Genomic DNA, 72,089 nt, shown 5'->3' with positions numbered 1-72,089 from the left:
GACTGGCTTTCAGTCGGGGACATCACAATCCTTACTTTGCCACGAACGCTTACATCGCGGGTGAAGACCAAACGTTGCATATAAATATATTTGTGTTTGGTTTCACGCCACTTCTGATTCTGCTTATTTCTCCTTTATTTCGGCCATTTTTGAGGATGGTGTCCTCCAAAAAGGTCTTTATGCATACAAAAGAAGGTTGATCCGACAATCCGATTTCTTTAAAGTGCAAAACTCAATCGTTACTAGCAAATTTGATAGCGCGGCGGAGGGAGATGATGCAATTAATTTGAACGAGTAGAATCACTAACAGCAACCAAGATACAACGCAAAACCCGATGCCGCCGAAACAATCCATTTTCGCAATTAACTCTTTCTTTCCATAAAATACTGGTTCTGAGAAGAACCAATTTTCTTTTCCCAATGCGTCTTTCCAATAACTAACTGCATCCAAACGCTTGACAGTACCTTGCGTTGAAATTGTCCGACCGCCTTCGTGCTGCTGTGTCCGCTCCGCTGCATCGAATGTCGAACCGAAACCCGATCAAAACGGCTCGCGCGCGCCGAATAGCAGCTTTCTTGTATTTAATAAATTAAGCCCGTTAGCCCCGCCTTTTTGTGATCTAATATGGATGTAAATAAAATGTGCACTCATAACGATTAATGAAGGGGCGGGACTAATGGAATTACTTCATTAGATATAAGAAAGCTGCTTTTCGGCGCGCGCGAGCCATTTCGATCGGGATTTCGCAGACAACGGACCATTCGGTGAATGACAAATTCTAAGAATCCTAGGAAATTTTCTCGATTCTGAATTTGGTTATGAGATGTAGTTTATCTTAGATGTGTATTGTTGCGAGGAACGACACCAGTTTCTTCAGAGTTTCTTCATATTGCAAAACATTAGCTTTCAGCATCTGGCTGTCCGAGCGACGTTCACCGATGGGTGGTTGCTGTGTAAAGTTTCCACTGAGGTGGCGTCTTCATTGATTTTATACAAAAGCCACCATTTTATACAAAGGAAGGCTGATCCGACTATCCGAAATAAACTTTCTTCAAAGTGCAAAACTCAATCGTAAATAGCAAATTTGATAGCGCGTCGGAGGGAGATGATGCAATAAATTTGAATGGATGGGATCACTAACAGCAACCAAGCTACCACGCCAAACCCGATGCCACCGAAACAGTCCATTTTCGCAATTAACTTTTTCTTTTCATAAAATGTTGGTCCTGAGAAGAACCAATTTCTTTTCCCAATGCGCCTTCTGTCCAGTTTGTTAACTGCACCCAATCACTTGCCGACACCTTGCGTTGCAACTGTCCGACCGCCACTTGATGATTTTTCGCTAAGCCTCCAAAAGTTGAAATAAATGTTCAGCATTGCCACCCTGCTGTGTCCGCTCCGCTGCATTGAATGTCGAACCGCTCTCTGTGGAATCCCGATCAAAATGGCTCGCGCGCGCTGAACAGCAGCTTTCTTGTATTTAATAAATTAAGCCCGTTAGCCCCGCCCCTTTGTGATCTGATATGGGTGCAAATATAATGTGCACTCATAACGATTAATGAAGGGGCGGGGCTAATGGAATTACTTCATTAGATATAAGAAAGCTGCTTTTCGGCGCGCGCGAGCCATTTCGATCGGGATTTCGCAGACAACGGACCATTCGGAGAATGACAAATTCTAAGAATCCTATGAAATTTTCTCGATTCTGAATTTGGTTATGAGATGTAGTTTATCTTAGATGTGTATTGTTACGAGGAATAACAGCAGAAATTTCACTCAAGACGAAGTTTCTCCATATTACCAATTATTATCTCTTGCCATCTGTCTGTCCGAGCGACGTTCACCGATGGTTGGTTGCTGTAGAAAATTTCCACTGAGGTGGCGTCTTCATTGATTTTATACAAAGGAAGGTTGATCCGACTATCCGAAATGAACTTTGTGCAAAACTGTGCAAAACTCAATCGTTACTAGCAAATTTGATAGCGCGTCGGAGGGAGATGATGCAGTAAATTTGAATGGATGGAATCACTAACAGCAACCAAACTACCACGCCAAACCCGATGCCACCGAAACAGTCCATTTTCGCAATTAACTCTTTCTTTTCGTAAAATGTTGGTCCTGAGAAGAACCAATTTTCTTTTCCCAATGTTCCTTTCCAACTAACTGACACCACAATTTGTAATACATTTTCAGCATCGGCACTGGCGGTGCGGGATCGCCACAGTGCTATTTTTATGGTCAACCTTTTCTTCATATGAAATTCTGGTTCGTTGAGGTTGAATGATCTGCAGCAACACATCGAGCACCACCACCAATGCGATGGATTTCCTTTGAAAATGTAATTAGCGCCTCCGTGATGCTGTGTCCGCTCCGCTGCGATCGCTTTGATGCGTCTGCTCTGCGTAAAGTCTTGTTCGAGTAGTAGTAAAATTCTTCTTTATTTAATAATTTTCTGTTTTACAATTATTATTTTTCTACATATACAGTGTTCGGCCGGCTTGGCCCTCCAACTTCAATTTTAAATTTTTATGTTTACATTGTTATTTAAGTGTTTATATGATATACTGTTAATATGACGGCCTTTAGGAGGCGCTGGTGTGTTTTTTAAAATTTGATAACCTAACTACTATGTACACTAATATTTACAATAAAAATTTGATAACCTAGATTAGAACTAGCGCCCTAATTGGAGCCTGATCCGAATGCAAGCAACGGACCCTAAACTTTTCTTTACACTCACCAAAGCGTTCATGTAAGGTTTTTATTCCGGCCAGACGGTGGACCTCGGATGTTCTTGTCCTGGGAGGGTGTTGAGGATCATCCTCAGGAATTTGTTTTGGACCCGTTGAAGTTTGAGGTGGTGGGTTTTAGCGCAGCTCTCCCAGACCGGCATGCCATATTCGATCACAGGGAGGATGATTTGCTTGTAGACAGCAAGCTTATTTTCAGGGACAATGACGACCGGCGGTTGATCCAAGGATACAGTAGTTTCAACAAGACGTTACACTTTGTCACCGTTTTGTCAACCTGTTGCCTGAAAATAAGCTTGCTGTCGAGGGTTGCTTAACCAAGGTAGCCGGCCTCATTGGCCCATTCCACAGTCGTGCCATTGAGGATGATTTTACAGTCCCCAGGCGGAACAAGTTTAGGGGATGTGGAGTGGGGGCAAATGATGACCTGGGTCTTCGCCGCGTTGATACAGATCTTCCAGCTGGTGAGGTACTCTGTCAGGGCATCCAGGCCTCGTTGGAGTTTTGCCACTAGCGCTCTGATCACTCTACCGTTGTAGGCGATGGATGTGTCATCTGCGAACAGAGACAGAATGCCGCCTTCTGGAGGTTCTGGCATGTCGGAGGTGAACAGATTGAAAAGCCGGGGCCGAGGATACTGCCCTGGGGACGCCTGCGACGATGTTGTGCGCATTGGAACTCGCTCCGCTGATTGAGACCCGGAATGTCCTTGCCGACAGGTAATTGTTGATGATTTTCACCAGGTAGCTGGGAAGATTGTAGCGTTGTAGTTTGTACACCAGGCCATCATGCCATACATTGTCAAATGCCTTCTCGACATCGAGTAAGGCCATGGCGGATGTTTTCGAGACAAACTTGTTCCGTCTGAGGACGTTGGTAACTCAGGTCAGTTGGTGTACAGTTGACCGACCGCGTCGGAAACCAAACTGTTCCTCGAGCAAGATGTTGAGATTTTCGGCAGACTCAAGTAACCGATGATGAATAGCTTTTCGAATAGCTTGGATAACCCTGAGAGTAGGCTGATGGGTCGATAACTTTTGGGGAGGAAGGATCCTTCCCAGGCTTCCGGATGGGGATGACTTTCGCTGACTTCCAGGACGATGGGAAGTAGCTAAGCCGGAGACACTGATTAAAGATCAGCGAGAGGTGCTCAAAGAACGGAGCACTCATGTGTTTGAGCTCGAGATTCAGGATGCTGTCGAAGCCTGGGGCCTTCATGTTCTTCGACGATTTGATATAGGCCGTCAATTCGTCAGCTGAGATCTCCAACTCCTCCGAGAAGTCGTTGGGAATCAAATGGATGTTGTTAGCATGCTCGTTGACGGCTGCTTCGTGTGGACTGACGATGTTCTGCCCAAGATTGTGTGAGCTGACGAAGTGACGACCTATTTCAGCGACCTTCTCTGCAGGAGTTATCAAGCGATCCTTAGAGCCATTATTGTCTAGTGGGATCAAAGGTGGAATGGGCCGAGGCTTGGATTTTAGAATTTTGGTAATTTTCCAGAACGGCTTAGCATAATCTGGGAGAGTGCGGATCTTATTCGAGAAGTCGTTATTTTTGAGGTCCACCATTCTGGCCTTGATAATTTTTGTGATTCGATTGCAGCGTGCCTTAAGCTCAGGCAGTCCAGTACGCTGAAACTGCCTGCGAGTGACATTCCGCAATCGAATCAAATCTTTGGTGAGTGTATCGATGTTTAAGGAGTTGCTTACCTGCCGAGCCGTCGGTACGTGTAGCTCTCGGGCCGCCGTTATCGCCTCCTCGATAGCGCACAGCTGGCGGTCGATTCTTTCCGGCGTCTCCGGACGCACCTCGTAGTCGACGGTGTTATCGACGCACTGCTGGAAACGTTGCCAGTTCACTCGGTGGTAGTTCCGCCGTAACTGCTGGTGCCGATTGACCGAGGAGCCCAGTTCCGCCACCACCGGATAGTGATCCGAACTGAGCTCCTGGTATACAACCGGCTGCGAGACGTGGTCACTCAGGTTTGTTACGTAGAGGTCGAGCGTTGCGTGGGCACCGGACCGACTCAGCCGAGTGGGGGAATCCGGGCTCAGGATCCATGTCGTTGCTCCAGATGGTGCCGTTTTGATTGCCGCGACTGTTGCCCCAGGCTTGATGTTTGGCATTCAAGTCGCCGGCAATGATATACTGGCCTTGCCTCCGCGTCAGCTTGACGATGTCCCTCCGAAGGGCAGCCGATGATCCATCGCCGGCTTTGGCTTGCGTTGGACAGTACGCCGCGATGAGCGCGATTGTGCCGACCGAAGTGGTGATTTCGACACCGATGGCCTCGATGACACTGAGCTGGAAGCTTGGAAGCAGACGACAGTTGATGTTGTAGCGAAGAGCGATGGCCACACCACCTCCCTGGTCGGCCGGTCGAGTCGCACGATGCGGAAGTCCGGGATGTTGATGTTCACCTCCGGTTTTAGGTGCGTTTCGGTGATGAACGCCACGTCTATTTCCTTCTCCTCAAGGAAATCCTTCAGCTCGATTGTTTTGCTCTTTAGCGAGCAAGCGTTCCAGTTGACCAGGCCCACCCTAGCAGCCATTTTCAATGATGAACATGCCAAGTGTGAAGACCTGGTCGAATCGGGTTTTGCAGCCGCGCAGTCGAGTGGCGAGCTGCGCGAAGATCGGCATCAGTTGCTCCGGAGTGTACAGCGGGGCAGATTCTTCCGGTGGGACGGCTTCGTTCTCCGACTGCCGACGGAACCCAGGAGGAGGAAGCGGGGCCATTCGCTGGTGGATGGTGCCGACGATGCTGGAGCTTGGACCGATGCAGCTGCCGCCGCCAGTCGCTTGTGCGGCTGTAGCGGTGGGAGTATTGGAATCACACGACGGGGAGCCGGGATAGCTGGAAAGTTCACCTCGTTGATTACAGGAACACGGTTCTTCTTCGGAATGGTCCTGGTGGAAGCCTTCTTCCGGATTTCCAGGAACTCGGCTCGCTTTGGGCAGCCCTTTGTGGTGGCCTGATGTTTGTCGCCACAGTTGGCGCACTTGGGATCGGCCACATCCATTTTGTCGCACTCGTCAGTCGGATGGGGTTCGCCACACTTGTTGCAGCGCGGCTTCATGCGGCAGTTCCTGGTGCCGTGCCCGAAATTGAAGCAGTTGGTGCATTGCGTGACATCGCGGTGCACTGGCCGATATCGCTCCCAGTCAACGACGGTGTAATTTATAACGCCAACCAGCTTCAGGTCCTTCCAGGTAGTGGAGCCGTGCTCCAGATGGATCAGGTAAAGCTGGTCGCGATATTTCCTCGCCTTGTTGTGACGAGCGATCTTGTGGACGGCTACTGGCTTCAGTCCGCAACTTTCAAGCTCTGCTTGGAGCTCTTCCTCCTTCATGTCGTGAAGTCCTCGCAGCAAAGCCTTGAGCGGCTTCGTGCCGGGGTGGTCATGAGTGTAGTACTCATACTTGTGGACCTCGAGGAACTCCACGACGGATTGATGATGGTCCCTGTTGGCCGGCATCACTTTCACGCCCTCGCTGCAGAGCCGAAAAGTACATTTCAGCCCCTTAGCGATCAGCTGGCGAATTTTTGGGCGTAAATCCGGCGGATCGCCCTTCACAAACACGGGCGGGCACTTCTCCTTCCGCTCCGGTTGCACCTGCGGCAGCTGCGATTGCTGCTTCTTCCTCTTTTCGGCGGATTGCCGGCGTCATCAAGCGGCAACGGCGAGAACACGTTGCTCTGCAAAAGCTGCTTGGAGGGGTTACCCGCGCCTCCAAGAGCAGTGCGCTTAGGCACTTTTCCAGCGACCGAATCGGCCACCGAGTCTCCCATGACGGGTCCGGGAGAAAATAACGCCAACGCGACAAGCGAAAACGTAAACAGCGAAAGAACGAGAAAAAACACTTCGAAAAAATGCGCGAGCAAAAAGCACGTCCGTACGTGTTGCTGTCTCGAACTGGAATGTGGGCCGGATTTGAAGTCTTGTTCGAACTGAGGATTAGATCCAAACACGCAAGTGATTGATTTTTGATGGGTGTGCTAGTGATGCATGTACGTGATTAGTTGGTTGACCTATTTCTAAACTTTTTATCAATTTTCGATAATAAATAGTTAAAATTCAGTATTTTCATATAAATACAAAGAAGCGTTGACTCATCCTTGATCGAATGGTCCAAAAAAATTGAAAATTCATCGAGAAACGGCTTAGATATTAAAGTTTAAAGTCTATCATATTTTCGTGACGGTCCCCGATTTTCGCAATCGTAAAGTGTACCCCAATATAGAAAACACACGTCAAAAAATGAGTGAGTGTTTTTTAGCATGTTTTGCGTTTTGTGTTCACAGAATTTTGTACACATACATTCACACATAACAGACATCACCATAATTCGTCCAGCTAGATCGATTGGGATACAACACTATGTATGGCAAAAGGTCGAAAGACAAAAGCTCTAAAAGACAGAAGGTCGGAAGGCAGAAGGTTGAAAAGACAAAAGATCGAAAAGGGCGAAAGGTCGAAAGGGACAAAAGATCGACAAGGACAAAAGATTGAGAAGTACAAACGGTCGAACAGAACAAGTTGATAACGAGTTGTCTGTATTCCATAAGAATTTGTGAAATGCATTTAACTTCAAGCAGAAGTAAGACACTCATCACATCAAAGTCGAAGCATGAGCAATTTTTAAAGAAGGAGTAATTACTATGAAACAATATTATGATTATCTAGATAGCTCTGTAATAGATAAAAAAAATTGTTATTAAAAAAATGAATAAAAATTGTATTGTGCGAAATTGATTCTCTCCGTTCCAGTTTCTTGTCTGTTTTGACCTTTTATTTTCGTTTTCATTCCGCTACCAACGATAATGGTCTGCGACTTGTAACCTTTGTTGCTGCTAGAGGCATGGCAATAAGCAGTACCTACTTCGCACGTAAGAATATCCGCAAACACACCTGGCAACATCCGAGTGGAGACACTTGGTCACAGATAGACCACGTGCTGGGCGACGGACCACATTTATCGGATGTTATAAATATAAGGTCCTTCAGAGGTCCGAACATCGACTCGGATCACTATCTTGTAGTTGCAACAATTCGGGCGCGACTTTCCAGCGCAACGAATTCACGAAACAACAGAACGATGCGTTTCAAGATCCAACGCTTGTCAGTTGAAGCAGTTGCTGAACAGTACCACCAGAAGCTGGACGAGCGGATAGGAGATGTCACCTGATCTGGTGACGTCAACAGATTGTGAGAAAATATCCACGAAGCAGTGACTACAACAGCGCAGGAAGTGTTTGGCACTGCATAGCGACGTCAACAAAATGGTTGGTTTGATGAGGATTGCCAGCGAGTGACGGACGATAAAAATGTTGCTAGGAGTCGAATGCTAGTGGCTCGTACCAGTTCCAACAGAGAGCGGTACAGTGTAGCAAGGGCAGAAGAGAAACGAATCCACCGCAGAAAAAAGGCAACACGAAGACAGTGTGATAGCTGAGGCGCAGGATAACATGGATAGAAACGATATGCGGAGGTTTTACGCAACTGTTAATGGCGCGCGGCATAAGACTGCGCCAGTGCCCGCCATGTGCAATGACCGAGGGGGAATTTGCTGACAGACAAGATTATGGTGGCAGCCAGGTGGAAGGAGCACTTCGAAGATTTGTTGAACGGTGGAAATGAAGGTGTATAAAGAGCAGGATGGACATACTCGGCGACGGTCAAGCTGTGGAACCACCAACGCTGGACGAGGTTAAGAAGGCTCTAAACGAGCTGAAAAACAGTAAAGCTGCTGGGAAGAATCAATCAATCAATGTGGTGGAATCCAGAAAATATGGGAGGATGAAGAACTGTCTGCCAGCTGGTTGGATGGCCTCATATGCCCAATCTATAAGAAAGGGCACAGGCTAGAGTGTGCCAATTACAGAGGGATCACCCTTCTGAACTCGGCGTACAAAATCCTGTCGCGTATCCTGTTTAACAAACTGAGACCGCTTGAGGAGTCCTTCGTCGGCGAATACCAGGCAGGTTTTCGTGAGGGCCGATCAACGACGGATCAGATGTTTAACCTTGATCCTTGATAAATTCCGGGAGTACAACTTGCAGACACACCATCTGTTCGTTTATTTCAAACTGATTAGACTGATACGTGCAACGCCGGATGGCTCGAAATCAAGTACTTATTTGGATTGCAGACGAAGTGTCAACTTCCTTAGACGGATTGAAGCAGGGTGATGCACTTTTGAATTTATTGTTCAACACTGCACTCGAGGACTGTCTTTTCGACCTTTTCAATGCCAAGTTTTCAGAACGATTTACTTGCTTTTATAAACAAAGATTCAAACGTCGATTTATCGAATCTGATAGCCCCCCACGCAAATCAACACCATCAACAGGTAGCCGAAGCCTTCACCTATGTTTTTATGTTGCTGCTTTGGGTGGGAGTGCTATCAGTTTCGACAAATCTACAACGTTTGAATCATTGTTTACGAAAGCAGATAAGTCGTTTTGAAAATTTGGTATTGTTATGTCCTTTCGACCTTTTGTCTTTCGGCGATTTGTCCCTTACCCCTATAAGTCCCCGAGCCTTCTATCAAAATATTGGTTTTGGAGTGTTCATATATACTTAGTATACGAGAAAGGTAAAACAGTCAATTTTAATTTTCGTGTAAGTGGTCGAACAGCCACTCGTGTCGCTTTAGTGAACAATATTTGCAGTAGTGTTTGTGTAAGTCGACTTTGCTGTTCTTATTTAAAAAAAAATGTCAAAAAATTCAAAAGTGTGTACTCTTCTCATGTGCTAACAGAAAAAAATGATGGGTTGACATCAAAGTAAGAGCGGCCAACATTGCTCTGGTCCTGTCGTAAACCCGACACTTTCAAAGCGTAACTTTCACGCAAACACATTTAACAAAAGATATTTTAGTTACTAGATAAAGATTGTCGCTTCTGTTCCCTTTGTTCTGCTGTCCGAAACATGTGTGGTACATACCTGTCAAATCGTATGGATTTTCCTTCTTTGACATTTAGCTCCCCTATCCTCGCCAGCAAAAGATGTTCCGGACAGCGACGACAGCGACAATCTTTATCTAGTAACTAAAATATCTTTTCATTTAACACATGCACTTCCTCACAAAACTTTCTCAAAACGATCTTTTGATTGCACGCTTATTTTCATTTCCTCAATTTTATATTTATGTCGATTAACTTTTGAAATAGACTATTTTTTCCAATGCTATCACATATACTTCCTACAGTTCCCACAAGCTCCTATTGGCACGGCAAATGCTGGGTAAAGCGTACCATTGGTACTTCGCGTACCTGAAGGAATAAAATAGACCCCATCTCGCGGTCCTTAGCCTCTTACCCAGCAACTCCTATCCCTACCTCCCCGCGGTGCTGGCCGGGATACGAGCAACCTTAGGGAAGATCGGGTAACCAACCCCGGTGGGAACTATGGTTGTATGCTGACAGAGAAGGGGAATTTGCTCCTCTCCGGAGATGCAAATTTTACTGAGCGTCGGTTCTCCATGTTAGGAACGGCTCACAACAGCGTCTGTTCCTCATGTTAGGGGCGGCTGATCGTCTTCCGAGTGCCAGCGAGAGACTCTAAGCAAAACTGTGCACAATGGTCCTCCGGGAATAAGGAGGAATGGTTCTCCGGAAATTTAGGGGTTTGGTGTCAGGCCCTGCAAGCCAGCCTTTAAAAAAAACATAAGCAACGAACAATCAACAAGAGAGTACGGACCGGAACCATCGGCGAAGACCACTGCGACGAAAAGGGACTAGCGATTGGAAACTCGGTTCGTGGAACTGCAAATCTCTCAACTTCATCGGGAGCACACGCATACTCGCCGATGTGCTCAAGGACCGTGGATTCGGCATCGTAGCGCTGCAGGAGGTTTGTTGGAAGGGATCAATGGGGCGAACGTTTAGAGGTAATCATACCATCTACCAGAGCTGCGGCAACACACACGAGCTGGGAACAGCTTTCATAGTGATGGGCGATATGCAAAGGCGCGTGATCGGGTGGTGGCCGATCAATGAAAGAATGTGCAGGTTGAGGATCAAAGGCCGGTTCTTCAACTTCAGCATAATCAACGTCCATAGCCCACACTCCGGAAGCACTGATGATGATAAGGACGCATTCTACGCACAGCTGGAACGTGAGTACGACAGCTGCCCAAGACACGACGTCAAAATCATCATAGGAGATTTGAACGCTCAGGTTGGCCAAGAGGAGGAGTTTAGACCGACTATTGGAAAGTTCAGCGCGCACCGGCTGACGAACGAAAACGGCCTACGACTAATTGATTTCGCCGCCTCCAAGAATATGGCCATTCGTAGCACCTACTTCCAACACAGCCTCCCGTATCGGTACACCTGGAGATCACCACTGCAGACAGAATCACAAATCGACCACGTTCTGATTGATGGACATTATCGACGTCAGGACATATCGTGGCGCTAACATCGACTCTGACCACTATCTGGTGATGGTTAAACTGCGCCCAAAACTATCCGTCATCAACAATGTTCGGTACCGACGACCGCCGCGGTACGACCTAGAGCGACTGAAGCAACCTGATGTCGCCACTGCATACGCGCAGCATCTCGAGGCAGCGTTGCCGGAAGAGGGTGAGCTCGATGGGGCCCCTCTTGAGGACTGCTGGAGTACAGTTAAAGCAGCCATTAACGACGCAGCGGAGAACAACGTCGGGTATATGGGTCGAAGTCGACGGAACGATTGGTTCGACGAAGAGTGCAGACAAATTCTGGAGGAGAAGGACGCAGCGCGGGCGGTCGCGCTGCAGCAAGGTACCCGGCAGAACGTGGAACGTTATAGACGGAAGCGGAGACAGCAGACCCGCCTTTTTCAGGAGAAGAAACGCCGCCTGGAAGAAGCGGAGTGCGAGGAGATGGAACAGCTGTGCCGTTCTCAAGAAACACGCAAGTTCTACCAGAAGCTCAACGCATCCCGCAAAGGCTTCGTGCCGCGAGCCGAAATGTGCCGGGATAAGGATGGGAGCATCTTGACGGACGAACGTGTGGTGATCGAAAGGTGGAAGCAGCACTACGAGGAACATCTGAATGGCGCTGAGAGTACAGACAGTGAAAGTCAAGGCAGCGGAGGAGATGACTACGTCAGTTCAGCGGACGATGGAAGCCAACCAGCCCCCACCTTGAGGGAAATTAAGGATGCCATTCAACAGCTAAAGACCAATAAAGCAGCTGGTAAGGATGGTATCGGAGCTGAGCTCATCAAGATGGGCCCGGAAAAGCTGGCCACTTGCCTGCACAAACTGATAGTCAGAATCTGGGAAATCGAACAGCTACCGGAGGAGTGGAAGGAAGGGGTTATATGCCCGAAAGGCGACAAACTGGAGTGTGAGAACTTTCGAGCGATCACCATCCTTAATGCCGCCTAGAAAGTGTTATCCCAGATCATCTTCCGTCGTCTGTCACCATTAGTGAACGAGTTCGTGGGAAGTTATCAAGCCGGATTCGTTGACGGCCGCTCGACAACGGACCAGATCTTTACTGTACGGCAAATCCTTCAAAAATGCCGTGAATACCAGGTCCCAACGCACCATATGTTCGTTGATTTCAAGGCGGCATACGACAGTATAGACCGCGTAGAGCTATGGAAAATTATGGACGAGAACAGCTTCCCTGGGAAGCTTACCAGACTGATCAAAGCAACGGTGGATGGTGTGCAAAACTGTGTGAAGATTTCGGGCGAACACTCCAGTTCGTTCGAATCGCGCCGGGGACTAAGACAAGGTGATGGACTTTCGTGCCTGTTGTTCAACATTGCGCTAGAAGGTGTCATGCGGAGAGCCGGGTGTAACAGCCGGGGTACGGTGCGATTTTCAACAGATCCAGTCAATTTATTTGCTTCGCGGATGACATGGACATTGTCGGCCGAACATTTGCAAAGGTGGCAGAACTGTACACCCGCCTGAAACGTGAAGCAACAAAAGTTGGACTGGTGGTAAATGCGTCAAAGACAAAGTACATGCTTGTGGGCGGAACCGAGCGCGACAGGGCCCGCCTGGGAAGCAGTGTTACGATAGACGGGGATACCTTCGAGGTGGTCGAGGAATTCGTCTACCTCAGATCCTTGCTAACGGCTGACAACAACGTTAGTCGTGAAATACGAAGGCGCATCATCTGTGGAAGTCGGGCCTACTACGGGCTCCAGAAGAAACTGCGGTCGAAAAAGATTCGCCACCGCACCAAATGTGTCATGTACAAGACGTTAATAAGACCGGTAGTCCTCTACGGACATGAAACATGGACAATGCTCGAGGAGGACTTGCAAGCACTCGGAGTATTCGAGAGACGGGTGCTTAGGACCATCTTTGGCGGTGTGCAAGAAGACGGTGTGTGGCGGCGAAGAATGAACCATGAGCTCGCCCAACTCTACGGCGAACCCAGTATCCAGAAGGTAGCTAAAGCCGGAAGGGTACGATGGGCAGGACATGTTGCAAGAATGCCGGACAGCAACCCTGCAAAGATGGTGTTCGCTTCCGATCCGGCAGGTATGAGACGGCGTGGAGCGCAGCGAGCGAGATGGGCAGACCAGGTGCAGAACGACTTGGGGAGCGTGGGGCGTATCCGAGGATGGAGAGATGCGGCCTCGAACCGTGCATTGTGGCGTCAAATTGTTGATTCAGTGTTATCTGTTTAGATGTTAACTAAATAAATGAAAATGAAGCTCCTATCTCGCGCTTATGGTCATCGAGATATAGGCATCAGAACCTAGGACTTTTTAGATTTTGAAAAACCAACACATTGCTCAACTGCCAATATCTTCGGCTACATTAACTCTTTTCAACTCTTTAAAAAGTTTCTGACTTACGGCAGACTAGGATGGGCTGGGTGTAGAGTCCAACAGTCCTTTCATTTGACGTCTCTCTCTGCGGCTGAATACATTGGTAATCCCTACTATATCGGTTTCGCCCTAAGACTGCGAGCATTATATCCAATCGATGCTTACTCTACAACTCCTCTTTTCTTCAAATAGTAACCTTGTTCACCTTAAAATTAACTCCTTTTAGTCCTGCCACTATAGATTCCATTATCTTTTGAAAAAGCTCAGGGGCTGTAAACATACCAAACAAAAGTCTCTTATATCTAAAACATGATTAATTTCATAAATGATTTGTTTCAATAGGTTTATATTTATTCAAATTTTGTGATTGAATACATTAGTTATACGAATTACCTGAATAATCCATACTTGGTAATGAACGTTGTAATCTCGCGTGAACGCCCGGAGAGCTCCACTTGGTGATACGCGTCCTTGACGTCCAACTTTGAAAAACCGTACTGCACCATTGATACTGTCTAACAATCGTCAATTACCGGTAACGGATATCCATGCTGAATCTGACGTCACCTGAGTCCTTCATCACAGGTACTAATGGGGATACCAAGTTGGTTGGTTTACGCGTTCGATAACGTCTAGCAAGTATGTTAACTTTTTCTCGACTACACCTTTGATTTTTGGGAATGTCGTCCTGTGTGTCTTGATCGCAGCTATATCGAATCCAATCTTGAGTACCTGTAACTCTCGTGCTGTTGATTCTCCCAACAAATATTGTTTGTCACCCGTCACTACGTAGAAAGTCGCCGTGGTTTGATTTTGATCTGCTGCCACCTCCGCTTGGAACATTCCAACAACTGGAAGCACATCCTTCGAAGCGTATGTCCTCAAAACTCTGTCTGACTGCTTAGACATTGAAAGCACCTTCACGCCTTCTTCCTTCATTTGCTTTTATAGAATCTGCCGAAATGATGTTGGGGTTCGCGCCAGAATCTATGGTCATTGAAATAATCACTCCACCAACTTTGAAGTGGAACTCCTTTCGGCCCATCGCATAAAAAATATATCCCTCTGATTTCTGCTGCTGCTCGTCCTCTAAGGCTTCGTCTCTAACTGATCTAATCCGTTTGAATGGACCAGCTTCATCATTTGATTCAAACTTGCGTTTTCCGAAAGAAGGTAAACGATTATTACCCTGATTCAACTTCCAACTTTGTTTGAAACAACATCTTGCAAAATGACCCACAGCGTTACCTTTGTTGCAGCGAACATCCTTTGCTGGCCTTTAGATGTCCTTCATGGCCACACGCAAAACATTACATGACCACGCCTCTCTTTATTACCGGCCGCTTCTGTCTATAAGTCATTATTTTATTACCGACCCAGTTCACCTGACTACCATCGTTGTTCACGCTCTCCCTAGCTATCTGCTGTAATTTTGCCTTCGTATCTGCCATGGTTGTACCTAGTACCACTATTTCTCCCAATGATTTCTATGCGCAATGCATCGGAATTACATTTCTCCGAAATCTGATCGACAATCATTTCTCAAAATTATCAGGGTTGAATTCGCAACGCTTTGCTTGTATTCTGTATCCGTTGCATTACATCCCAACCAAAAATACATACGCATACATAACTGTACGCAGATAAGTACACGCAGTCTGCACACACGTTGGTCAAGCTTTATTTCAACTACCACCTTCACGAAACTGTCTACACCCTCTGGGCTCCACCACCATCCGAATGAAACAAAATCCCTCCTCAGGTCGCCAATGTAGAGTCCAACAGTCCAAATAGAACACATCTTTCTCTTGTCATAAGACGAGTTTGTACAAACCTATTTAATTCCACCACTTAAATTGTACCTTGTATAGATCGGTCATGGGACCGGATAGTCTGCACACCGTATCGAATGACAACGGCCAACGATGCATAAACTTCGCAGCCTCCCGCGGAATGGTAGTCCGAAGCACTTTCTTTCGCCGCAAAAATATCCACAAGGCTACATGGAGATCACCTAACCAAGAAACGGAAAAACAAATCGACCACGTTCTAATCGACGGTAAATTCTTCTCCGACATCACGAACGTCCGCACTTACCGCAGTGCGAATATTGAATCCGACCACTACCTCGTTGCAGTATGCCTGCGCTCAAAACTCTCGACGGTGTGCAACACGCGTCGAAGTCGGCCGCCGCGGCTTAACATTGGGCGGCTCCAAGACGGTATACTAGCACAAGAATACGCGCATCAGCTGGAAGTGACACTCCCAACGGAAGATCAGCTAGGCGCAGCGTCTCTTGAAGATGGCTGGAGAGATATTCGATCCGCCATTGGTAGCACCGCAACCGCTGCACTTGGTACGATGCCCCCGGATCAGAGAAACGACTGGTATGACGGCGAATGTGAGCAGTTAGTAGAAGAGAAGAATGCAGCATGGGCGAGATTGCTACAACACCGCACGAGGGCGAACGAGGCACCATATAAACAGGCGCGGAACAGACAAAACTCGATTTTCCGGAGGAAAAAGCGCCAGCAGGAAGATCGAGATCATGAAGAGAAGGAGCAACTGCACCGCGCTAATAACACACGAAAGTTCTATGAGAAGTTGAACCGTTTACGTAAGGGCCACGTGCCACAGCCTGATATGTATAAGGACATCAACAGGAACCTTCTTACGAAGGAGCGTGAGGTGATCCAAAGGTGGCGGCAGCACTACGAAGAGGACCTGAATGGCGATGTGGCAGACGAAGATGGCGGTATGGTGATGGACCTGGGAGAACACGCGCAGGACATTATTTTACCGGCTCCGGATCTCCAGGAAGTCCAGGAGGAGATTGGCCGGCTGAAGAACAACAAAGCCCCTGGGGTTGACCAACTACCAGGAGAGCTATATCAACACGGTGGTGAGGTGGCACTGGGTCATTTCCAAGATTTGGGAGGAGGAAGTTTTACCGCAGGAGTGGATGGAAGGTGTCGTGTATCCCATCTACAAAAAGGGCGATAAGCTGGATTGTAGCAACTACCGCGCAATCAAATGCTGAACGGCGCCTACAAGGTACTCTCCCAAATTTTATGCCGTCGACTAGCACCAATTGCAAGGGAGTTCGTGGGGCAGTACCAGGCGGGTTTTATGGGCGAACGCTCCACCACGGACCAGGTGTTCGCCATTTGCCAAGTACTGCAGAAATGCCACGAATACAACGTGCCCACACATTGTAACCGTTCGTAGCTTCAGCTCGAGGTTTACGATTAACCGGTGGCTTAAGCGCCACTTCCGGGATCCGGAAGACCACCGATCGAGTTCTTTTGCCCGACTAATACTCGACTTCTCTCCTCAGGGGTCACACGAACGGTCGCTGGCTGAAACTTAAAATATTGCTTTGCACCAAGTACTTCTCCAATTTGGCTACCTCCCAAGTTACGTTACTATCAAACTCTTCCAACCCGCCAATAATCCCGCCAATAAATCCCGGCATAAATTATGCAAACCGAGTGATCAACGTAGTCAACGGAACGGTAAAGCGAACGGTGTGATCTCTCAGCGATTACTCCAACTAAAAAAACTACTCGATCTTCTTACTTACAATTCATGGGGTTTATTTGTTTCGGGTTGAACACATTTGGAATTGGTACGGATATGGAAATGTTTATCTAGATCATGGCCATGTCTACACACTAGTCGCATACCTGCGCAGGTTTTCTTCTTCGTCGACTTGCTGGGTTTCGCCGGCGCGATGGCGGCGAACCGGTTCGGAACGATGGCGTCAAACCTATTCGTGGCGATGGCGGCGAAGCTGTCCTTGACGATGGCGGCGACAGAAGAATCGCCTAGCTGCAGGATGGTGCGCAGCTGATGAGCCCGTGCAAATATGGACGAACTAAAGTTGCGAAGTGGGTGGCGGCTGGACGGAAGGCCTCCGATTTTCTCGTGAGAGCTGCGTCGACGGATGTCGCGCTTCCCGGGTTGATTTTCCCCTCCGGACAAGGGCCAACGTACCTCCGCACGGCTTCGCTTTTCCGGCACTGTGGTACGCAATTGGCGACGTATTCCACGCGCCGAGCTCTCCGAACGGTCCGTAGGGTTCGGAACGTTTTGGACCACCGTCGATTGATTGGCGATCGACGGTTCACTTTTCGCTTCTCTTTTTGACAAAACTTCACCACACTCCGTTTCGCTACCCCGAAGGGCGGGCCTTGACGAGCGCACGGACTCCGCGCATTCGAGGATGGAGAGATCCAGCCTCAAACCGTGTATTGTGGGGTCAAATTGTTGATTCAGTGTTATCTGTTTAGATGTAAACTAAATAAATGAATGATGAATTGCAGATGAGCTTCTTTGGAAAAAAAATATAAATAGGTATGCCATTCATATCGCAATAGAATCGAAACTGGAACTAATTTCAAAAATGTGCGCAGAGTTATGATACCTTCGATTTCATAATTCTTCCAGAAAAACTTTAGCCTTTTGAATGTAAAATAAAATATCATATGACCCGCACATTTATTCGATATGACACTTGTTAGGGGAGAACGGTCCAAAATGCACCCCTGGGGCAAAATGGCCTCAGTCATAAAATTACTCATATAATCTGTTGTCGTACATTAATGAACGAATATTACCATTACAATTCATAATTAGTTATCCATCATTGAGCTCTATTGGAAAAATTTAGCAAAATCCCTCCATATTCACTCAAATTTAACGATTTGCTATTCTTCCACCACATCCGTAAGATTGTAGTTCAATCCATTAAGAAAAAACAAACAACCATGCGTTCACCATCATTTGACATGCAATTGAGTCATTTTAGACCACCATTCGGGCGTTTTGCCCCAGGCCAATTTTTAAAACATTTTTAAAATGCGTTAGAAAGTCATGAAAATCTTATTGTTTTGAATGGGAGATCATTGTGAAATGTAGCTGGGTTTGTAAATTTTGCACCTATACATTGAAATGGTTGTGTATTTTTGTTTATATGGGCGAAACCATCGAAAAAGCTTAAGGGGTGCGTTTTGGACCGTTCTCCCCTACTACATATTTATATACTTCATTTAATAGAAAGGCTATTTTTTAACCTGTCGAAAGTAGGCATATAGTCTATCAGCCGTGTCAGACGAGAACTTTGGCCAGCGCGGTGGTCACCACAACTGTCGAATTAGTCGTCGGGGATAGGCTCTTTGTTGAGCACCCACGCGGCCGCATCTCCGCCGTTTACCGACGCAAAATTTGCATGTTCATTTTGTTCCTGGTGACAGGAAACAGAATGCAGCCGTCGTCGTCCCCGTCGGCGCGACATTGCTGTCGTCGTCGTCGTTGTTGCAAACGACATCAGGAAGTTGGTGAGGATGCGGTAGACTGCCGTTGTGTCGACGAGAACAAATTGATGATGCAAGTCATCTCAGTCGTAGACGAAGCCGTCGCAAGTGTGGCCCGCAAATGCGACAAGAATAAGCAAATACGGTTTCTTCGGATGGAATGAAGATAAACTAGAGGGAAGACAATTAATTCTATGATGTCTTTGGGGTGCATAATTATACCCGTCCACACTGAGTGTGCTTCAAGGAGTTGGAATACTGATGGCGTATCTTTATTTTGGAGCAGGATAGCTGTTTACTCTTCATTCTTTTTCCTTTATTCCAATTTAAAATATCATTTTAAAAAATATAACATTTTGAAGAGAATGTACTTCCAAACAACAGGAAAAGCTAAGAAACATAAGATTATTTGTAAGTAAACCATGATTTTAAAAAATAAATCTAAACCAAGAGTCTTCAATCCCATATCCTACCGTCGTCGTCATCGTCTTTGCTGGCGACACGCACACGCGTCATACATATTTACCAGCATCCTGCTTATGATAGGCTAGATGCCGGCTGCACAGTAACTTTCATAGATCCAAATATAAATTGTTTTTAACATATGTTTTGTAATATTATTTGCACGGGGATGACAAGCTACGCCATCTTTGTCACATCTTTTCTGAGTCACCAATACGAGTGCACTATGAATGCAACATAAACAATTTCCAGGGTGAAAATGATATAAAACGAACGAAGGCATAGACAGTGCCTTGTGCAAGTAGCATTCTAAAGAATTGAGCAATTAAGTTGAACATTCTTAAGTTTAAAGCATAAAATCGAGTGTAAAATAGTTTTAATTTATAGTTCGTTCATTTTTTCTCTATTTTCTCATGATTGCATCAAGTTGCATTATTGAGTGAAATGGGCGTTTTGCATCATATTCTCCTGAAAAAACGCAAACATTCAAAATTCGCGCACATACTATTGCAAAATAAATCAGTATTGGGGAGATGTGACACTGGGGGATAAATTTATCCCCCAAAAAAGAACGAACAGGCGAACCTTTCAAAAGCAATAGTGAAACAATTGGGTGTCGGTGCCCTGATTATTTGTAAATGTTTTCACAAAGAATCACATATAGGTGATTCGCTATCCGATTGTTTTGTATTGTACCACTAATGTTAATCACTTAGATCAAGCTACAAACATTAAGTATTAATCTGGATAAACAACGATGGCAATAAATATTATCCCTAAATTGTTCACAAATTGGCTCTGGGTAAAACGGAAACCACATTGTAATTACTGAACATCAAAATATATCCTTCACCAGTTGTTAGGGTAACGGTACCAATAGTGGAGGTATTAGTAGATCCACAAAAGAAAATATTTTTTTTTAAATTGATAATTATGGGAAATTTACTGCTTTAATATCTTAGTCAACAGATAAACTAATAAATTTGCTAACAAAAATGAGATATATGTCATTTAACATAAAAAATTACCAAATATTGCTTGCACCACTATGGGTACACTGTTCCTTTAGTGGCGGTAAAAATTAATTTTGGTTCCCATAGTGGTGCTATCCATTGGTTTCTTATGAGACTCGCCACTATTGGTGCAGTTGCACCACTATAGGTGCAAGGGAGTCAATTTTGTTAAGGAAAATAATTGTTTTCAATAGTTTTTCAAGCGAAATCTTAAGATAAGTTGCATTTAACAGGATATTTAAAGCACGACGCATCAACTGAAACCATCGTAAACTATATAAATATGATAAATCTCATTAAAACCCCACTACCTCCACTATTGGTGCTACCTCCACTAAGGGTACGGTTACCCTATATGTTCATAGACAGTCTGCTAGTGAGCCAGCAACTCGAACGAAAGTTAAATGATAGCATTCAAAAGTTGCGAAACCATTCACCACACTTTTCGCCGCCATGCCGCTACCAAGCAAGCAGTACTATAGTGCGAGAAGAAAGTGCAACTACACTCGAAAAACAATTACTTATTGTACCCGCCACACCCTCTACCACTTAGTACTTGGGCTCTGGGGAAAAGTTAAACATTCAACTCTGTCGGTGTATAGTGCGAAGGAACTTAGTTATCCCAGCGAACAACACGCGGTAAACATCGAGTCAGGAATGAAGCCGCTCAAGAAGTTGGCAGTTAGGCAGTGTGATCATGACCATCCTGTGTAGGCCAATTGTGAATCTGCACATCCCCGCAACAATATATTTAAAAAGTAATGAGCAGACTGTTATTCAGTGATGAATTTTAGTCTGTACAATTTACAACGGAATTAATCTGTTTCTTCTTCTATGACCCATGACCCATGTAGGTGAACTTTTCTGATCTCCATCTCACTGAACAAATAAATACAGCACCAAGATGAATATCGGAGCCATGAGATGAATTCCAGGAGCAGTTCCCCTAAATAAAACTCAATGTTAGTATGTTTGTATGTATATTCCAGCATAACTTTTGTATCCATTAACCGATTTCAACCAAATTTGGAACACACACACATCTTAATAAGACGATAAGACACATCTTGGGCTGATCTTGGATATTCTTTAGAAACGTACAATAAAATTTAATTTCTGAACGCCTTGATCGATTTCCACCAAATTTGGAATAAAGGAATAAAGTTTTCGCATTAGAATATGCAGGTTATTAAATATTGTAACTATACAAAATCTGAGATTGTTCCATAAACTTTTTTGTCAAATAATAGAGTGTATCGTAAATATATTGTTGAAATACCCGAAGAAAACCGTTCAAATTCCATTAGATTGAATTGTGTTTCTATTGTAAAACAATACGATATTGGATTTCCTTTACCGTTCAACAATGAGCCTATGGTTCTTTTTTATCCGGGAGGCGCATGTTTATAAGGAAACTGTTTTTATATCTTTTAACGCATGGGTCGATTTAATAAAATTTAGAATACGCATTTTCTGTCGATACGATTATAGATGGGGTGGAGCGAGGTGTTAGGCATACCAAGCTGTGTGCATTATTTAAATTCACCATTCTTTAGTTTATATAAGAGTCTTTGAGATACTAATATTCCATGGAAACCAATTGCCCAAACTAAAAAATTCCCTAAAAATAACACATTTCCTCAAAGATAGCATTTTACCGAAAATAAGATTTGTCCGAAAATACAAAACACAATTCCCGAATATAACATTTCCCCGCAAATGACATTTTCCCGAATAAGACAATTCACCGAATATGGCATTTCCCAGAATATGTAATTTCTTCAAAAAATTAAGTTTCTCCGAAAATGACATTTGTCCGAAAAACGATATGATCTCCCCTGAAATGCCATTTGCTCGAATAAGAAATTTTCCCGAAAATTACATTTTCCCTAAAATAACAATTGCCCTGAAGTTACATCTACAGTCTACACATCTTTTCCCCGGTAATATCATTTCCTAGAATATAACAGGAATTTATTTGGCGTGAAATCTGCTATCTGTTGATCATTGGATGTTCTTTAACCAATCCTTTACTTTTCTCATCGAATAATTAAGTATCAATAACAAAAAGCAATTACCTGTTCCAGAATGATGCGGAGCGTAGCAATATGGTCCACACAGGATCTTCCGGCACGGAATCATTATGGTGCTATCAAAAAATAGGATGGCCCACCATATAAAAAAAAAATTATTTCTCGGAATACTGACATGTTATGTTTTACAAAGTTGTAGCGCATTTTATTACAATAAGTTTTGCTAAAAAAGCTTTTTCTGTAACTCTGAAGTTGGCTGATTTAGAGAAATTTTACCTAATTGGATTAGGGTGTGCTTCATAAAACAGTATTTTTGATCTACACGCCCGTTTCAAATCACTCAGAGACTGAGTGAAATTCTATTGCCATCTCTTTTTTTCTCACGGAAATCTTACTCAATTTTTGTAAAAAGTGGAACTACTCAAATTTTGAGTAGTTCCACTTTTTACGAAAATTGAGTAAGATTTCCGTGAGAAAAAAGAGACGGCAATATAATTTCACTCAGTCTATGAGTGATTTGAAACGGGTGTGTACTGTTTTTGTTTTTGATTTCTCGAATAAATCAACTTCGAGTGACTATTAGAAAAAAATGCAACTTTTGATGGGTAAATATGCTCAATATCTTTTTTCGATCAAAAGTCATAATCGTTTTCCTGTTAAAATTACTTTGTTGAACATAACATGTCAGTATTCCAAGAAATTAAAAAAAAATCTTTTTTTTTATGATGGGCCACCCTAGTTTTTGGTAGCACCATAATGATGGTCTTACTATTTCGAACAATTTTGTAGAACAACAGTTTTTTCTTAAAAATATATTGTGTCGCCAGCACTAAATTGTATTCCGACTTCCGACGTTTTACTTCCGAACTTACTTCCGACATCATGAACGTCAGAACAAAATTTGCTTTGCTACCAACACATTGTCGGAAAATCGTTGGGAAGAGTGGAAATCGACTTCCGAACTTCAATTTGGTGCCAGCGACGTTGTCAGCGACAAAACAAGCTCGATTTTGTGACAGATAACACCGTGCAGTGCTGCATATTTATTTTATTTTTCCGTGTGAATCTCGTCGGAAGTGGGCCTGGCTGCCAGTTCATCAGCGTCATATAAACAGTTTTGGTCTAAATGCACAATAGTTTTGACAAAAGACACTATAAACAAAGACGGGAAATGTTCCAATTGGAATTCCAAATTTACTGTCAGTACTATTGAGATTCTCACGTCCGAATGTGTGCGAGTGGCGATAAGAGGAAAACAAACACTCCTAGATGGTGCTACTCAGCAAAGTTTGGGTAAAAATGAGTATATTTCCATATATTTTTTGACTCCTTCGCAACCATCGTGATGACTCGATCAATTTTGAGGTTATGAGTAGAAGGAAAACAAACATGTATTTACATATGCCGAATTGCACATCAGTGTGCGAGCGTTAAACGTCACTCTTCTCTATTCCAATCGAGCACAAGACCTGTCATTTAAAAAAATCACGCAGAACATTTGGTAAGGGCTAATTTAACTTCTGCAAATAAAAATGTTTAAATTATTGTTGTAATATTTTTGGATCAATGTAGCCTACAAATGGTAGAAAATGACTCTCAACTTGTTTATATTGTATTTGCTATCTGATTTGCGTAGGTATAAGCGTTCCCTAGCAGCACACATGTTCCACTTAGGTTACGGCAACTCGTATGTGACCAGATTTAGTCACAAACAAGTTGCTGCAACCGATTGAGCCTGACTTGTGCTGCTCGGGTTACCAATATTTTTTTGAAATTAGGAAAATCACTTACACCAATTTGAAAACTTTATGCAATATGAGCAGTGTTGCGCATTCAGGGTTGCCTATCGAATTATTTGCTCAGGGATCAGATTTCGCGTCTTTGTATATAGTGTCTTTAGTGTTGACGTAAAATGTATCTTGCCGCGTAAATCTGTATCCTGGACCATAGTGCACACCATAGTCACACCTCCACTGCCTCCACATCGACTGGTTATTGGGAATAGGTTATTTGTTCCATAAAAGCAACTCTTGTTTGCAAACCAAAGCCCATAGTCCAGTAATTATTCAAAGGGCCGAACTTCTGAACAAAAACCTCTCGGTATGCTTTTATAGATTCCTGGATTCTAAAGAAATTTCTGAGGGAAATTTCGAAGCAACTCCAAGTGATTTATTTTCGGAATTTCTATTTTTTCAATTTCTCTTCAGAAATACCTTACGATAATATACTGCCCATGATCGCATATTTGTAACATTTGCATTTCTGTCGATTTTGAGATAAGCTCGTGAATCATCTCCAAATTGACAATTCTTCCACTTGACCAGGTGAAATGAGAAAGGTTGTTCCAAAAAAACTCGAAAAAACTACCAAGTTGTTTTGTAACATTAAGCAAAGTGGCCGCATAACCGTAACACTGAAAAACTTTATTGTCGGTACGCCATGCGCTATGTACAAAAGATGTCGCAATTAGTTTGCAGTCAAATACCAAGTGATGGAAATATTTCTACCGAAGATTCCAACTGGATAAAGTGATTGTGTAATTTTTGGGAATTTTTAGAAATTCTTTGAGATTTGCATACTTATGCGTATCACAAACTTCATCGTTTCATTTCTCCCATGCCTACTTTTGTCGATTGTTACAAATATGCGATCATAGGCAGTATAGTTATGATACAATATGCACTTCAACCATAATAGCCAACCAGAGGGCCCTGCCAACAGAGAAGCACCGTCAGCAGAACCGCTGGACTTCAAACCCAATCAGCCGTTGTCACAAAAGATATTTTAGTTACTAGATAAATATTGTCGCTGTCGTCGCTGTCCGGAACATCTTTTGCTGGCGAGGATAGGGGAGCTAAATGTCAAAGAAGGAAAATCCATACGATTTGACAGGTATGTACCACACATGTTTCGGACAGCAGAACAAAGGGAACAGTAGCGACAATCTTTATCTAGTAACTAAAATATCTTTTGTTGTCACCCAGAAAGTAATAATGCACCATCAGCAGAATTCCCCACCGGTCGATCACCGGTGTTCCAAATAGGCAGACATAGGAAATGTTAAGTTAGCAGTTAGTAAGCAGTGAATTCAGATGTAATTAGTGTAAAGTTTAATTAATAAATTATTTTTTTATGATTCCGTAACACTCGTTACTATAATTATATATCCTCAATAATTCCTTCAGAAATTCCTTCGGAAATTTTCCTAAGGATTCCTTCTAGAAATAATTTACAAATTCTTTAAAGAATTTCTTCGGCAATTCTTTTGTAAATTCCATTGGAAATTTGTTTGGAATTCCAACGGAAAACTTTTCAGGAGAATTCCTTTTATGAATTTCTTTATGAATTCCTTTGAAAATTATCTTAGGAATTCCTGTGGAAATTGAATTAGGAAGCCATTCAAAGTTTTTTTTACCTGTTTCGGTCTGACCTAGAAATCAAAATTGAAATAACCCGTGTGGGCGCATTTTTCGTTCGATTGCCATGAAATTTTCAGGGAAGAAGCGTCATCATGTCTATTTTTTGGTTTGACCATGGTGCCTCTCAAAAACTCATATGTTAAGTTTGTCTTTCAAAATCATGGAGTTTGATATGTCGCAAGGTGGGCTTTGGTGCTAATCGAGATTTGTCCACTTTCTTGAGGGATGGTTCCCGGGAACACTTCCGGATGTGATCAATGTGTTCAAAACCTCTCAAAAACTCATCTTGAGCTTGTCTTCCAAAATCATGAAATTTGACATGTCGCAAGGCTGGTTTTTACACCACTTGAAAAGTGTCCACTACCCAGGGAACCAGGTTCCCGGAACATCCGGAACCATGTCCTGTATCAAAACTAACTTCTGATGCTGGTCAATGATGATTGTCCACGTTTGCATCAACATTCTGGGCACTTTCGTTTGATTATCAATAGTTTTAAAAAAATGACTCGTTTTTGACTGCACCTGACGTAGGACCCTGCTTTAATAAATCCGGCCTGATTGGCACCAAGGTCAAATCTAAAGTCATGTACTAAAAACTAGGTCAGACCGAAACGGGTTAAGGAATTGTATTAGCAAAAATTAAAGGTTTTTGTCAAACAAATTCTTCTACTAAATCCTGAAGCGGGCTTGGTAGTCATATGGTTACTGCTTCTGCCTCATACGCAGGAGGTCGTGGGTTCAATCCCAGGTCCGTTCCATTCTTCTACTTTGTATCTTTCTCTTTATTTCTCATGTTCTAGCAATCGCTAGAACTGGAAATGGACTTTCATACCGTTTCCATTAGTATTCCTATACCTTCAACTTGAGTATTCTAACAGTAATCTGCTAGAATTGGAAATGAGCTATAGAGCTCGTTTCCTACATCCAATTAGAAATTCCATCAGTTACCTTCTCCTATCTATCACATTGGTAGCTCGTTAACCAAGACGGACCTCTGCCTCTCCAACCTAACCCAGAAATTCCAACAAATTCCGCATGAACTCGTGGCAAGTGCAGAGGTATATTCGGCTTGCAGTGGGCAAGTGATTTCATCATCATTTCCTCCCTCTTCCCTACATTGACTTGCATTCTGACGTGGCAGGCGCCAGTATGACCTAACAAATGAGATCACCAGCACTTGTACATTGAAGATGTGTGCTAGTCCCAAGCAAACATCTGTTGGTTCCCTGTGCAAGAACAGCTGATCTGGTCATAATGGAGTAGCAACTACGAGCAGTCAATCAAGCTCAAGCTCAACAAATTCTTCTACTAAATCCTCAAGAAATCCCTACCATAACTCTAGGAAGAAATTCTTGGAATTCCTTTGAAATTTCACTTAGGCATTCATTCAGAATTTCATATAGGAATTCTTTCAAAACTTCATTTAGGAATACCTTTGGAAATTCCCCTGAAAATCTGATTAGAAACTCTTCAACACCTTCGAATATTTATTTAGAAACTAGTCAAATCTTCCCGAACTCGCTCGAGTTGTTTTTCTTTTCGATCAAATTGTCAATCCTTTATTTCATTGCTTATTAAGTTTGTTTTATAAATTCAATTTGGTAACATTATATTTAGTGTCTTGCTAACCTATACTAATTAAGTAATATTTACAACAATTTCTTCAAATAAATAGTTTGAAATTGAATCTAACAAATCTAGCCTTAAGTATTCGATATTGTATCGAACCATTGTTCCAAAGTTGTTGGTAACAATTTCAGGGAAATAATCGATTTGGTAGGACACGTGCCCCATCGTGCCCCAGCTTAACTCCACCAGTGATTTTACTTGATTGATTAACTTTCTAATCCTTGGCAAACTTGGATGATCCAGGAATCTAAATATATGGTAAGAGCTTCCGAGGTTCGCCTATTTGCAGCAGAATCATAGAAGGGGTGAACACCGTCAACTCAATAAATGAAACGTGAAGCCTTCCTTCAAAACGTCCTTTGACACCTAATATGCACTATGGTGTCTGATGTGATCAAAATTTATTTGTAAAAATACGTAAGCTCTACATATCTACGCTTAAGATTGAGATAAGAATGTAGTTGAATACGCCAAATTGCAAAATGAGTAAAATAAGATAGGAAATTAAATTAAAAATTTGAGTATAAAGGAAATACGATGTAAGTATTTTCATTTAGAAAATATTTGAAATAAATAAAAAGAGATAAATCGTCAGTCATACCGAACAGCAAAGTGAAACAACTTCTGTTCCACACTGTCGCAATGATAAATTTTGACCTTCTCTTAGAATTCTAATTTACCATAGTATAGGATTGTCAAGAAATCGAACCCTAAGTCAATCAACCGACGATTTCACTCAACAAAAATGGATAGAAGACTTTCCGCTTGGATACCGTCAAATGCAAGGGTTGGGTTTACACAGAGGGTGGCTCGTCGTTAAGACAAAAGTCAAAGACAATTCTCATAATGTTTGATGTCTCTCTTATTTAGCCTCCCTCTGCCATCTAAAACATCGTCATCATCAGCTTACAATGGGACACAGAAGAAGAAAAAAAAGAATAACAGAACATCATCACAATCGTTTTGATTTCATGCCCAAACCAACCCAAAGCCAATGATCCGTTAAAAGATTTTAGCACGCCCGAAACAGCTTTCTTTCCCCCAGCTCCACTCGATATAAGTCTGGTTGAATAACGAAAGGATAAAAACGATTATGTTGTTCCCTCAGAAAAAAATAGACCAAAGGTTTCCAAAGCGGATCACGATGGGAAAGGACACTTCTTGTCAGTCGCACTGTGAATTGTTTCGTTTTTTTTGTTCCGATGTCGTTATTGGGTTTCACTTTAAAAAGTTGGTCACCCTTAGATCTCAGTGAAATGTCAAATGTTTCATAAACTTGTTGAGCTGTTTACGAAAGTTGATAGCGTTGCGATGGACACTTGTTTTGGATGATATAATAGTTCCATACAGCTCAAAAGGAATCTTTCAGTGGGGGAAGGGTCGTTTAGCCGAAAGCTATTTGGGCGAATGCCACTAGGCCGAACAAACCATTAGGTCGAAACCCATCTGACCGAAAGTCATTTGGCCGAACGGGTCATCCGGCCGAAAAGGTCATTTGACTAAATAGGTCATTTGGCCGAAAAGGGCATCTGGCCGAATAGTACATTTGGCCAAATAGGACCTATTAGGCCATACAGGATCTATTGGTCCAAATGACCTACTCGGCCAAATGACCTATTCGCAAATAACTTAATCAGCCAAATAACCTATTCAACCAAATGACCTTTGACCATCGTGCGATCCATACACAAATTTTAGAGGTTTGTTACAAAAAAAGTGACAGAGGTGAGCAGGGGGTTGAAAATCGCCATTTTTTGCGTGACGTACTTTATGGATCTTCCCCAAATGGCTGTTTGACCAAATGACCTTTTCGGTTATATGACCCTATCGGCCAAATGACTTTCAGCCTAATGGTCTTTTTGGCCAAATGGTATATTCGGCCGAACGGTATTCCCCGTCTACATTTAAAAATATAGTAACTTATATTCACATAAATAATCATTAAGCATTTGACTGTTTTTCTTTATTTTGAATCAAATGAAAAAAAAATCCAAAACATCTTTTCCCGCATTCGCCCTAATACAAATGAATGTCACACATCATTTCCGACCCGAAACACATGTTTCTACAAACTTACCTATTTATCTCACCCGTATCCTTATTTTTCTTAGCAAATACCCTCACTCAGTGGTGTTGGTCATCCCCGGAATTCGATAACGAATAGGAAGAAATCCACATTCAACTTGATTCCTACGAATGCTGCCACCACGCATCCGGACGGTCCCTGTAAGCCCCGAACAGCTTTAAGAATATCCGATTGTTGGTTTTCTATTTTGTTCCACTTTGTTGCCGTTTGATTCCTTCGGAGAAAGAAGCGGATAAAGTTTCCCTTTTTCCGATACCTACACATTGTGGGTATGATGGAGCGACATCTCCTCCATACGATCCAGAGCAGCATATGAAGCACAAATGGAGTGGAAATCTCACATAACCTACCTATCCAACACGTTGCACGCCTGGGGCTTCCAACTCTTATCCTCGTTAGCCTTGAACCAGAGGGGTGATGCTCGTTGGGTTGTTGGGAAGGGCTGCTGTGGCTCAGCACTTGTCACATTTTCGTGCGCTGGGAATCTGGAAGCATTCGAACCCTCTAGGGAGGGTCAAGCGGAAGAAAATCCTTTCGAGTCTATCGGAAGGCAACAAACCGAGAAGAAAGATCAAGCGGCTTGAGTGAAATCGCTCGGACAGAATGCCTATGATGATGTTATAAAGCCAGTTGGACGTGGGAAAAAGGGTTCCAGATTTGCCGTAAATATGTAACGAATATGGGGTTCCGAATGTCAAAGACACAAAAGATTATAAGCTAATGAACCAACTAAAGAATAATAACTATTAAGGAGGAATGTGGTTTTCGATGAGCCTAATCAGCATAAACGTTATGCGGAACGAAAACCTATCATTTTTTTTCTGTGTAAAGGATATTTGCCAGCATTTTCATATCTCTTCGATCATTTGAAAGACAAAAACTGTAGCTTGGTAGTCAGAATTCAGTGTAAGGAATAATTAGAGCTGCAAGTTCATTACATATTTATTATCACTTTAATTTCTAGTCTCAATCTTTGGAATCATCACCAAAGCCAGGGACCACCCACATTCCAAAGTAGCTGAAAGCATTATTTGGTGCCAACAAACGAGGGCAGACTTGTAGTTTATTGTTATTACTTGACATTGCATAATTATAAGTAGAAATGGGGAATCAATTAATTACGCTGAAGGCGGCAACCGCGAGCAAATTCATCCGAAATCATCCAGTTGGCGGAAATATCCACCAGCTGTATACCCATACAGCCTACAGGGTTTGATGAAGGGCAAGGATTGGCACTGGAAAACGATAATGATTATTGCTTTGGGAGCAAGCCACGTGCCACGACGAAAGGATGCAAAATATATCCTGGGAAACGAAGGGTTGCTAAACTGCTTTCACTCTTACCGTTGTTCAGACATCAATTATTTTCTAATCGCTTTCCCTGTTGGAGATTATAAAAATATACGAGACCTGTAGGGAATTTGAATTAACAGTTTTCAAAAGAATTCAAAACATCGAATTTCATTGCAATGTAGGAAGTCACTTTCCCAGATTGTGTTGTGTCTATCGAATTCGATTCGATTTTTTTCTGGAACATTTTGTAAAGAATCATGGAATGGTTCCCCTTGATCTTAAGCTAATCCGAATGAGCAAAAGCAACGCTCGATCTATGTCAGCTACATTGGAGTATACCTACTGCTGCCGCTGTCAAAAATCGGCGCGCCACCGCATGAAAATTTTCCACGCCACCAATGCCTATTTAAGGGCCAGTATTAATAAGAAGGGTAATGGGTTCCGTACATTTTGTTAAAAGGTAATTTTTACTGGAAAGTTCATGCTACCGGAAATTATATATTTAGGGTAAGACGGTATAATGCGCTCCACCCGGCCAAAACGCCCCCCTTTGATTTCTAGAAAACTATAACTAACTACGGGTCAAAATCAGTGGGTACCTACAAATATTTGTAAAACCATCGTACTATGTGAATGTGGAAGTATTTTTGTATTACATAATGAAAATAATAGCAAAATACAAAAACTGACAGTTTTGATGTAACTTTTCATGTTTGTTCGATCAACATTCTGGAGCGACGCTAGCATACTGTCCGCAAAACTTGACTTGATATGATATAAAATTTCTTCCTTCTTCAAAAACGTAACGATTTTCGAAAATATGTTTTACTGGGCAGAACGCCCCAGTGTAGGCAGGACGATATGCCCTTACCAACTGGACACAAGCGCAACGAGCTTGCAGCAGTTGCTTCCAAATTATATGGAAATTATTGAAATGTAATTAAAACCTGATTAAATGGACTTATGTTGGTTTTTCAATGTCAAGCACATAAGGATTTCTATTTTTTATTATGGGATTGATAAAATACTAATGAAGGGCTATGGAACGTCTTTGGCTAAGGTGGGGCGTATTGCCCAGGCACTTTTTGAAATCCATTTTTTCACGACTTTTCAAAAAAGCATTATTACGTGTTATCTGTAATATTTTTATATGACTACTCACGGGCAATGCATTTGCGACTTCTTGCACTACCAAATAACACAAAGTTTGCATAAATTACGATGAAAAGTAAAAAGTTATCAAGGTTTCGCCTTAGGGGGGGCATATTATACCGTCTTACCCTACCTCCGTTTGGCAGTAAGCTCGGACCTAGGTGATACATCTCGCATATGAAAATATATTCATATGAAAAATATAGTCAAGTTCATATTAGCTAGCTAAGCCCTAGCTAAGCAAACACTGCTTTATTATCTTATTTGTAACGCTATTCATGAGTATTTTTACATTATGCATCAGTTAAGCAAGATAGCTAGTTGATGCCATTCAAAAATCGTCAAAAATCTCAATCATATTGATAATATTCACTGTTTGGGCTTTCACCCCCCATGCACGCCGCTGAACTACTCTGCTGCCGGCTGGTTGAAGCAATATCTGCACTGCGTAGTGAAGCTCAATAAATCGACGGACGGACGGATGGGTTGGAAGAGCAATGCTACACACTATCCATTTGACCATTGCTGCTCAGCGACGATCAGAGAACGCAGTTTGCCATCTATTTCTACAGCCACACACACTGGTGGCGACTTCAACAACAACCGATGGACACAGTTCGGGTGGATATTCTCTCGCGCTGGTCAATATGATCATCTATCTCGCATGCATGACGTCACCGATGTCGATCATCAGAGAAAGGTGGATGGATGGATTAATCTGATGCAGACATCGGTGGTAGTCCACTCCGAGCAAACAACGTGTGCGGTTTATACGGTTATACTTATACGCTAAATTAAACAATGATTAAATGATAGTTTAAGTTGAGAAATACGTAATTTATTTCGGTTAGAAGAAACTCAATATCGTCCGGGGGTTTATCGTTCTTCCCTTGATGATACGGACGGAAAGTTCTCCGATAGTGCTTGGGCGATTGTGTGATTCCTGAACGATTTTGGTGGAAATTGTGCATTGAAAACTGATCATTCCGGAGCCTTTTGGCAAAACTGATTGTGTCTGGCTTTTGGAGCCTAGTCGCGAGTGTAGTCCTTCTTGCGACCATCGAAGGTAGGCCCCGGAGCGGACATTTGGTCCTAGCGAACCGGATTCCGTCGGAACCGGACAGGATAAAAGTTTGAGCAAGTAGGATTATCGCCATCAAACGCTCCGTTGTGCTATTGGCTGTTGTGATCACCATATAATAGTGCATCGCCATTATCCCCGAAGAAGAATAGCGATCACGGAAAAAGGACATATCGAGCGGGAAGGATTTTCACCATTTTTGCTGCATATTGTCGGTGCAAATAATAGCGAATCGCCATCATGGTCGTGGAAGCATAGTGGACAAAGGACACCAAAGGATTGTCATTTTCGCGCGCAAGCAAACCCTGTTGGTTTCCTGAAGGCTACGGAATCAGGGTGGATTAGAGGCTTTGGATAGCGACGGATCGGAAGACTACACTGAGTTAGCTTCGCCTGCTGTTCTCCCAGGTAATTGAATAAATACTTAGTGTATGTCTTGCCGTGGCTAGGCTTTATTCGTGCTAACACCGTCTTTTATTGCTTCACTGTGATCGTCGATACGGAGCCGTCATCGTCTACAACAAGGAATTCTCTTCCAATCGGGCGCAAGAAGGATTTGCCCGTTTCGAGCCATTGGTGCTGCATACCTGCTGATTTTGGATACCAATCGCGTTATATTTGGATTAAAACTGAAGCCATTGGAACTTTTGGTTGACTATTAGGACCCTGAGGGTGGACTCGAGCAAAGAGGTGGCGACGTGGAACTTTGTCCAGGTTAGTGAACATTTGTGTATGTCTGCCGAGGCGTGGACGTCAGATACTCCACCAACTAATTAAAATTATATCCTCTTTGGCTTGGTTCATATTCATCCCTACACATCATACATTTATTTGAGGCTTATTTTGCTGAACGGTTTATTTGGATGCGTTCTACTACATATTGATACGGGCATTGGTAGTGCCGTTGTTTTCTCTGGGTGAGTTACACGGTATATGTCCCGTCGAAGCTATTTATTTAGATAATACAGTTTTTATCCCTCCTCTTCACATCATTCGGTGCAAGATTTGAACGATTTTTTGAACGCCAGGCCGGCTAATTTGAACATTTGGGAATTTTATGCTGAATTGCTGCTCCTGTGACGCTGTTCACTCGGTCAGGTGAGTTGAACAGTATATGTGCAGCCGAAGTGAAGACTTGTGAGATACTACAGCCTCATTTTTCATCTTTCTTCGTCCGATCAACGAATGATCAACTGCGGCCATGTCGAGGAGCCAGGCCGCGACGTATAAGGTGCTAGTAGCAAAGCTGTCCGAGGTACAGCAGTCTTTCAATGATATTTGGAGCTTCGTTGAAGATTTTCCCGAGGATGCTACCCTTAACCAAGTCACGGTTCGTTTAGAAAGGCTAGACGAATTGCGTGAGAAGTTCTCCGAGTACCTTATCGAGGTCAAAACGCACGACAACCATGACGATAAGGCGAATCCCTTGACAAAGGAAAGGCAGGAGTTCAGCGAACGCTTCTACCAAGCGAAAGCGTTTTTGTTGGACCAAGTCAAGCTGAAGCAGGAGCCAGTGGACTTGAATCAGACCAATGCGACTGGTCTGGGGAATCTTGATCATGTCAAGTTACCGCAGATCAAGCTCCAAACTTTTGGTGGCAACGTGGAAGAGTGGCTTAGTTTCCGCGATCTCTTTTCGTCCTTGATCCATGGCAAGGCGGATCTCCCTGAGGTAGAAAAGTTCTACTACCTCAAGGGGTGTCTACAAGGGGAATCGAAGAATTTGATTGATTCTCTCCCGATCACCAGTGCCAACTACAAGATCGCTTGGGATCTCCTACTCAAGCGGTATGACAACAGCAAGCATCTGAAGAAACTCCAAGTCCAAGCGCTGTTCAAGCTTCCGTGTTTGATGAAGGAGTCCTCGTCGGATCTGCACACACTCGTCGACGGATTTGAGAGAATAGTGCAGACCTTGGACAACATTGTTCAGCCCGCGGATTATCGAGATTTGCTGTTGGTCAACATGCTCACTACACGCTTGGATCCTGTTACGCGTCGTGGATGGGAGGAGTTTTCGTCCACCAAACAACAAGACACGGTGGAGGAGTTGAGCGATTACCTTCAGCGTCGCATTCGTATGCTGGAGTCTCTTCCAGCGAAGTCAGCGGAATCGAAAAGCACTCCCCAGTGGCAACAAGCAGGTAAATCCAAGGCAACCTCCATCAAGAGCAGCTACAGCACTACTCAGGCAGTAGGAGGACGATGCATAGTATGTGGCGCTAGTCACTTGCTGTTCCAGTGCAGCGTATTTCAAGCGATGTCGCAGTTCGAAAAGGAAGGAGTCCTCAGAAGCCATTCGCTGTGCCGGAATTGCTTCAAACTCGGACATCACGCGAAGGAGTGTCAGTCCAAATTCTCCTGTCGCTTCTGCCAAGGTCGCCATCATTCGCTGGTTTGCTTCAGGCATGGCAAGGACAGTTCATCGAAGCCATCGGTGAATACGAAGGCTACGAAATCCACCGCTTCGAGAGAAGTTCGCGATTCTACAGAACAAGCTACTTCGCGTGCCAGTTCAAGCGTTAACCCTAATGTACCCGATCCCCAAGTATCCAATATGGCGGCTTCAGACACGGTTGTGGGTCATGGATCTACTCGACAGGCAAAGGTACTGCTAGCGACTGCTGTTTTAATTGTTGAAGACAACAGTGGCCATCGCTATCCAGCTCGCGCTCTTCTAGACTCTGGATCGGAGAGCAATTTCGTAACAGAAGGACTCAGTCAACGGATGAAAGTCAGACGCAGCAAGGTGGACGTCAAGATCTCTGGAATTGGCCAGGCAGTTACCAAGGTTAGACAGCAGCTGGAGGCCACCGTTCGATCGAGACTGACGGATTTTTCTCAACGTATGAGTTTCCTCGTTCTACCGAAGGTGACCGTCAACCTGCCAACTTCATCGATCAACATCGAGGAGTGGAACGTACCAGATGGAATCGAATTGGCCGATCCATCGTTCAATGTCTGCATGGGTGTGGACATGGTTCTGGGAATTGAATCATTTTTCCATTTCTTCAGAAGCGGGCGGCAGATTTCGTTGGGAGAGCGACTGCCGGCCCTTAATGAGTCCGTTTTCGGTTGGGTCGTTTGTGGAGGAGCATCGGTTTCTAACCAATCGCTGAACATCAGCTGCAACGTGTCGGCTTCAGAAGGCCTAGAAGAATTAGTAGCCCGATTTTGGTCCTGCGAGGAGGTCGGAGTTACCGAAAACTATTCGCCGCAAGAAGCACGTTGTGAGGAGCACTTCGTTCGAACGGTCCGACGTGGAGAGGACGGCCGTTATACAGTTTCGTTGCCGAAGGATGAAGACGTGTTGAATCAAATTGGCGAGTCAAGGGGCATCGCAGTTCGTTGTCTTCAAAGCACGGAGCGCAGGTTATCGAAGGATGCAGAGCTCCGTGGCCAATACTGCTCTTTTATGGAGGTATCTCCAACTCGGCCACATGACCAAGGTCGAGATTACGCAAATTCAACCGAAGCGCTGCTATCTACCACACCATCCGGTAGTTAAGGAAGCCAGTACCACTACCAAGGTTCGAGTTGTGTTCAACGCTTCAAGCGAAACGTCAACTAGGGTGACGTTGAATGATGCACTGCTAGTGGGACCCATCATACAAGACGATCTTCGATCGATCATCATGCGGAGTCGGACGAAACAAGTGATGCTTGTGGCGGACGTCGAGAAAATGTTTCGACAAGTCCTGGTTTGTGAGGAAGACAGACCCTTGCAATCCATCTTGTGGCGATCATCACCGGAGGAGGAAATTAGTGCGTTTCAGCTTAATACTGTCACGTACGGCACGAAACCAGCACCCTTTTTGGCTACAAGGGTTTTGAAGCAGCTCTCAGACGACGAGGAAGGAAGGTTTCCGCTCGCTGCCAAGACAGTACGGGAGGACACGTACATGGACGATGTAATAACGGGAACAAACGAGGTGGACGAAGCGGTGGATTTGAGGAAGCAGTTGCAAGATCTCATGGAGGCAGGAGGATTCAATCTCCGGAAGTGGGCCTCCAACCCTATGGGAGTGCTCTATGGTGTTTCAGCCGCGGATTTGGCAATACCGTTCACAAAGGAGATTTGCCTGGATCCAGATCCGTCGGTAAAAACACTTGGCCTTACCTGGATTCCGGGAACTGACACTCTTAGGTTTCAATTCAAAGTCCCGCCTTTGGATGAAGCAGAACTTCTGACCAAGCGCAAGGTACTTTCCATAATTGCAACTCTTTTCGATCCGATAGGACTCATCGGAGCTGCCATTACGTTGTTCAAAGTGTTCATGCAGATTTTGTGGACTCTCAAGAATGAGGAACAAGAACGGCTTGATTGGGATGAGCCATTACCAAAAACGGTGGGTGAAGAATGGCGATCCTATCATCTACATCTGCCCACGCTTAATCAGATCAATATCCGCCGATGCGTCATTATACCGAAGGCAACACGGATAGAACTTCATTGCTTTTCGGACGCTTCGGAGAAGGCATATGGTGGATGTGTCTACGTTCGGAGTGAGAATAGTGAAGGGAAAACTGCTGTCCACCTGTTTGCATCAAAATCGAGGGTGGCGCCATTAAAGAGTCAAACGATTCCGAGATTGGAGCTCTGCGGCGCGTTACTGACTGCGGAGCTGTTCGAGAAAGTAAATCAAGCTATCAAACTTCCAGTTCACGTACATTTCTGGACGGACTCCACGTGTGTACTGCGGTGGATAGCAGCCACTCCATCGAATTGGAGTGCATTCGTAGGCAATAGGTGTGCAAAAATTCAACGTTTGACGGAGGGCTGTCAATGGCGGCATGTTCCAGGCATGCAAAACCCTGCGGATCTGATATCTAGAGGAATTACGCCTCGCAATATTGCAGTAAACAGTTTCTGGTGGCATGGCCCAGATTGGCTATCAAAAGGGCCAGTGGGGTGGCCACATTCAACAGAACTACAGTTTGCAGAAGAGGCTGAGAGGGAGAAACGTCGTACTGTAACGGCCGTCACAACCTCAAGCGCGGAGGAGTTCATTGAAAAATACATTACCAAGTTTTCATCATATGGCAAGTTAATTCGTAGTACGGCAATTTGGCAACGGTTCATCAAGTTGCTTAGGATACCGAAGGATGAACGACGAAGTAGATTTATGACCACAGTCGAGCTCAAGGAAGCCGAAGAGACAATCATTCGGCAAGTTCAGAAAGTCACCCTGGCCGCTGAATGGAAGGCTTTATCGAAAGGAATCCCAGTATCACAAAAGTCACAACTGCGTTGGTTTCATCCATATATGTCATCGGAAGGATTGATTCGTCTTGGTGGCCGCTTAGGCCATTCTGCGGAATCTGAGGACTTCAAACACCCGATAGTTTTGCCGAAGGGACACCGATTAACCCGCTTGCTCATCGAGAGTTACCATGAACGGTTGCTCCATGCTGGACCACAGTTACTTTTGAGCACTGTGAGGTTAAAGTTTTGGCCGTTAGGCGGAAGGGACATCGCACGGCAGGTTGTTCACCACTGCTATAAATGCTTCCGAGCAAAGCCGTCTCCAGTGAAACAATTCATGGGTGAACTGCCGGCGGAACGAGTAACAGTAGCCCGTCCGTTTTCGCGAACGGGGATAGACTATTTTGGTCCGTTGTATGTTAGACCGGGACCCAGGCGAACAGCGATAAAGGCTTATGGTGCCATTTTTGTGTGCATGGCAACCAAAGCGGTGCACATAGAGTTGGTCTCCGACCTTTCAACAGATCGATTCATTCAGGCACTACGGCGTTTTGTGGCCAGGAGGGGAAAGTGCGCAGAAATATTTTCCGATAATGGCACCAATTTTGTGGGTGCCCGCAATCGACTCGAAGAACTACTGCGTTTATTGAAGGATAAAAATCACAAGCAAGGAGTGAATAATTATTGCCTTGAAGAAGGTATACGCTGGCACTTCAGTCCTCCAAGTGGGCCTCACTTTGGGGGACTTTGGGAGGCGGCCGTGCGCTCCACAAAGTATCATCTGCAGAGAGTCGTTGGTGATGTTCCGGTGTCCATAGAGGACATGATTACTCTATTGATTCAGGTAGAGGGATGCTTAAACTCTCGACCTTTAACTGCACTCTCAACGGATCCCAACGATCTTGAGCCACTTACGCCGGCTCATTTCTTGATAGGAGCTTCACTGCACTCGCTCCCGGAGTTGGATGTTTCGACGACTCCTGTCAACCGCCTTACACAAAAAGAGGTAGTTCAAAGAAAGTTACAGGATTTCTGGAACCGTTGGAGGCGAGAGTATCTTTCTCAACTCCAAGGACGGATTAAACGTTGGCGACCGCCAGTAGATGTCAAAGTTGGCAAGATGGTCGTTATCTGCGATAATAATGTACCACCTATGCACTGGAAACTAGGGAGAATTGAGAAAACGCATCCTGGTACTGATGGCATAGTGCGAGTAGTAACTCTTCGAACAGCATCGGGAAGCTTAAAACGGCCGGTGGAAAAGGTTTGCTTTCTACCGGAGCCCTTTAAGGAGCATGAATTCTACACACATCATTAGAACCCAGTACTTTAACCTTATTCCCATCCATTCCCATCCCAGTCGAAGAGGAGTTTGTTTATTTAATTTCAGAAATTCAGAAAATTTCAGGGTGGGTGAGAATGTTTGGGCTTTCACCCCCCATGCACGCCGCTGAACTACTCTGCTGCCGGCTGGTTGAAGCAATATCTGCACTGCGTAGTGAAGCTCAATAAATCGACGGACGGACGGATGGGTTGGAAGAGCAATGCTACACACTATCCATTTGACCATTGCTGCTCAGCGACGATCAGAGAACGCAGTTTGCCATCTATTTCTACAGCCACACACTGGTGGCGACTTCAACAACAACCGATGGACACAGTTCGGGTGGATATTCTCTCGCGCTGGTCAATATGATCATCTATCTCGCATGCATGACGTCACCGATGTCGATCATCAGAGAAAGGTGGATGGATGGATTAATCTGATGCAGACATCGGTGGTAGTCCACTCCGAGCAAACAACGTGTGCGGTTTATACGGTTATACTTATACGCTAAATTAAACAATGATTAAATGATAGTTTAAGTTGAGAAATACGTAATTTATTTCGGTTAGAAGAAACTCAATATCGTCCGGGGGTTTATCGTTCTTCCCTTGATGATACGGACGGAAAGTTCTCCGATAGTGCTTGGGCGATTGTGTGATTCCTGAACGATTTTGGTGGAAATTGTGCATTGAAAACTGATCATTCCGGAGCCTTTTGGCAAAACTGATTGTGTCTGGCTTTTGGAGCCTAGTCGCGAGTGTAGTCCTTCTTGCGACCATCGAAGGTAGGCCCCGGAGCGGACATTCACATTTCAAAAAAGTTATTATATTCTGTTGCCGGAAAACTGATGAGGCAAAACGCCTTTTAGCTGACAGCTCCTAGGGAACAAAGCACCACGCGTCGGCGAATCAGCATTCTGGTATGGATAGTGCGTGGAGACGCAAGTACATTGTTGGTTAGTGCCACTAGGGCGTTAGATGTTTCTTCAAAATGTGGAAATTTTCGGTTTTTCCGACCTTCCCATACACTATTTTGCAACTTTTTTCGCCTAACCTACATAATTCTCGGTTACGGACATCTTAATGACGGTAAATATGAGAGAAACCATAAAAGGCGTTTTGCCGGGGGGGGGGGGGCGTTTTGGGGCCTCTTCCCCTACATTTATCTATTTCCAAGTATGCAGAAATTATTGGATGGCGACCTACCCACAACTGTAACCAGCATTGAGCTGATTTTGCTATACAATTATGCTCGGGTAAACATATACATATTTTTTCTAAGGCTGCGTCTCATTTTCCGAATTGAACTAAAATTAAATTTAACCCTCTAAGCCCCGGGACGAACGGATTTTTTTTATATTTTTGTCCTGATACATTTTCAAACTGAAATTTTTGTTCAGGTCCGAATTATTGCTAAAAATAAGTGTGAGCGGGGGTGTTTTTCCTGTAATTCGAACATCTCTTCAATATTCTGGACTTGATAAGAAAATTATTTTGAGCTTTTTAGTGGAATGTTTTCACCTGTCATAAGACGAGTTTATACAATCCCATTGAATTCCACCACTTAATTGTATCTTGACAGATACGTATTTCAACCTCAAAAGTAAGGCCGTCTTCAGTGTCTCGTACTTGACTCGAAGTCGAAGTCGATTCCTCCAGCAATTCCTTCGGAAATTCCTCCAGGAATTCCTTCGGGAATTCCTCTAGGAATTGCTTCGGAAATTCCTCCAGAAATCCCTTCGGAAATTCCTCCAGGAACTCCTTCGGAAATTCCTCCAGGAATTTTTGGAGGAACTTCCGAAGGATTTCCTGGAGAAAATTCCGACAGAAAGAATTCCTGAAGGAACTTCCGAAGGAATTCCTGGAGGAACTTCCACAAGAAAGAATTCCTGGAGGAAATTCCGAAGGAATTTCTAGAGGAACTTCCGTAGGGATTCCTGGACGAGCTTCCGAAGGGATTCCTAGAGGAACTTTCGAGGGGATTTCTGGAGGAACTTCCGAAGGAATTCCTGGAGGAAGTTCCGAAAGAATTCCTGGAGGAATTTCCGAAGGAGTTCCTGGAGGAATTTCCGAAGGAGTTCCTGGAGGAATTTCCGAAGGAATTCCCGGAGGAACTTCCGGAGGAATTCCCGGAGGAACTTCCGGAGGAATTCCCGGAGGAACTTCCGGAGGAATTCCCGGAGGAACTTCCGGAGGAATTCCCGGAGGAACTTCCGGAGGAATTCCCGGAGGAACTTCCGGAGGAATTCCCGGAGGAACTTCCGGAGGAATTCCCGGAAGATTTTCTGGAGGAACTCCCGGAGGAACTTCTGGAGGAATTCCCGGAGGAATTCCCGGAGGAACTTCCGGAGGAATTCCCGGAGGAACTTCCGGAGGAATTCCCGGAGGAATTCCCGGAGGAACTTCCTGAGATGTTCCCGGAGGAACTTCCGGAGGAATTCCCGGAGGAACTTCCGGAGGAATTCCCGGAGGAACTTCCGGAGGAATTCCTGTAGGAACTTCCGGGGGAATTCCCGGAGGAACTTCCGGGGGAATTCCCGGAGGAACTTCCGGAGGAATTCCCAGAGGAACTTCCGGAGGAATTCCCGGAGGAACTTCCGGAGGAATTCCCAGAGGAACTTCCGGAGAAACTTCCGGAGGAATTCCCGGAGGAACTTCGGAGGAATTCGGAGGAACTTCCGGAGGAATTCCCGGAGGAACTTCCGGAGGAATTCCCGGAGGAACTTCCGGAGGAATTCGGAGGAACTTCCGGAGGAATTCCCGGAGGAACTTCGGAGGAATTCGGAGGAACTTCGGAGGAATTCGGAGGAACTTCCGGAGGAATTCCGGAGGAACTTCCGGAGGAATTCCCGGAGGAACTTCCGGAGGAAGTCCCGGAGGAACTTCCGGAGGAATTCCCGGAGGAACTTCCGGAGGAATTCCCGGAGGAACTTCCGGAGGAATTCCCGGAGGAACTTCCGGAGGAATTCCCGGAGGAACTTCCGGAGGAATTCCCGGAGGAACTTCCGGAGGAACTTCCGCATCAATCAAAGACGAAACTTCCGGAGGATTCGCCGAAGGAACTTCCGGAGGAATTCCCGGAGGAACTTCAGGAGGAATTCATAGAGGAACTTCAGGAGGAATTCACAGAGGAACTTCCAGAGGAATTCCCGGTGGAACTTCCGGAGGAATTTGGAGGAACTTCGGAGGAATTCCAGAGGAACTTCCGGAGGAATTCCCGGAGGAACTTCGGAGGAATTCCCGGAGGAACTTCCGGAGGAATTCCAGAGGAACTTCGGAGGAATTCGGAGGAACTTCCGGAGGAATTCCCGGAGGAACTTCCGGAGGAATTCCCGGAGGAACTTCCGGAGGAATTCCCGGAGGAACTTCCGGAGGAATTCCCGGAGGAACTTCCGGAGGAATTCCCGGAGGAACTTCCGCAGAAACTTCCGGAGGAATTCCCGGAGGAACTTCCGCAGAAACTTCCGGAGGAATTCCCGGAGGAACTTCCGGAGGAATTCCCGGAGGAATTCCCGGAGGAACTTCCGGAGGAATTCCCGGAGGAACTTCCGGAGGAATTCCCGGAGGAACTTCCGGAGGAATTCCCGGAGGAACTTCCGGAGGAATTCCCGGAGGAACTTCCGGAGGAATTCCCGGAGGAACTTCCGGAGGAATTCGGAGGAACTTCCGGAGGAATTCGGAGGAACTTCCGGAGGAATTCCGGAGGAACTTCGGAGGAATTCCCGGAGGAACTTCCGGAGGAATTCGGAGGAACTTCCGGAGGAATTCGGAGGAACTTCCGGAGGAATTCGGAGGAACTTCGGAGGAATTCGGAGGAACTTCCGGAGGAATTCGGAGGAACTTCGGAGGAATTCCCGGAGGAACTTCGGAGGAATTCGGAGGAACTTCGGAGGAATTCCCGGAGGAACTTCGGAGGAATTCCCGGAGGAACTTCCGGAGGAATTCGGAGGAACTTCGGAGGAATTCCCGGAGGAACTTCGGAGGAATTCCCGGAGGAACTTCCGGAGGAATTCGGAGGAACTTCCGGAGGAATTCGGAGGAACTTCGGAGGAATTCCCGGAGGAACTTCGGAGGAATTCGGAGGAACTTCGGAGGAATTCGGAGGAACTTCCGGAGGAATTCCCGGAGGAACTTCCGGAGGAATTCCCGGAGGAACTTCGGAGGAATTCGGAGGAACTTCGGAGGAATTCCCGGAGGAACTTCCGGAGGAATTCGGAGGAACTTCCGGAGGAATTCCCGGAGGAACTTCCGGAGGAATTCTGGAGGAACTTCCGGAGGAATTCCCGGAGGAACTTCCGGAGGAATTCCCGGAGGAACTTCCGGAGGAATTCCCGGAGGAACTTCGGAGGAATTCCCGGAGGAACTTCCGGAGGAATTCCCGGAGGAACTTCCGGAGGAATTCCGGAGGAACTTCGGAGGAATTCCTGGAGGAACTTCCGGAGGAATTCGGAGGAACTTCCGGAGGAATTGGAGGAACTTCCGGAGGAATTCGGAGGAACTTCGGAGGAATTCCCGGAGGAACTTCGGAGGAATTCCCGGAGGAACTTCCGGAGGAATTCGGAGGAACTTCGGAGGAATTCCCGGAGGAACTTCCGGAGGAATTCCCGGAGGAACTTCCGGAGGAATTCCCGGAGGAACTTCGGAGGAATTCGGAGGAACTTCGGAGGAATTCGGAGGAACTTCCGGAGGAATTCCCGGAGGAACTTCGGAGGAATTCCCGGAGGAACTTCCGGAGGAATTCGGAGGAACTTCGGAGGAATTGGAGGAACTTCCGGAGGAATTCCCGGAGGAACTTCCGGAGGAATTCAGGAGGAACTTCGGAGGAATTCGGAGGAACTTCCGGAGGAATTCCCGGAGGAACTTCCGGAGGAATTCCCGGAGGAACTTCGGAGGAATTCCCGGAGGAACTTCCGGAGGAATTCGGAGGAACTTCCGGAGGAATTCCCGGAGGAACTTCCGGAGGAATTCCGGAGGAACTTCCGGAGGAATTCGGAGGAACTTCCGGAGGAATTCCCGGAGGAACTTCCGGAGGAATTCCCGGAGGAACTTCGGAGGAATTCCCGGAGGAACTTCGGAGGAATTCCCGGAGGAACTTCCGGAGGAATTCGGAGGAACTTCGGAGGAATTCGGAGGAACTTCCGGAGGAATTCCCGGAGGAACTTCCGGAGGAATTCCCGGAGGAACTTCCGGAGGAATTCCGGAGGAACTTCCGGAGGAATTCGGAGGAACTTCGGAGGAATTCCCGGAGGAACTTCCGGAGGAATTCGGAGGAACTTCGGAGGAATTCGGAGGAACTTCCGGAGGAATTCCCGGAGGAACTTCCGGAGGAATTCCAGGAGGAACTTCGGAGGAATTCCCGGAGGAACTTCCGGAGGAATTCCCGGAGGAACTTCGGAGGAATTCGGAGGAACTTCCGGAGGAATTCCCGGAGGAACTTCGGAGGAATTCGGAGGAACTTCCGGAGGAATTCCCGGAGGAACTTCCGGAGGAATTCGGAGGAACTTCCGGAGGAATTCGGAGGAACTTCCGGAGGAATTCCCGGAGGAACTTCCGGAGGAATTCGGAGGAACTTCCGGAGGAATTCCTGAGGAACTTCCGGAGGAATTCGGAGGAACTTCCGGAGGAATTCGGAGGAACTTCGGAGGAATTCCCGGAGGAACTTCCGGAGGAATTCGGAGGAACTTCCGGAGGAATTCGGAGGAACTTCCGGAGGAATTGGAGGAACTTCCGGAGGAACTTCGGAGGAATTCCCGGAGGAACTTTCGGAGGAATTCCCGGAGGAACTTTCGGAGGAATTCCCGGAGGAACTTCCGGAGGAATTCCCGGAGGAACTTCGGAGGAATTCGGAAGGAACTTCCGGAGGAATTCCCAGGAGGAACTTCGGAGGAATTCCCGGAGGAACTTCCGGAGGAATTCCCGGAGGAACTTCGGAGGAATTGGGAGGAACTTCGGAGGAATTCGGAGGAACTCCGGAGGAATTCCCGGAGGAACTTCCGGAGGAATTCCCGGAGGAACTTCCAGAGGAACTTCCGGAGGAACTTCCGGAGGAATTCCCGGAGGAACTTCCGGAGGAATTCCCGGAGGAACTTCCGGAGGAATTCCCGGAGGAACTTCCGGAGGAATTCCCGGAGGAATTCCTGGAGGAACTTCCGGAGGAATGTTTGGCGGAAATCCAAAGGGAATGCTGGATGAGCTTGCTAAGGAACTCCTGCAGGAACTTCTGAATGAACTCCTGGAAGAACTGCCGCAGAAACTTTCTATGAAATTTCCGGATGCGGAAATTTCTGCAAGGAACTCCTGGGTGAATTTCCGGAAAAACTCCAGGAGGAACTTCCGGATGAACTCTTGAAAGAACTCCTGCAAAAACTCCTGTAGGAACTCCTGAAAAAACTCATGGAGGAACTGCTGGAAAAACTCCTGGAGGAATTCCTGGAGAAATTTCCGAAGGAATTCCTGGAGGAATTCCTAGTGGAACTTCAGAAAGGAATTCCTGGTGTAACTTTCGAATGAATTCCTGGAGGTACTTCTGAAGGAATTCCTGGAGGAAATTCCGAAGGAATTCCTGGAGGAACTTCCGAAGGAATTCCTGGAGGAACTTCCGAAGAATTTCCTAAAAGAACTTCCGAAGGATTTCCTGGAGTAACTTCCGAAGGGATTCCTGGAGGAACTTCTGAAGGGATTCCTGGAGGAACTTCTGAAGGGATTCCTGGAGGAACTTCTGAAGGGATTCCTGGAGGAACTTCCGGAGGAATTCCCGGAGGAACTTCCGGAGGAATTCCTGGAGAAACTGCTCAGCAGTTCGAGTTTGCCCATAATTTTAGTCTAGGTCTTACAAGTTCAATTGAGGATCAGGTTACACGGAGCTTCGAAGACATTCTCAATCAAGAGAATGTTTTTTACCCTTCGTTGAGAACTAATTTGGATGAAGTGATAGATCTCACTTTATCCAAATTAGTTCCCAACGAAGTTTCAAAAACAGAAAACATATAAAAATATGATAGCCCCGGGTGATGATGGTATTTTTTACATACTTATCAGAAAACTTCCTGAAAGCTCTTTATCTTTTTTTGGTTAATTTATTTAACAAATGTTTTCAATTGGCATACTTTCCAGATAAATAGAAAAACGCCAAAGTTGTTCCAATTTTGAAGCCGGACAAAAATCCAGCTGAGGCTTCTATAGTTATAGCCCAATCAGTTTACTTTCTTCAATAAGCAAACTGTTTGAAAAGATTATTTTAAGTAGAATGATGGTTCATATTAATGACAATTCTATTTTTGCTGATGAGCAATTTGGTTTTCGCCATGGGCATTCAACCACTCATCAGTTATTAAGAGTTACACATTTAATTCGACTCAACAAATCTGAAGGATATTCGACTGGAGTTGCTCTTCTTGGTATAGAGAAAGAATTTGACAGTGTTTGGCATGAAGGTTTGATTGTAAATTAAAAGTTCAATTTTCCTCTGTACATTACTAAATTGATGCAAATTTGTTTACCACATCACTCACTTAAACTATCAGAGTTCAATATTTGATAGATTATCTGTAAGAGCTGGTATCCATCAAGGCAGCATACTGGGGCCCATATTGTATAACATTTTTACTTCTGACTTACCTGATTTACCACCAGGGTGTCAAAAATCTTTGTTTGCAGATTACACGGGCCTCTCAGCCAAAGGGCGAAGCCTTCTTGTCATTTGTAGTAGATTGCAAAAAAGTTTGGATATTTTCTCCACTTACTTGCAAAAAAGGAAAATTTCACCGAATGCTTGCAAAACTCAAAACTTATAATTTTTCCACAGATGCCGAGGGCTTCTTATTTGAAACCTTCTAGCAGACATATTGTATGAATGGGGTTCCAATTAATTGGTCTAGCGAAGCTAAATATTTAGGACTTCTTCTAGATAAAAAATCACCTTTTAAAAATCACATTGAAGGCATTCAAGCCAAATGTAACAAATTTAAGTGGATAGAAATACAAACCAAAGAATAGAAATCCAAAACATTGTCTTATACACAAATTGTTGATCTACAAACAAATTTTTAGACTAGCCATGTTGTATGCTATGCCAATATGGACTAGTTGCTGCAATACCAGGAAGAAGGCACTTCAGAGGATTCAAAATAAAATTTTGAAAATGATTCTGAAGTTGCCTCCACCACATACTATACCACATAGTACCAATAAACTTTATAGAATTTCTAATATTGAGACATTGCAACAAATGTCCAATAAAATAATTTCCAATTTCACACAAAAATCGCAGATTCAATTAATCACAAAACGTAAAGAATATTCCTCATTCCCATAACTAAGGATCTTCTTCTAACTTCTAAAACGGCTCTACATTCCAACTGGAACTTGCCCTGTACCAATCTATAAGCATTTATTCAGTTATTAAGGTGACACGGGAAGCACAAACCATTATCAAATCGTCATCATTTCATCATTGAATGCTTTTTTTTTCTAAAACAAATATGATTTTGAAAAAGTATCACCGGCGCGTGCTTACTCGCAATCTACATGCTGATACATTTACAGTTACATCAAACAACTGAAAACCGAAATACGCCGCTCCAAAGTTGCGAGGTGATAATGCTAGAAAGAGACGAAAGATAGGAGAAATAACACGGTGTTTAATGCCTCCCCGAGTCACCTTAATTGAAAGCTGTTCTAACATCCTAGACCAGACCGAGAATCGAACTCGCCATCCCCATATCGGCAATCGACAATTTGTACCTTGTTGAACCTAAATTAGACAAAGTAGCAAGTTAACATAAATATAAATGTTTATATGTTAGTAGTTGTTTCAATTTCCTTGAATACATTTCCAATCACCGCACTCCAGCAATAAAATAAACTGCCATCCACGTGTTCTTCAAGACAAAGCGCGCGCACTGCGTCCTATGGCAACTCCCCTCGCCTTGAATGCTCGAAACAGCCTGCCTGCAACACAACGCCGCACTCGACATTGATCATCGCGCGCCATGACAACCGGCCCGCGGGAAAGTTTCGTTTTATCAATAAACGTACCGAAATCGTTGTTGACAGCGCTGTTGGACATTACAGTTCTATGTTTAGTTCCGTGTCGGTCAGCTCGACCATCAATGGTGAAGTCATTTTTATTTTTCATTCTCACAAAAATCAACTTTCGGCAAGTGTCCTGTGTGACGTTCCAATGCAGTGAATGGGCATAAAAAGTTTGGAAACGCATTCGAACCAGAGCGGGATTGACATCCGAGGAGAACCGCGCGGTTGCAAATTGGTCCCAACGGTCGGATTATTTATTTATGTGATTTATCAATTTATTTTTCTACTCCTGGCCATAACAGAACGCACAGCAGCGACGAAGGATCCACAGTGTTCTATAGATCCGGATCAGTGATCGAAAATTCTTCAACCGTAAATAACGGACATCTTGTTAGACGGAAGGTCAAAAGCTTTAATGATTTTTTTATATATCCAAGACAATAATTCAAAATTAAAGAAAAATGAAAACTCTAGATTCAACATTTAAAAATTTATTTGATTTTTTGCCTGTATTTTTTTAGTTTTTTGCTTTTGCAATCAACTATTCAATTATTATCCTATATTTTCTATCTTCGTCTTTCTACTCTTATTTTCAGTTTTTTATCATGGACAGGATTATTCTAATTTCTGCATGTGTTCTTTTTCTTAAACTTAGTTTTGATGTAGAACTTTGTCCCAATTAAGTATTTAAAGGCTAATGTGATTTTCTGACAGATTTTTTCAGCAGAACATTTCGGTTGAAGAGCATTTTCGAATCACCGAATATGTCGCTGTGAAAGCACTGTGAACCATTCACTCCTTTCAGCTGCATCGGTGGATCTGTCGAGCTCGTGTCCTCTGCTGTCCAGCCATAGAATATGGTCCAATTAAGTGTGCACAATTTTTAACTGACGTTTATTTTTTTCCCGGTGCTTGCTCTCCTATCATCGTTACCAGGAGTTAGTGCTGGACAGTTTTTAGACAGTGGACAGCCGCGTAGAAAGCCGCTGCCATCAGGAGATACCCGCGATTGGACGGCACGGCAAAAAGCAAACAGGACACTAACGACACGGAGCAATAAAACCGGATTATAAGCAAATATCAGCTCGCAGCTAAACAATAAAAATGGTAAGTTTTGCATTTTTTTTCTGATGCTTGACCGATTATTGCGATAACTGTATTGCTCAGAGGATTCCAAATATGTAGCTTCCATGAACTTGAATGTTTCGCAAAATGTATTTGATTCCGTTCCAAGAGACACTATTTACGTATTCTTCAATATAGTTGTCCACAGATTCCAAAACCGATCTATACTAAAAATCAGCATCGGAATCTTTAAGGGATCGTTTTAACTACAGGTTGCTCCCAGTTCTATACCTGAAAAAATATGAGTAAAACACTTTCAGTTTGGGTGACATCTTGTTTTATTTTAGTTGATGCAACATCTTGTTTCAAAGATGATTGCTGTTCAAAAGAGGGTAAATACTGGAAACTATTTTTTTGTAGCAGTACAGGGTGTGAGAAAAAGCTCAATTCAATATTTTTGCTTGGATTAGGAAGCTGGACCGCAACCTAAGGTTTGTGAAACACTAAAATCGAATAAAAAAGTCATGCAAAGCATGGCTTTTACCCTGAAAGGTCGTAACGAAGAACGGTGCATACATACATTGTCGGGCTGATATAGGGCCATGGCCATATGTGCCTCTGCCACGCAAACGGTATTCGCCAATGACGCTGTTGGTTGGATTTTTCTCGTAGCCATGAACACACAAACATCGGGTGGATCACGTTGTGTTCACGAGGTTCGCGGAATTGTCTAATTGCGCTAATCTAATTCACCAAAATGCGCTTATTTCAGCAGTGGAGTTAGAGTAGATATTTCCGTTCGCGGATTGATTTCCACCAAACGCTTGAATGCGATATTGCTTTCTGCATTGAAACTTTTCGTTTCGTCACTGAAACCATTGACACTTGTCTTCAGCGACTGCTTCCGCGATAGAGCATTTGCACATTTTATTCACTCATACATCTATATTTTTGTCAAAATGTGCATTTGACAACCAAATTTTCAGCTAAAAGCTCTATTTTTTGACACCGGTGCACTCACACAACCAATCGACATCAGTTGTCAAAAAATCAGGAGTACCAACTTGACCACTATCTCCTTGTCGCCGAGTCTGGCGCTGAGTGCTCGACGCGGAAACCCAAAGGTGGGAATAAAATTTTGGGGCTTATGCGCAATATACTTTTCAATACACCAAGGTCGTTTCCTACGCAGGTTTTTACGTAGGGCTACGTCTGTATTTTCTATATTGGGGGCATTGGGACACACTTTGCGATTACGAAAATCAAAAAGCGTCACGAAAATATGATAAAATTTAAACTTTTTTTAGATTCTGAATACTCGTCCAAAAATACAGATTCTGGCAAAAAATACGAAAAAAAATTTGTTCAGGAATGTCGGAAGAAATGATCGTTTTTTTTTTTTTAGAAACTACATAGCAATGGAAGTGCTCCAGGGTGTTGAGTTTTGCCAAAAACCAAAAACCAAAAACAAAAAATTAATCGAAAGATTCGGTTCCCCTTTACTAGGGTGCCAATGAAAATGACATTTTAGAATTTCAGAAAACGACATTGCTCACAAGTTTCATTACCCCAAAATATGACCCCATGCACAATTTGAGCTCAATTGGACATGATTTAGGGGTGCCTAAAAATCATCAAAGTTCTGAAATTTTTACCCATGTCAATTTTCCCATAAGGGGTCGAAAATCGATTTTTTATGCCAAATTACTTAAAAATAACGTCGAGATCTGATGTTATTTCGAAAAATGTTTCATTTGACAAAATCGATTTTTTCTCTTAGAACAATTTTCAGATGATGAAAAAAATTTTCATCGAATTTTAACACCGGACGATACGCAAACCTTTTCGTAGCCAAAAATATCCCTCTATGCAAAATTTGAGGTAAATCGAAACTGTTTTTTTGCTCACAAGGGGGAAATTTTTTTGTTTTTCGATGCCAAAAGACTTAAAATGCATGAAACTTTGAGAATTTTTTAAAAAAGTCGACTGTTTTGGAACTTCGAAAAAATTTATAATGGCGAAAACAATTTTTCATCGAATTTAAAAACTGGACGTTACGCAAACTCCCTAGCCCTAAAATACGCCGCTATGCAAAATTTGAGCTTCATCGGACATGATTTAGGGGTGCTCAAAATCTTGCTTTCAAAATTTTAAATTTTTTGTAACTTTGAAAACTTTTGGGATCAGATTTACATTTGCTCCGTATCAGATTGCTACACTGAGGCAAAAATACTTACGATTTCCATAAGTTGCAAAATATGAATGAAATTTTTTATCGTATCCATTGTCAGTCTTATGTTGTCTAAAAGGCGGCTAGTGTTGTCCATGTCCATGTCCAAGCAGCCGAAAAACGAACCCACCGCAGGTTGAAGAAAGAATATGAAGAACAAGTGATTAGCGCGGCGCAGGAAAAAATGGAGCAAAACGGTTTGCGGAGAAAGACAGCGCCATCTCCCGTCATGTGCAACGACCAACAAGTGAATTTGCTGACAGATAAAACCGAAGTGGCTGCCAGGTGGAAGTAACACTTCGGGACTTTGTTGAATAGTGGAAGTGACGGTGCATCGATGAGCAGAATAAATATTATCGACGATGGACAAGCTGTGGAGTCGCCTACACTAGATGAGGTTAAAAAAGCTGTTAAAGAGCTGAAAAACAATAAGGCTGCGGGGAAGAACCAGCTCCCGGCTGAACTTCTCAAACATGGCAGTGAGCAGCTTTATGAAGTTCTGCACCATATTATGTCGAAAATATGGGAAGACGAGGAAATGCCTGCTAGCTAGTTGGACGGCCTCATTTGCCCTCTCTTTAAGAAAGGCCACAGACTGGAGTGCGCCAATTACCGAGAAATAACCCTTTTAATTCGGCGTACAAAATTATGTCCCGTATTCTGTTGAACAGATTGAGACCGCTTGAAGAGTCCTTCGTTGGCGAATACCAAGCAGGTTTTCGTGAGGGCCGATCAACGACGACTGAGACAAATTCTTGATAAATTCCGGGAGTACAACTTGCAGACACATCATCTGCTTATTGATTTCAAGGCGGCGTACGATTCAGTGAAACGGAATGAATTATGGCAAATTATGCTTAAACATGGTTTTCCGGGGAAACTGATACGGCTGATTCGTATAACGTTGGACGGATCGAAATCAAGTGTAAGGGTTGCGGATGAAATATCGACTTCATTTTATACCTTAGATGGATTAAAGCAGGGTGATGAACTCTCGAATCTACTGATTAATTATTTTTAGAGCGTCTTAGGGGAAATGCTACAAGGTTTAAAGACTATTATTCTTCCATTTACTTCCACTATTCACTTTTATGTATCAACAAGCAGATACGTATTTCGTTTCCTACTTGGAAACTTCTTCACTTCTTCAGTCGATAACAAACACTGAAGAAGTTTCCAAGTAGGAAACGAAATACGTATCTGCTTGTTGATACATAAAAGTGAATAGTGGAAGTAAATGGAAGAATAATAGTCTTTTAACCTCGAATCTACTGTTCAATATATTTTTGGCTACGATATTTTTGGCTATGAAACCGTATGCGTATCGTCCGGTATTAAACGATGGAACAAATTTTAATCATTTGAAAAAACTTCAATTCTTTCAAATTTTTTTTTTTAATAACATCATATCTCAACGTTTCAAGTATTTTTAAGTCATTTCGCATCCAAAACAAAAATTCGATTTTCGACTTTTCCTGTGGTCCCCCGTTGGGAAAATTTTCATGAGTATAAATTTCAAAACTTTGATGAATTTTAGGCACCCCTAAATCATGTTCGATTGAGCTCAAATTTTGCATGGGGTCATATTTTGGGGTAGTCAAACTTGTGAGCAATGTCGTTTTTTTTTTAAATTCGATGACAATTTTTTCCCATATATTCCATTGGTACCCTACTATTTATTAAAAAAAAAACAGTTTTTTGTTTTCTCGAAATTGTGTAAAATGGATATATGGGAAGCGTACCGGTTTTGACCACCTTAGTGCCAAATTTGGTCAAGCCTGAAAAATGCATATTTTCCAAAAAAGATCGATCAGTCTCAACAACGAAAATTGCTTTACTTTTGGAGTTGTGCGAGAAACTGGCCAAATTAGGAACATGGCCAAAACTGGTACAGTTACCCTATACAGTTTCTCAATCAAATGATTAAACTACAAATAACATCCAAAAGTTACAGCTATGCGAAGTTCTACATTACCTTTGCGTACAAACCGTTTGGGCTTTGAGTTGTTTCAATTATCGAACAGGTTTAGAATCATTTGGTCGAATGCTGTTTGGCCCGATGTCATTTCCTTATGAGGTGTGTGAAATGATAAGTGAGATGTAATTAGTGAGCAGTAAAAAGTAAAAAGAGAGAAGCGAGTGGTAAGAAATACGAAGCGTGAGGTGAAAATGCAGAATGTACAAGGAAGTACAAAGAAGAAAGGAAGAAGAAGAAAGAATAAAAAAAGCAAGAAAGAAGAGGTAATAGTAAGCAGAAGGAAGGAGGAAGAATGAAGAAGAAAAAACTAGGAGAAAGGAAGGAGGAAAAAAAAACAAGGCATAAGGTTAACGGAACAAGAAAGAAGGAAGAAAAAAAGAAAAAGTATGAAGGACGAAGGTAAAAGGAAGAAGCAAGAAAAAATAATGAACAGGGCAAAAGGAAATAGAAAGAAGGGGGAAGGATAAAGGAGGTATGAAGACAGAAGATGGAAGAAGAAAGAAGAAAAGGAAAATAGGAAGAAGAAAATAGGAAGCAGGGAAAGAATGAATGAACAAAGAAATAAAGAAGGAAGCAAGAAAAAGGGAAGAAAAAAGGTGGAAGAAGGAAGATGGAGGATGGAAGACGAAAGAAGGATGAAGGAAGAAGGAAAAGGGAATCACAATAATAAAGTGAATTTAAAAAAAAGGAAGAAGAAAGAGGAATAAGCAAGAAAGAAGAAGAAAAATGAATAATGAAAATGTAGATGAAAGAATAAAGAAGCTGCAAGAAATTTGGTAGAAGAATGACAGTAGACGAAAAAGGATGAAAAAATAAAAAATAAAAAAGGATGAAGCCTCATGGATGAAGAGGGAAGAAGCAAGAAGTAAAAAGAAGAGGAAATCCCAATAAAAAAGTAAATAAAAAATAAAATAAAATAAAATAAAAAAAAGCTTACCAGCCCATCCCCAACAGATTCTACTGTAGCAGAAAAGATTTTTGGTGGCGAATTTAGTCACACGATCAAAAACAGGAGCGAAAAAAATGTGTAAAAACAGAGTCCTGTATAACCAGAAAACCAAGCTAGCAGCGTCGATCTGCTTCTACTTTGTTCAGCTCGATAGGCTTAGGATAGTATGATAACGAACTCCGAACGCTTGGTGGCTTGGCTTGGCTTGGTGGCTTCCTCTATCAGTTAACACGTCGATGTTTGAAATGAAGTATAATTTTTGTGTAGGTACATTCCCTAGTAGCACACATGTTTTACATAATTTAGTGCAACTCATATATGACCAGGTTCAGTCATAATGAAGTTGCTGTAAGTTGCTGCACGGGTTTAACAAGCTTTGAAATAACTTCTCGCACAAATTACGTAACGCTGAAGGGGGAGAGAGGGGGTCAAACCGAACGTTACGATTCATACAAAAAAAATTAACCTTCCATACAAAAAGTGTTACGAGGGGGAGGGTGGGGGTCCAAAATCACCAAATTTAGCGTTACGTAATTTTAGAAAGAACCCCAACGTCCCTAACTAGCTCGCCTCGTTGGGGGTTCTCAGGGTCGGTTTGAACATGCTTAGGGGACAAACAGAGACATAGGTGGAGCAGCGGACAACCACAATGAGCCAAGACAATCCCATGCAGTTCAGGACTAGTAGTTCAAATGAAGGAACATAATTGTTACATTTTACTTAATTTCATTTAATTTTCTTTTTTCATTCTTAGAATTAGTAGTTAGTTCGGGTTAGTAAGTATCGTTGGGGCCGTTTACAAATGTGAGCTCATACCTTGGATGTTTGCCAGGGATCTGCCCACGAGATGCTGGGAAGCGATGGTCTTGTTCATTCCGACTGCGGTAGAGGAATGCCTGATTCCCCAGGTTGCTTGGTGTCCCAAAGGGGGGGGGGGTTCGGATTCGGCCAGGGAAGAGCCAGCTCTTCGGCTTTCGTGGCGCCCCAAAGACGAGGGTCGATCTCGGCCGAGGAAGAGCTGGAACTTCGGGTTTCTTGGCGCCTCTAGGACAAGGGTCGATTTCGGCCGAGGAAGAGCTGGATCCGGGTCGCTTTGCGCCCTGTCAACGATGATACTGGGACTGCCTTAGGGTTCATGCCGGGACTAGTTCCCACTGGGGTGACAGTCGGCGCCGTCGGCCCGAGAAAGGGGTTTCTTTACTCCGGCGATTTTACGAACGGCCGGGCTGGAGATGAGTAATCCAAAATGGACGTATGGATGGTGTTCGTCCTCTAGAGGTTCGTTCCGTGATGGGCCCGAAAGACCACGTGACTAAGTGCGTAGCAGCGGCTCACTTCTTGGTGTTCGTGCGCGGGACTTCGAGTGGGCGGAAATGGGTGTACTCCTTCTAAAAAGGATCGGTCGGCCTAGGACCCACGCCGGGCTCAGAACCGTTCCTAGCGGTCACAATGAACTCAGGCCAACACTTTCACAGGGCTATCAGCACTGCCTCTTCGAAGGTTGCTTTCACTCGGTCGGTGGAGTTTTTCGAATCTCGCTGTTGTCGTAACCGGAAGTTCAGAACATCCGAACTTAAACTTCAAATCGAAACCGCGACTATTCGCATCAACAATCGTTCACAGAATGGCCAGAGAATTCTCGAATGATATCCTTCAGTACATAATCGATCTCTTTCTCGCGCATACACCATTACAAACAAACCATTTCACAGTAATCGCTAGTTTTCTTTCTCACTATGTATACATAACACTCTCGCAACGTTCGAGCAATGTCTAGGGCTCTCGTTGCTTACGTCGTCCCTTCTCTATCTCTCTCATAGCTACAGCTTAACTGTCTTGTCTTCTCTGGTACATATAGATTTTTCCAGTGCAATTTATTCTATGCGTCGTCGACCGCGTCAGTTTGAATTGATGTATCATTGAAAGTCATTACCGGCTCAAAAGAATTGGGCGCTTATTCTTTCTTTAAATAAATCATTAATTTCCAAACCATTCATTTTAATATTATTTCACAAAGATTTGCTTATAAATGAAATTTATTTTTCGTATTCATTATATTCACTACATTCATCCTCTTCTCTACTCTCTGAGTTATATACGTACAATAGGTACAATAGGTAGTGTAAGTAAATAGATTTTTCGCAAATCACTGTATTTCCGGTATGTAATAATCCAATTTGAATAATGTAATAACAATTCAAATAAAAATCGTATTCAATTCCAAAATATTTAAGCCCTACAGGATACAAATAAAATTAAAATTCAATCCAAATTGAACTTGGGGTCCGTGGCCGAACAGATAGCGGCGCTTGTCGTTCAGGCGCATTTGCGAACTCTAACAAAGAAAGTTGAACCACATCACCGGCTGTGGAAATATTGTCGAAGATATTTGACCAAATGATACAAATTTCATCTGATTTAAATCCGATCCTGTAAAATACAAATCTGATCTAATTTAAACACTATCCGAATCAAACTCTAATAGAATCCAAATTCAATTCAAACCCAATACAAATCAAATCAAATAAAAAATTATCCACCTTGATTCAATTTTTTTTTTTTTTTTTTGATTCTAAATCAAATCTGTATTCAAATCCAATCCTTCATTAATACAAGATCAATTCTAATACACATATATTTGAAGTTTAATTCAAATTCAATCAAATATAATTGAAATTACTTCAAAATCTAATCCAAATATAAATAAAGTCCAATCTAAACCAAACTTAATAAAAATCCAATCCAAATCCAATTAAAAACTAATACAAATCTAATCACAATCCAATTCAATCTAAATCCAATATTTATTCAATCTTAATCCAATTTATATACTATTAAAATTCATATCCGATCCAAATCCAATTCGACGCCGAAACTAATCCAAATCCAATCCAAATCGATCAAAACCAATCCAAATCTAATTCAAATATATTCCAAATTCAATCTCTATCGAATTGAAATCCAATCTAAATCTAATCCAAATCCAATCTGATTACAATCCAAATTTAATCCAAATGCAATCGAAATCCAAATCTAATTCAAATCCATTTCAAATTCAATCTCAATTAAATTCAAATTTAATCCAAATACAAGCCAAACCTATTTAAAATCCAATCCGAATACAATCCAAATCCAGACCTAATTCAATCCAAATCAAATTAAAATTCAATCTAATCAAATTTCAATCTAAATGCAATACAAATTCAGTTGAAAACCAATGCAAATCTTATCACAGTTTTATTCAATTCCACTCTTTATTCAATCCAAATCCAATTCAAATCCAAACCTAATCCAAGACCAAGTCTAATCCAATTCCAATTCAATTCAATCTAAATACTATCCAAATCGAATCCAAATCCAGTTGAAATTCAATCCAATCGAATTCTAATCCAATCCAAATACAATCAAAATCTAATCCATAACTAATTTAATGACAATCCAAATTGAATCCAAATCCAATTAAAATCCAATTAAAATCCAAATATAATTCAAATTCATTCAAAATACATTCCCAATCCAAATACAATCCGGTTCTAATTCAAATCCAATCCAAATACAATACCAAATTCAAACCCTTATCCAATTCAAATAAAATCACATCCAATCTAAATCTTATAAAATTCAATCTAAATCAAATTCCAATATAATAAAATTCAATTCATATTTCATCAAAGTCCGATACAAAAATATTCGAAATCCTATCCGAACTCAGTCAAAATTCAATCCAAATTCAATTGAAGACCAATGCAAATCTTAGCACAATTCAATTCAATCCAAATCTAACCTACATACAATCAAAATCCAATGCAAATCTAAATCCAAAGGTAATCCAAGTTAAATCCAAATTCATTACTAATTAAATCCAAATCAATTTCAAATACAAACCAAATCTATTCTAATCGAATCAAAATATCATTTAAATCAAGTTAAAATCTGATTCAAATCTAATCTAAAACAAATGCAATCGAATTCAATTCTTACCGAAATAATCCAAACCCAATCCTTATTCAATAAAATCTACACATTCAAATCCAATCTAAATCCAATTCAAATACAATCCAAATCTTATTCAAATCAAATCAAAACCCATCAAATATAATCCAAATCCGATCTAAATCTAATCCGTACGGCAAAGACGGACGCTTGGATAGTTATTATTCTTAAATGGCCCTCGGTTTCTTCAACACCTTCTGAGAGCCTTTTCATTTTTGTCGCAGCCTAACGAAGACTTTCAGTTTTTGTTTTTTTCTTTTCATTCACACACGTTACTCCCTTCCACCATGAGTAGCATCGAGATTGATATGCCTTTTGAAATTGCATTTGAATCTGAACAAAATCCAATCAAAACCCAATCAAAATTCGGTTTATATCTAATCCGAACCCAAACCATATCTTATTCCGTTCCAAATCGATTTTATTCCAGTTCAAAGTAAATCTTAATAGAATCGAAATCCAAACCATTAAACCATTTTAACGGAAGTTAATTAAATTCAATCCTTATCCAATCCAACTCAACAGCAATTCAAGCTGAACAAGCTAGTTTCTAGCTGAAAAAGAATATTTTTCAACGTTCAGCTCTTTACCAGCAATCAATGTTTGTTGGGAAATCAAATCCAAATCCAATTGAATTCAAATGTACTCCTCAAATCAAATTCCAAACCAAATCTGATCGACATTTTATCCAAGCCCAATACAAAACCAATCTAAATCTAATTCAAACCAAATCAAAATTCAATCTAAATCCAGTTTTAATCCTGTTTCTATTCAAATTCAATTCGATTCTAATCAAAGTCCAACCCGATTCTAATCGTAATCTTATTCTAATCTAAATTATATTAAATTCAATTAAAGAATAATCCCAATCTAAATACATTAAAAATTTAATTCGAATTCATTCCAAACGTAATTCTTCGAAATCCTATTAAAATTCAACCTGATCTAAATGCAATTCAAATCCAATCCTTTCAAATTCCTATCCAATTCAAACAACTCCATATTCAATTTAAATCAAAACCAAATTCAATACAATTTGAAATCAGATCCAATCTTAATCTAATGTAAATCTAATCCTAACTCAATCCAAATCCTATCTAAGACAAATTCAAATTCGATTCAAATTTGATCCATAGCCATTCAAATACATTCCAATTCAAATCCAATCCACAACCAATCCAAAACCAATCTAAATTGAATTAAAATTCAGTCGAAATCCAACTCCAAACCAATTTTCATTTAAATCTAATCAATGCCCAATGCAAAACCAATCCACATTAAATCTAATCAAATTTCAATGCAAACCTAATTCAAATCCCATTAAAATTCAATCCAAATTCAATCAATATTCAAATCAAATCAAGATCCAATGCAATTCGTATCTGAATTCAATTTCAATTGAATTATTTCAAATCAAATTCCAAGCCAAATTTGATTGAAATCCGACCCAAATCCAATCCAAATATAAATCCTTTTTCGATGCCATACCAAATGCACTCGTAACTCTATCTAAATCAAATTTAATCAAATCCAAATTTAATCTAAACCAAATCTACATCCAATTCAAATCCGATTCAATCCAATTGAATCCAATCGAAATTAATATTACAATTAAAATTACTTAGGTAAATATTACAAATATAGTTGACTTTATTATAGAGATTTGCAGCCCTCGGCTGGCTTATCTCTAATATTTAGGCAAATATTACACCCCAATGACTTTAGAACTACACATAATTAAAATTTAACATACATTCTAGTCGAATTATAATTCCATCCAAATTACGTCAAGATCCATTTTAAATCCAATCAATCTTCAATGCTATTCCAAATCAAATGCAAATAATTTTCAAATCTAATCCAAATGCACTTCCTTTGCCAATCTAAATCCAATTAAAATAAAATTCAAATTCGTTTTGCATCTTTTCAACATCAAGCCAAATCCAATTAAATCTAAGTTATTTCAAATACAAATCAAACCCATTCTAGTTTCAAATCTAACCAACCTGTGTCCAAGAATATCTTGACTGAGCTCAATTCAAATTCAATCCAAATTCTTCCCAAACCTTTTTTTTTTAAATTTCAATCAATTTCAATCCAATTCTATACAATGAATGTGATGTAATTCAAATTTGGTTCAAACTCAATCGGAATCTAAGGCCAAGTCCAATCTAAATCCAATTCAGTTTTAATTGAAATCCACTACAAAATCAATCCACAGGAAATTTAATCCCCATGTCAACATCAATTTCAATCCAAATCCACTCAGCATTTGTTTTAACTCTCGAAATCTCATACAAAATTGCCAGTTTTGTGTAATAGGTCAAGAGTTTTCAGTGTGAGTGAACATTTCTGAACTGCATTATTGTCGGTGTAAATCCAAATCCAATCTGTATGAAATCTAATCCTAATTCTCGGAACAATATGCAAAATTGTCAGTTTTGCATATGTCAAGAACTAGTTATGGGGTCTAACTTACCAGTATTCTCATTATCGCAAAAAATACTGTACACGTACAAGTCTCTGTTATTGTTAACGTTTCTGAACCAAAGAAATTTCCATTGAACAGTAAATAAAATGTAATTCGTAATTCAAATCCAGAATGCAACCTTTATCTTTATTCAATTTACATTGAATTGAATTATCTTTATCTTTTTTCCGCCCTAGGCCGGTTCATCTCGTAGTTCAATTTACATATTTTTACACACCTTACCAAATTACATTCCTAATTGGTTTTATTTTACATGTTGCTCAATTTTGCCGGTACCCACACGTCCGGACATTTTTCACTTTCAATATTATGTATTGGCATGCAGGTACCCACTCGTCCTGCATGCATCAAATTTTGATTTCCATTCGTTTCAAGTGTTTTTATTTTTCATGCAGGTACCCACTCGTCCTGCACGCAAACATTTTTTTCTTTTTTTTTTGCATTTACTTGCAGCTGCAGGTACCCACCCGTCCTGCGCTTGTCAATAAATCACTCCAAAAGCATATTCTTACCTGACTTGCTACTGTTTTAGCACACCTTTCATCACTACCGACCGCGTCATGTCGTAACCAGTTCAGAACATCCGAACTTAAACTTCAAACCGAAACCGCGACTATTCGCATCAACAATCGTTCACAGAATGGCCAGAAAATTCTCGAATGATATCCTTCAGTACATAGTCGATCTCTTTCGCGCATACACCATTACAAACAAAACCATTTCAAAGTAATCGCTAGTTTTCTTTCTCACTCTGTCTACATAACACTCTCGCAACGTTCGAGCACTGTCTCTGGCTCTCGTTGCTTACGTCGTCCCTTCTCTCTGTCTCTCATCACTACAGCTTAACTGTCTTGTCTTCTCTGGTACATATAGATTTTTCCAGTGCAATTTATTCTATGCGTCGTCGACCGCGTCAGTTTGAATTGATGTATCATTGAAAGTCATTACCGGCTCAAAAGAATTGGGCGCTTATTCTTTCTTTAAATAAATCATTAATTTCCAAACCATTCATTTTAATATTATTTCACAAAGATTTGCTTATAAATGAAATTTATTTTTCGTATTCATTATATTCACTACAGCTGTGTCCAGTCGAGAAGGTGGCTTCGGTGACGGAAGGCGAAATTTACCGTCCGGAACCAGTATTATGGGTTTTGCCAGATTATCACCACGTTTTTCGTTTTTTTTCTCCTTTTGGTCACGTTCAGAAAAGTTGACTCCTCTCTCTGGAGCGTTCACCAACCGACGTCTATCGCCTTGCTTTCTTTCTTCTTCGCTCTCTCTCCTTCTTTTCGCCCCGGATCTACTTCAAATGTTCCAATCGCCTCGATGGTAGGGGTGGCAGCAGCGTTAGTGGGTACACGATGAAGACGGAATACACAGGTAGTCGGCAATTTATCCGTGTATTCCGCCTTTTGGGGTACTTCATGCGTAGTCTCACAATTTTTGGGTTTTCTTAATTGGTTAGGGGTTATAAGCATGGGTGTCTTATTGTTGACGCATTTGGTAACAAACTTTAGGGAAGATCGGGTAACCAATCCCGGTTGGAATTATGGTCGTATGCTGACAGGGAAGGGGGGTTTGCTCCTCTCCGAAGGTGCAAATCTTACTGAGCGTCTGTTCTCCATGTCAGGATCGGCTCACAACAGCGTCTGTTCTCCATGTTAGGGGCGGCTGGTCATCGTCCGAGAGCCAGCGAGGGACTCTAAGTGAAACTGTGCACCATGGTCCACCGGGAATAAGGAGGAATGGACCTCCAAAAATTTAGAGGTTTGGTGTCTTGGTGTCAGGCCCTACAAGCCAGCCTTTAAAAAAACATAAGCAACGAACAATCAACAAGAGAGTACGGACCGGAACCATCGGCGAAGACCACTGCGACGAAAAGGGACTAGCGATTGAAAACTCGGTTCGTGGAACTGCAAATCTCTCAACTCCATCAGGAGCACACGCATACTCGCCGGTGTCCGCAAGGACCGTGGATTCGGCAACACACATGAACTGGAACAACATGATGAACAACACACATGAACTGGAAACAGCTTCCATAGTGATGGACGATATGCAAAAGCGCGTGATCGGGTGGTGGCCGATCAATGAAAGAATGTGCAGGTTGAGGATCAAAGGTCGGTCCTTCAACTTCAGCATAATCAACGTCAGCATAATCAACGTAAAAAGCCCACAATTGGGAAGCACTGATGATGATAAGGACGCATTCTACGCGCAGCTGGAACGTGAGTACGACAGCTGCCCAAGCCACGACGTCAAAATCATCATAGGAGATTTGAACGCTCAGGTTGGCCAAGAGGAGGAGTTTAGGTCGACTATTGCGAAGTTCAGCGCTCATCGGCTGACGAACGAAAACGGCCTACGACTAATTGATTTCGCCGCCTCCAAGAATATGTACATTCGCAGCACCTACTTCCAACACAGCCTCCGTATCGGTACACCTGGAGATCACCACTGCAGACAGAATCACAAATCGACCACGTTCTGGTTGATGGACGGCACTTCTCCGACATTATCGACGTCAGGACATATCGTGGCGCTAACATCGACTCTGACCACTATCTGGTGATGGTTAAACTGCGCCAAAAATAATCCGTCATCAACAATGTTCGGTACAGACGACCGCCGCGGTACGACTTAGAGCGACTGAAGTAACCTGATGTCGCCACTGCATACGCGCAGCATCTTGCAGCAGCGTTGCCGGAAGAGGGTGAGCTCGATGGGGCCCCTCTTGAGGACTGCTGGAATACAGAACAACGTCGGGTATATGGGACGATTGGTTCGACGAAGAGTGCAGACAAATTTTGGAGGAGAAGGACGCAGCGCGGGTGGTCTTCCTGCAGAACGTGGAACATTATATATGGAAGCGGAGACAGCAGTCTCGCCTTTTCAGGAGAAGAAACGCCGCCTGGAAGAAGCGGAGTGCGACGAGATGGAACAGCTGTGCCGTTCTCAAGAAACGCGGAAGTTCTATCAGAAGCTCAACGCATCCCGCAAAGGCTTCGTGCTGCGAGCCGAAATGTGCCGGGATAAGGATGGGAGCATCTTGACGGACGAACGTGTGGTGATCGAAAGGTGGAAGTAGCACTACGAGGAACATTTGAATGGCGCTGAGAGTACAAGCAGTGCAAGTCAAGGCAGCTGAAAAGATGACTGCGTCAGTTCAGCGGACGATTGAAGCCAACCAGCCCCCACCTTGAGGGAAGTTAAGGGTGCCATCTAGACGCAGTGACTGCTGCTTCTTCCCCTTCTTGATTGATCCCAGCGGATTGCTGGTTTCTACGTTCTACGTTCAGTGCAGAGAACTTGTAACTCGAAAGTAGCTGAAAGTGACTCCCTATAGCTGAGGACAACCTCTGCAGAGACACGCTTACGCGTTTTACTTCGAAAATTACTTTTCCACAATTCATTGGCGTGTAGCATCTAATCCGTGTCTTCCAAAGAGATTTAGCCTGTATCACGAATCACTTGGGCGAGAGGGCTTGATTGTCCTACAGATACTATTTTTAAACAGAAAATAGAGTTCGTTCGTATACCGTGCCACGTTTGTCCTCAAGTGGTGATGCATCAGTTTCATGCTTCCTTGTCCTTCTAAACTAACAGCCCATATGTGACATGCACTTCCACAGTTATTAACTGCGAGGTTTCTAAACCAAGTTACCATTTTAGCATTCGTATATCATGAGGTTAACACGATGATACTTTTATGCCCAGGGAAGTCGAGACAATTTCCAAACCGAAAATTGTCTAGACCGGCACCGGGAATCGAACCCAGCCACCCTCAGCATGGTCTTGCTTTGTAGCCGCGCGTCTTACCGCACGGCTAAGGAGGGCCCTTAATCCGGTGTATAAAACATTTCTTTCTCATGAAGTATGAATCGATTTAGATTTTCGAGTTTTTCGTCATGCTAAACAATAAAAATAAAAGCACATTGATAATAATGAATTTATTCCACTCTTTGTGTTTCTCCGACAGGGTCCCAAAAAGGCCAAAGGAAGCAGTAAGTATTCTCCACATTTTTTTACCCACCAGCGATTTTCAAGAAACAAACTTATTCTCCCTTCCACTCAACAGCGGTCATCGATGGCGTGGACACATCCAGTATGTCCCGCGAACAGCTAGAACAGTTTGCGCTCCGGCTCCGCAACGAAATGGAACGGGAACGAGAGGAGCGCAACTTCTTCCAGCTGGAGCGCGACAAACTGCGCACGTTCTGGGAGATCACGCGCAAACAACTGGAGGAAGCGAAGGCCGTGATCCGCAACAAAGAACGTGACGTAGAGGTGGCCCAGGAACTAGCCGACCAGGATACGAAGAATGTGATGCAGGAGATGAAACATCTACAGTACGAGCACCAGTCGCATATCGGGGAACTGAAGGCGGAAATGATGACACAGTTGAAAATGGCCCAGGAAGATCATTCCCTGCAGGAGCGGGAACTGCTGAACGATAAACGTGACTTGCGACGTTTACTTCGGGAAAAAGAAGAGAACTCGGAACTAGAGGTGCAGCAACTCAAGCTGAAACATAGTGAACTTTTGAGTCAAGAACGCGCCAAGTACAAAGAGGAAATCGAAGCCATGACCAAATTGTTTGAGCAGAGACTTCAAAGCTACAAGGAAGAAGCCGAGGTGCGTCACGAAATGGAACTATCAGAAGTCGAAGAGAGGAAGAACGGTCAAATTTCCGAATTGATTCAAACTAACGAGAATGCTTACAAGGAAATGAAGGGTTACTACAACGACATCACCCTAAACAATCTGGCTCTTATCAACAGTATGAAGGAGCAGATGGAAGAACTGCGCATTCAGTCAGACAAGGATTTGAAGAACCACTCAGAAGTGATGGCCGAAAACAGGAGACTAGTGGAACCGTTGAAGCAATCTCAGTCGGAACTCATCGAGTTGCGCAAGAAGCTGCAGTACTACGACCGTGATAAGGCCACTCTCAATCGTGTTAAAACTCGTCTCGGTTCCACCCAGAAGCAGCTTAGCAGCTTAAAGCTTGAATCGGATGTACTGCAGATGCGCTGCGAGAAGTTAGTGGAAGAGCGCGATCAACTGAAGAATATGTTTGAGAAGTCTATACTCGAATTGCAACAGAAGTCAGGTATAGTTTGAAATAAAGAAATTAATTTTCATGTGTGTGCAAACATATTCCTTTTCCGATAGGTTTAAAGAATTCTTTATTGGAGCGCAAGTTGGAATACATCGAGAAGCAAACCGAACAGAGGGAGGCTATTCTGGGTGAAGTTCTTTCGCTAGCCGGAATCGAACCCCAGTCGTTGAGCATTCGTATTGAGAAGCTGCTGGTACAGAAGAACGACAAAATTCAGGACTTGCGCTACGAACTAGCTCGTGTTAGCAAAATGTACGACGACTTGCTGTCGCTGATGGAGGCCAAACTGGCAAAGTTTGGTATCACTTTGAAGGATCTAGAGCTAAGCAGCATGAGATTGGAGAAGTAAATTTCGAGAGTTACGAACGAGCGTCAAGATGTTCATATTTAAAACAATAAAATTTAATAAATATTTATATCGGAATATCTTGAGTTAGTCTGAAATAATGATTTCATATAAGGTACACTGGGGGAAGTGGAAAAAGAAAAATCGATAGTGCATGTTCGAATTAGTGTAAAACCAATTTAAATGATCTAAATGCATTCAATCAAAATGGGCTATCAAAAACAGTCAATTTTACATCAACTGTGTGGTAATTCATACCATTTTAGTAGCTTGAAATTGATGGAAGATTTAAAAATTAGGAGTTGTTTTTCCACTTAACCCAGTGGGATGGGGTAAGTGGAAAACTCATGTTACCTTGATCTTCAATTGTGATGAGTAGTTACATATAACTAAAATCAAAACGATAATTGATCTGAGTATCTTTTGTTGAGTAATTGCATTGGCTTAATGGAATAGGTCCCCAAGGAATTCTCGTAATAACTAGTGGAGGGCTGGTTTTGCCTTCTCGAACATTAAGTGATTCTATATATTCGCCCCAAAGATGAACTTTTTATAGGAAAAATGGGGCTTACAGGTTTATAAACTTAGTTTAACGAACTGAGATGATGTCTGTGTGTGCGTGTTTGTATGTATGTGTGTGTCCAAAACACGTACAAAATTATCTCCTATTTTTAAGCACTTGTCCTTAACCAATTTGTTCGCACAAAAAATTGCATTCATCTGCAAAACTTGCTAAAAATATAAATAAATGTGTATTATGGAATATATTCACCTACCAGTGGTATTTTTTCATTCTCATAGATTTTTTTCATATGTAAAACATGTGAAAGGCATTAATACCGATAGGTGGATTGATCAGGCGTTTTCTTATGTACATTAGTCCGATTACCACTGAAATCACAATGATAACAAAGAAGGAACATATTAAGATTCACAGCTATCCAAATAAACCCTGGAGGGAAGGAAAAATTTGCGTGATCAGAACATTTTCCACTTCCCCCGCAGTGTTTGATACCAGGGGTAAATGTAAAATCTTTGAATAATTTGCTTTCATGGTAATAATCACTACAAATTGAATGGGATTAGTTTAATTGTATTGTAATAGTCACCTGTGATATAAATTCACTTGAAAAAGGGACAATTGGTGCAAATGAAATGTGATTTTATGAATGGAAAAATCAACTTCTCGCGAAACTTAAAATGACACTTCAAGCGTTAACCGTATTAGTGTATGTATTATCCAAATTTTTATATACACTACTAAAAATCCACACATATTTATTGGCAAAAATCCATAGATTTAACTTATGATGTATATCAGCGTACACATAACCATTCTCCACGCGAACTACTTATAAAATATATATCCACATAAACTTTATGTGTGGTCTCGAATTAGCGATTATTTAATTTATGTGTGGTTCTATATCGATTATATTAGGGTGGAGCTATTGCAAAAATCTATAACGGCGACACATATATCTTATATAGATATTTTTGGCAGTGTAGTATTAGTGTGGGCATCAAAGTATATTCTTGTTATGATGTGGTAAAAACTGTAAAGTATGTGCATTTCCATTTTTTCGAGTCGATTTTTACACATACCACCTTTTTCCACTTCCCCCTGTGTACAGTGAGTAACGATAAAGGTCGATCGTGGACATATGATGATCGATAAATCGTTTTACACCCACCTGAAAGAGTTTGTTAGAGGTTTTATCACCCTTGCCAACGGGGAGAAAACTCAAATTCTTGGAGAGGCCATTGAGTTCTCCAAGCGCAGTTTTTCGCACACTAACGTCACTGTATATAATATATAAAGTCAAAGTGGGTGGTAATCTTGTTGCGGCAAAAATATCACGAATACTTTTGGAGGAAGACAGCACACATTGACAGGAATACAGCGAAGTCACGCACACCTTCATTCATTTGGAGAAGTCAATAAGGCATTTTATGAGACAGATCGAAACAGCTGTTTTTCTCGTGTTTATCTACTTTGACAATTAGTGGGAGCCCGTTTGTTTGGTAATTTCGCGCCGAATATTCCGATGGGTCCCATCATCAATTCTGCCTGTTTTACTTTTCGTCTACCAGGGTTTTAGAACATAGTTTTCATATGATTCTTAAAATGTATCGTTAGATAATTCATATAATTGCATTCTAAGCATGAAATGCTGAAGAAAACACGAATGAAAAGTAAAACGTTACAAACATTATTTTGTGTTCGGACCTAACGGAATGTTCACGCAGAATCATACCAAAACAAAACATTAGAAGTAAATAAACGGGCCACCGCGAAGCGTCTTATAAAATGCCTTATTGGCAGTCTAATGTTGCATGAAGAAGAAGAAGCAGAAAAGATGATATTCGAAAAAAATTGCACGGGGAAGCATACGTAGAGAATTTTGAAACTCTTTTTAAAAATTCTAGAAGCAATTTAATTAAAAACGGTTAGCAGTACGGGGTCGGAAATTTCTTATATTGTATTTATAATAACCAAATCATTTTGATTTAAAATTTTATTTAGTGACATTGCACTTCATATACAGTACAGTCGTGATTCGCTGGTTGGGATTTTAATATTCAGTTCAATCAAAGTTAATTGCCTATTTCCGGGGATTAAACCACCCGACTTGGACGTTAATTTACAATGTTATGGAAACTCATATGTGAATATGTACGTTATGTGGAAGATATTGATTTGAAAAATGTATTGGAGGTAACTACTTTCCATTCGATGGGACTCGAATCCATGACCCTACAGTACGCTAGACTGGTGCTTTAACCAACTAAGCTACGAAGGACCTCCGTCGGCCTTCGCAACCTAGCGGCTACTGAACGAGCTCGAGATTCCCAAATTGGACGCATAGTCAAATCACTCGCAATCCATTTCTCACTGGTGCTTTAACCAACTAAGCTACGAAGGACCTCCGTCGGCCTTCGCAACCTAGCGGCTACTGAACGAGCTCGAGATTCCCAAATGGATTGGAGAAGATTGGAGATTGGAGAAATGGATTGCGAGTGATTTGACTATGCGTCCAATTTGGGAATCTCGAGCTCGTTCAGTAGCCGCTAGGTTGCGAAGGCCGACGGAGGTCCTTCGTAGCTTAGTTGGTTAAAGCACCAGTCTAGCGTACTGTAGGGTCATGGGTTCGAGTCCCATCGAAGGGAAAGTGGTTACCTCCAATACATTTTTCAAATCAATATCTTCCACATAACGTACATATTCACATATGAGTTTCCATAACATTTTAATATTGTCGATACAGATGAAATCAAGAACATGTATGAACTTGTCTCAACTACGTCGCTCGACTGAAACGTCGCTGGTCGCTGGTGACCCTTTCCAGTAAGTGCTCCAGCGACGCAGGCAAATTTAATGCGTCGCCGCAGCACCAAACTGGAAAGCGCTCGCTGGTTGAGCGACGCGACGGTTCAGCGACGTTCCAGCGATGACTCGCATAGACAATACTTGGGTCACTTTTTAGTTGGGCCTCCGTTGGTTGGGCCATGGCCCAACTAAAAAGCAACCTTACGTCAAAATGCAATTTAAACACGAAAAACGGGATTGGGTGTCACTGGACATCATTTGTGATGTTCAAGTCGAAACACATGTGTTCAAATGACTGTCAGTTGGCCCAACTAAAAAAATCGAATTCGTTCGTTGGGTAGGTTGTAGCACAACCAGCGAATCGCGACTGTATAAGATATTTCCGACCCCGCACTGCTAACCGTTTTTAATTAAATTGCTTCTAGAATTTTTAAAAAGAGTTTCAAAATTTTCTTCGTATAGGCTTCCCCGTGCAATATTTTTCGAATATCATCTTTATGCTTCTTCTTCTTCATGCAACGTTTGTTCGCCAATTAGTATTGTATTTATTGACGATAGCGAAGAGTCGATCAGAATTGACATCAGTGAAGTGAAGTACGTTCCAGAATTGCCGACCAGCTTGATTTCTGTAGAAAAGCTGGTGCAGAAGACAATTGAAGTTTGCTTCAATCAAGAAGGCTGCCGAGTAGTAGACTCGCAGGGATTTGTCGTAGCGATAGGTGTTCGCTACGGTGGAGTGTACTATCTCCGTCAAGTTGAGTATTCGTTGCACGCAGTGGTTGGTCAGCACAAGCCCAACTGTCAGCATCAATGGCATCGTCGTCTTGGCCACCGGGATTGAGCATTAGCGACTGCTTCTCAAGGAGAATCTTGCCACCGACATAAAAGTGAGTGATTGTGGTCTAAGAAATCCCGTTGGAATCCCTAAAATATTTCCGTTCAAATCCCTAAAGGATTCCCGTTCGAATTCCTAAAGGATTCGCGTTGGAATCCTTAAAGGATTCCCGTTGGAATCCCTAAAGGATATCCTTTCGAATCCCTAAAGGATTTCCTTTGGAATCCCTAAAGGATTCCCTTTGGAATCCCTAAAGGATTCCCTTTGGAATCCCTAAAGGATTCCCTTTGGAATCCCTACAGGATTCCCTTTGGAATCCCTACAGGATTCCCTTTGGAATCCCTACAGGATTCCCTTTGGAATCCCTACAGGATTCCCTTTGGAATCCCTACAGGATTCCCTTTGGAATCCCTACAGGATTCCCTTTGGAATCCCTACAGGATTCCCTTTGGAATCCCTAAAGGATTCCCTTTGGAATCCCTAAAGGATTCCCGTTGGAATCCCTAAAGGATTCCCGTTGAAATCCCTAAAGCAGCGGTTCTCAACCTTTTTCTTGAGAGGTACCCCTTCGAACTTTTGCATTCATTGGGAGTTATTGGGAGTACCCAGCATCAAATGTAGTCGTGCACACGTTTACGTGTGTATTACTCCATTTGATGCTGGGGTAGCTTGCTTGAACGCGGGTGCACGCAGCGTAAAAAACCGCTAGGTGGACAAAAAAAACTAAAGGCTACATGATTCTCAATTATTCACATGGTTCTTGAAAAGAGGCCTCTAAACCATTTGGAAGGAGGCCTCTAAAGCTCATGAAAGAAGGCTTGAAAGGATGCTTCTGAGATTCTTGGAAAAAGTCTTCCGAGCCTCTCGAAAAGAGGCTTCTAAACCATTTGGAAGGAGGCCTCTGAAGCTCTTCAAAGCGAGCCTCTTGACCAAAGGGTTCCAAGCCCTCAAAGAAGAGGCTTACGAATCTTTTGAAATGAGACTTCCGAGCTTCCAAAGAGCTTCCAAGTATCTTGAAAGAAGGCTTCTGAGAATGTTGAAAGGAGGCTTCCAAGCTTCATAAAAAGAGGCTTTCGAGCCTTTTGAAAAGAAGCCTCTGAACCACATAGAAGGAGGCCTCTAGGCAGGAACTAATTATTATTTAGT

At 42.9% G+C, this 72,089-nt stretch overlaps 2 protein-coding genes across 6 annotated transcripts; both read left to right on the top strand.

Annotated features, from left to right (window-relative positions):
- Positions 1-34,236: 34,236 nt before the first annotated feature.
- LOC134206926 (uncharacterized) lies at positions 34,237-39,559 on the top strand. The gene is made up of 2 exons (XM_062682668.1): positions 34,237-36,358; positions 36,408-39,559. The coding sequence occupies exons 1-2, from the start codon at positions 34,237-34,239 to the stop codon at positions 39,557-39,559; spliced, it is 5,274 nt and encodes a 1,757-aa protein (XP_062538652.1).
- An 8,999-nt stretch (positions 39,560-48,558) lies between these two features.
- On the top strand, positions 48,559-66,848 carry LOC134210037 (dynein regulatory complex subunit 4). Of its 5 annotated transcripts, XM_062686074.1 has the most exons (6): positions 48,559-48,835; positions 48,903-49,002; positions 49,537-49,707; positions 65,289-65,313; positions 65,388-66,422; positions 66,485-66,848. In XM_062686074.1, exons 3-6 carry the CDS (start codon positions 49,705-49,707, stop codon positions 66,778-66,780), a joined length of 1,359 nt encoding a protein of 452 aa, XP_062542058.1. In that variant the 5' UTR covers positions 48,559-48,835; positions 48,903-49,002; positions 49,537-49,704; the 3' UTR covers positions 66,781-66,848. The 5 variants fall into 5 exon arrangements, with proteins under 5 accessions (XP_062542058.1, XP_062542062.1, XP_062542046.1 ...); XM_062686078.1 differs by lacking the exon at positions 48,903-49,002 and having other exon boundaries at positions 48,559-48,844; positions 49,544-49,707; XM_062686062.1 differs by lacking the exon at positions 48,903-49,002 and having other exon boundaries at positions 48,559-48,844.
- The last annotated feature ends 5,241 nt before the right edge of the window (positions 66,849-72,089 follow it).

The sequence above is a fragment of the Armigeres subalbatus genome, chromosome 1 (assembly GCF_024139115.2).
Source record: "Armigeres subalbatus isolate Guangzhou_Male chromosome 1, GZ_Asu_2, whole genome shotgun sequence".
Taxonomy (NCBI): Eukaryota; Metazoa; Arthropoda; class Insecta; order Diptera; family Culicidae; genus Armigeres; species Armigeres subalbatus.
The sequence above is the reverse complement of the archived record's forward strand: the minus strand, read 5'-3'. Positions and strand labels throughout refer to the sequence as shown.

What these genes read in the sequence shown, in the direction of transcription:
- LOC134206926 (XM_062682668.1), top strand. Translation starts at nt 34,237, where the DNA reads ATGTCGAGGAGCCAGGCCGCGACGTATAAGGTGCTAGTAGCAAAGCTG. An exon ending in AGACGTGTTGAATCAAATTG is followed by an intron (nt 36,359 to 36,407) that starts GCGAGTCAAGGG and finishes CACGGAGCGCAG; the next exon opens with GTTATCGAAGGATGCAGAGC.
- LOC134210037 (XM_062686074.1), top strand. An exon ending in CAAAAAGGCCAAAGGAAGCA is followed by an intron (nt 65,314 to 65,387) that starts GTAAGTATTCTC and finishes TCCACTCAACAG; the next exon opens with CGGTCATCGATGGCGTGGAC. An exon ending in CGAATTGCAACAGAAGTCAG is followed by an intron (nt 66,423 to 66,484) that starts GTATAGTTTGAA and finishes CTTTTCCGATAG; the next exon opens with GTTTAAAGAATTCTTTATTG.